The 71,282-nt window shown below is 48.7% G+C and overlaps 2 protein-coding genes, 1 long non-coding RNA gene and 4 pseudogenes across 6 annotated transcripts; 5 read left to right on the top strand and 2 right to left on the bottom strand.

The window, feature by feature from the left end:
• Positions 1 to 1,952, top strand: part of LOC124651631 — a 5,008-nt pseudogene extending 3,056 nt beyond the window's left edge.
• Positions 1,953 to 3,410: 1,458 nt separating this feature from the next.
• Positions 3,411 to 14,278, top strand: LOC124651632 (annotated as a pseudogene).
• Positions 9,877 to 13,363, top strand: LOC124655612 (annotated as a pseudogene).
• A 22,522-nt stretch (positions 14,279 to 36,800) lies between the features above and the next one.
• LOC124651634 lies at positions 36,801 to 39,023 on the bottom strand. Of its 4 annotated transcripts, none has more exons than XR_006987469.1 (5): positions 38,874 to 39,023; positions 37,972 to 38,069; positions 37,645 to 37,767; positions 37,370 to 37,554; positions 36,801 to 37,037 (listed from the first exon to the last, which is right to left on the bottom strand). It is a non-coding gene; the product is annotated as an uncharacterized LOC124651634 (long non-coding RNA). The 4 variants fall into 4 exon arrangements; XR_006987467.1 differs by having other exon boundaries at positions 37,711 to 37,767; XR_006987468.1 differs by having other exon boundaries at positions 37,441 to 37,554; positions 37,711 to 37,767.
• A 13,253-nt stretch (positions 39,024 to 52,276) lies between these two features.
• Positions 52,277 to 56,996, top strand: LOC124651630 (annotated as a pseudogene).
• A 487-nt stretch (positions 56,997 to 57,483) lies between these two features.
• Positions 57,484 to 59,305, top strand: LOC124651633. The gene is made up of 4 exons (XM_047190678.1): positions 57,484 to 57,877; positions 58,127 to 58,186; positions 58,336 to 58,479; positions 58,633 to 59,305. Exons 1-4 carry the CDS (start codon positions 57,822 to 57,824, stop codon positions 58,976 to 58,978), a joined length of 606 nt encoding a protein of 201 aa, XP_047046634.1. The 5' UTR covers positions 57,484 to 57,821; the 3' UTR covers positions 58,979 to 59,305.
• Positions 59,306 to 59,872: 567 nt separating this feature from the next.
• On the bottom strand, positions 59,873 to 62,002 carry LOC124652482 (E3 ubiquitin-protein ligase RNF5-like). Its single transcript, XM_047191499.1, has 2 exons — positions 61,917 to 62,002; positions 59,873 to 61,014 (listed from the first exon to the last, which is right to left on the bottom strand). The coding sequence occupies exon 2, from the start codon at positions 60,984 to 60,986 to the stop codon at positions 60,276 to 60,278; it is 711 nt and encodes a 236-aa protein (XP_047047455.1). The 5' UTR covers positions 60,987 to 61,014; positions 61,917 to 62,002; the 3' UTR covers positions 59,873 to 60,275.
• Between the last annotated feature and the right edge of the window lie 9,280 nt (positions 62,003 to 71,282).

Here is a 71,282-nt window from a genome sequence, read left to right as displayed (position 1 = left end):
TCCGTTCAGTTAACAGTCTCAGTTTAAATGTATCTCATCTTACCAGCAAATCAGCATCAAAAGTGTTAAATTGTTTCCCATCTCTTTCTGTGTTGGAGATATATGCACATTCCGCTGATGATGACTATGAGGAATGTGTAATGCAGTTCCCCTCATCCAGCTCACTGCAGGACCTTAGCTTTAGAGACTGCAAGGGCCTGGTTCTTGTGCCTGTGGAGAATGGAGGAGGAATTCAGGAGGACAGCTCATCGCTCCAATCACTAAAAACATACTGTTGTGGTGAACTCTTCTCTCGGTGGCCCATGGGAGAAGCAGGAGTTGGAGCTCAGACCATCCATCCTTTCCCTGCTTCCCTGAGGGAACTTGATGTTTCGGACGAGTCAAGCATGAAGTCAATGGCTCTGCTCTCAAACCTTACGTCTCTCACCAGTCTAACTCTAACAGATTGCAGTAACTTAACAGTGGACGGATTCAATCCTCTCACCGCAGTAAACCTCAAAAAATTGGAAATGCATAACAGCAACACCGTAGCAGCAGATCTGCTCTCAGAGGTGGTAAGGACCAAATTATTGCCTGCAGGTTACATCTCTAGATTGGAGGAACTTACGGTGGATGACATCTCTGGGTTGCTTGTGGGTCCTATTTGCAACCTCCTTGCCCCGTCCCTCCACAGACTTGAATTCTGGTGTGATGAGAGGGTGGAAAGCTTCTCGGAAGAGCAAGAGAAAGCACTGCAGCTCCTCACATCCCTCCAGAAACTAGAGTTTTTCGGGTGCTCGGGGTCTGCAGTCCCTCCCTCAAGGGTTGCATCGCCTTTCTTCTCTCACAGAGTTATATGTATGTTCCTGTCTAAAAGTCCAATCGATGCCCAAGGAGGGTTTCCCTGTTTCACTGAGAAACCTATGTATAGATTGTCGCAGCGCTGAGATAGACAAGCAAATTGAGAAAATCAAAAGAATGAACCCAGATTTATCTGTAACCCAAGGTAACACTTGTCGCCTACCTGTTTTTTCTTTTATTTTTCCGAAGTGAGGCTTCTTTGCCCTATTTCTACTTCATATTAACTTCTCAAATCTTACAGACCCTTTGAAGTGAGGCTTCTTTTTCGGAAGTGACGTTCCAATAAACAGCTGGTTAGTACATGGAAAGCCAACTTCTATTCCTTCATTAATATGATTTCATTCATAGTCCACTCATGATTCCTGTGCTTCCCTGTCAACAGAAGCACACATATTTTATATTAATCAATTCTAATGCAGTGTACCTTTTTCTAACTAGAATTCTCAATTTCTTCGACAGGCTTGCTTGGTAGCCTTTGTTCTGTCCCAGACCCCCTTACTTTTGGAATGACTGTATTACTACATTACAGCTTGCATAGAGCGGCTGCATGCTAAATTTAAAGACAAAGGTGATACCAGATGGACCTAGAGGTGAATATCTCTTATATTTTAGATGTAACATTTTTAAATTATCTCATCAAGTAAATAAAGCCGAAAGCTGCATTCGAGGGAATTTTAAGGAAATCCATTCCGCAACCTATTTCATAAGTGTTAGCAGGCATGGCAATAATGAACATGGGATATTTTGTTGCAAGTCAATCTGCCGGTTAGTATGCTCAGATTTTTTTTTCTCCTGATCCTTAAGTTATGGCTGCATTCACAGTGCAAAGCAACCACGTCTGCTTCCTTGTGTATCTTTCTCCCGCTTGCTTTCTGTTGTTTATAATTACCCACTTTAATAACTTCTGTTCATCCAGTCTTATTTTGCACTATCATCGCTTGTAAATTCTGACAGTGCTGCCTGGCACTGCAACAGTATAACTCTGCGTCTGCATGCAAGACATGTCACTTGCCGATCACGATTACACAATTGATATTTTTCTTCAAGTCAATATGCTGGTTAGTACGGTCAGAAACAAATTTCCGATCCTTACGTTATGACCAAAATCAAGGAGGAGGCATCGCCTGGGCACAAGCTGGCACTTTAGGCCTGCGAGACACCCTGCCAACGACATGGGACGTGCATTAGAACCCTTATGTTTGTAACCCACCTCCTAGGAGGATTGTAACAACTCTATCTTTTCAATGAATGAGACGCAATGGTCCTTTGCGTTTTCGAGAAAAAAAAAATGTTATGGCCACATTCATAGTGCAAAGCAACCACCTTGGCTTGCTTGTTTATCTTTCTCCCGCTTGCTTTCTGTAGTTTATAATTACCCAGTGTAATACTCATGCTTCTGTTCATCCTGTCTTATTTTGCACCCTCTCCTGTGCTATTGGACCTGAGATTGTTTTTTGATGTCATCACCATCGATGTCACCACCATCGCCTTGCGTAATACGTGTGCATGTTCTTCGTCAGGCTTCTGTTCCTTATGTGAAGTAAAAAAAGAGGTATGTGAAGTAAAAAAAGAAGGTGCTAGACATCACTCAAGTGGTACTGTTCAATAATAAAAATATCACATGTACATCTCGAAATCTATGTGCCTACGAATAGTTTCACAAAAACCCAATATTTTTTCTGGTCGATGTGAAAATGACAAAATATATCTCACAATAAGGCCTATTTTTAGCACCAAAATTTGCTTCTCATATTTAAAAATATGTTCTTATGAAAGAATAAAAGCATGAGTGGCTAAGTCTGGAAAACAATGATGATATCATGCCATGTTTAAAAATTAGCTACGATTACCTTCCATTTGATCTGAGAAAATGCTTCTCATATTTTGGCCTTTTCCCTGAAGATTATCGGTTTGGCAATTCAGAAATGAACCACCTTTTTGTTGCAGTTGGCATCACAGACTCTACTCACCAAGTTGACACTTAAAGTTTGGGAGTGCCCCAAGTTGACACTTAAAGTTTGGGCGATAAATAGAGGTAGGCGCGCGTGATACCGAGGCGACGGCATTAACTCGCCGCGTGGAAGGTACGCGGTCGGCGAATGCTGACCGGCGGCAGGCTTTTACAGCGCGCGGAAGACGATACGATGAGGACGACGATCGTGGTCTCTCGTCGACAAGTTGGGGCCACCAGACGCGCGGGAAGTTTCCTCGCCGTTACGCGCGCTTTTGTTTCGTCCGGAGTCCCCGAGCGCTCCCCGGGGGGCCGGGGATGGCGTGAGATCGCCGGATGAATTTAAGCCCAAATCCGGACGAAAACGAGGAACTGGGAACGCGGCCGGGCCGAATTACGCCGTCCGGATGGAAAAAACGTCCCTCGGAGGCCTAGTCGGGGGACGAGTGGAGATGCTCTTACTGTTGCTTTTGCCGCGTCTGATAGAAATGGTCTACTCCACAGTCCACACCCGATCCCCAATCCGCCGAGTTGCAGCTTCCCTCTCTGCTTCCACCGGCGTCGAACCACCAAGAACAGGCGGCGTTGACCAAGCTTGGAGGCGTCCGGCGGAGTGCAGATGGCGGCGGCACTCGGCCCGGCGGCCACGCTCCTCGGCAAGGTGTTCACGATGCTTTCCACAGCCCCGGTGGCGGCGTACGTGGACAGCCTCGAGCTCGGCCACAACTCCGAGCAGATCAAGGCCAAGCTCGCGCACACGCGAGGCCTGCTGCACAACGCCCAGGTGAGCGACGCCGGCCACAACCCCGGACTGCAGGACTCGCCGCCGGCGCTGAGCAGAACGCCGACCGGGCGGAGGACCTGCTGGATGAGCTCCACTACTTCCGGATCCATGACAAGCTCCACGGCACCAGGCAACGCAACCACCCAGCCCAATTCTCTCCGCCATGGTCGCAATGTTCTCCGCCACACCTGCCACTAGCCGGGCCGCATGCTTTTCTTGTTCATCCGCACAAGATGACGAGTGATTCTCATACCTTACATTTCCAGCCGGTGACCATGTCCGGGAAGATCAAGTCGGTGTTACGGGACATGCAGACCCAGTGTGATTCCATCTCCGATTTGCTCAGCAGTATCCCAAGCAGCAGCATGGCAGTCGCCCTACTATACCGGCCTCAGATTGGATCCACAATCATGCAAGATACACTGTATGGTAGGAGAGACACCTTTGAGGAAACGGTCAATCGTATCATCGGCCGCAAACAGATCGTTTCGTTCTTCCTATAGTTGGTCCAGGTGGTATTGGAAAGACAACTTTCACCCAACACCTCTATAATGATGCAAGGGCTGTATAATGATACTAGGGCTGAAAATCACTTTGAAGTCAGGGTCTGGGTATGTGTATCGACCGATTTCGATGTGCTCAAGCTCACCAGGGAGATCCTTGGCTGCATACTTGCAACTCAAGAAGAAGGAAGCAGCGGCGTTGCAAATGAACCACTCAATTTAGACCAGCTTCAGCTTTCCATAGCGCATCGGCTCAAGTCCAAGAGATTTCTAATTGTCTTGGATGATATATGGAAATGCAACAGCGAGGATCAGTGGAAAACCTTATTATCTCCCTTCACTAAGGGGGAAACCAAAGGAAGCTTGGTACTTGTCACAACACGATTTCCGAAGGTAGCATGCATGGTGAAAACAGTTGATCCACTTGAACTGCGAGGTTTGAAGTCCACTGACTTCTTCGCATTATTTGAAGCATATGTATTTGCTGATCACAGGCCTGAGCAGTATGAAGATGAGTTAGCTGATATTGCAAGAAAAATTGCAAATAAGCTAAAGGGTTCCCCGCTAGCAGCGAAAACAGTTGGTAGACTGTTGCGGAGAGACTTTTCTCGGAAACATTGGGATGGAGTTCTTAAAAAGCATGAGTGGCTAAGTATGGAAAACAATGATGATATCATGCCATGTTTAAAAATTAGCTATGATTATCTCCCATTTGATCTGAGAAAATGCTTCTCATATTTTGGCCTTTTCCCTGAAGATCATCGCTATGGCAATTCAGAAATGAACCACCTTTTTGTTGCAGTTGGCATCACAGACTCTACTCACCAAGTTGACAGGAATTACTTGGAAGAACTAGTGGACAATGGTTTTCTTATGAAAGAAGTTGATTATCATGGTCGAAACAAATATGTATTGCATGATTTAATGCATGAGCTATGTCGGAGTGTTTCTGCACAAGAATGCCTCAACATATGTGACTTAGATTTCAGAGCTGATGCTATCCCACAATCTGTTCGACACTTATCTATCACCATAGAAGGTAGATATGATGCAAATTTTGAGGAAGAAATGTGTAAACTAAGGGGTAGGATAGACATTGGTAATCTGCGGACTTTGATGATTTTCAGAGGATATGAAGATATAATCATGAAGCTCTTGAATGATAGCTTCAAGGAAATAAATAGTCTGCGTGTCCTATTTATAGTAGTGAACTCTCCAGAATCTTTTCCACATAGGTTTTCAAAACTTATCCACCTCCAATATCTCAAAATGGGTTCTCACTACGATAGTAAAATGAGTTTACCTAGTACACTATCAAGATTTTATCACTTGAAATTCTTGGACCTAGATCGTTGGTATGGTAGTTCTAATTTGCCTGAAGACTTTAGCCATCTTGAGAATTTACATAATTTCCATGCTAGGAGGGAACTCCACCTCAATATTCGCAATGTTGGAAAGATCAAGCATCTGCGGAGGCTAAGAGAATTCTGCGTTAAAAAGGGGAGCATGGGATTTGAACTGACAGAACTTGGGGCATTGACAAATCTTGAAAAAGAGCTGATTATACGTGGTCTTGAACACGTGGCAACCAAGGAGGAAGCTACTGCAGCCAAATTGGTGTTGAAAACGAATCTGAAGGAGTTGAAATTACTCTGGGACAGAGATCGACGAACTATAGATACTGATATTCTTGATTCTCTTGAACCACACTCTAATCTTAGAGTACTTACAATTGCAAATCCTGGTGGTACCATTGGTCCTAGTTGGTTGTCTCTTACCATCTGGTTAGAGACTCTCTGGTTAGAAGGCATATCTTGGAGTACCCTTCCACCTTTTGGGAAGCTACCAAATCTCAAGGTACTCACATTGAAGAGAATTTCTGGAATGCTTCAGTTTGGGCCTCGCTGTGGTGGTGCACCAGGTAAATGTTTTATGCGCTTGAAGAAAGTTGGGTTTCTGGAGTTACCAGCACTTGAAAAATGGGTTGTGGAACCGAATTGCCATTCCTTTCCAAGTCTTGAAATAATCGAATGTGTCATGTGTCCCAATCTCCGTATGATGCCCTTCTCGGAGGTATCTTGCACCAATTTGCGCGCACTTAAAGTTTTGGAGTGCCCCAAGATGTCTCTGCCCTCCATGCCTCACACCTCCACACTGACATATTTGGTTATTAATGGAAAGGAATTGACTTATGATGGAAAGAAATTGGGTGTTAATGGGTATGGCGGTGCTTTGGCTTTACACAATCTGGATAAAGTGGAAGATATGAATATTGAAGGTACATCGCACATTTCATTGACAGACATTGGAAAGCTTACAACTCTAAGAAACCTAGCTGCTGGAAGATGCGGTGGTTTGTTCCCTGAAGAGCTGGATGCCAGTATTGTCTTCCGTTCAGTTAACAGTCTCAGTTTAAATGTATCTCATCTTACCAGCAAATCAGCATCAAAAGTGTTAAATTGTTTCCCATCTCTTTCTGTGTTGGAGATATATGCACATTCCGCTGATGATGACTATGAGGAATGTGTAATTCAGTTCCCTCATCCAGCTCACCTGCAGGACCTTAGCTTTAGAGACCGCAAGGGCCTGGTTCTTGTGCCTGTGGAGAATGGAGGAGGAATTCAGGAGGACAGCTCATCGCTCCAATCACTAAAAACATACTGTTGTGGTGAACTCTTCTCTCGGTGGCCCATGGGAGAAGCAGGAGTTGGAGCTCAGACCATCCATCCTTTCCCTGCTTCCCTGAGGGAACTTGATGTTTCGGATGAGTCAAGCATGAAGTCAATGGCTCTGCTCTCAAACCCTCACCAGTCTAACTCTAACAGATTGCAGTAACTTAACAGTGGACGGATTCAATCCTCTCACCGCAGTAAACCTCAAAAAATTGGAAATGCATAACAGCAACACCGTAGCAGCAGATCTGCTCTCAGAGGTGGGAAGGACCAAATTATTGCCTGCAGGTTACATCTCTAGATTGGAGGAACTTACGGTGGATGACATCTCTGGGTTGCTTGTGGGTCCTATTTGCAACCTCCTTGCCCCGTCCCTCCACGAGACTTGAATTCTGGTGTGATGAGAGGGTGGAAAGCTTCTCGGAAGAGCAAGAGAAAGCACTCGCAGCTCCTCACATCCCTCCAGAAACTAGAGTTTTTCGGGTGCTGGGGTCTGCAGTCCCTCCCTCAAGGGTTGCATCGCCTTTCTTCTCTCACAGAGTTATATGTATGTTCCTGTCTAAAAGTCCAATCGATGCCCAAGGAGGGTTTCCCTGTTTCACTGAGAAACCTATGTATAGATTGTCGCAGCGCTGAGATCGACGAGCAAATTGAGAAAATCAAAAGAATGAACCCAGATTTATCTGTAACCCAAGGTAACACTTGTCGCCTACCTGTTTTTTCTTTTATTTTTCCGAAGTGAGGCTTCTTTGCCCTATTTCTACTTCATATTAACTTCTCAAATCTTACTGAGACCCTTTGAAGTGAGGCTTCTTTTTCGGAAGTGACGTTCCAATAAACAGCTGGTTAGTACATGGAAAGCCAACTTCTATTCCTTCATTAATATGATTTCATTCATAGTCCACTCATGATTCCTGTGCTTCCCTGTCAACAGAAGCACACATATTTTATATTAATCAATTCTAATGCAGTGTACCTTTTTCTAACTAGAATTCTCAATTTCTTCGACAGGCTTGCTTGGTAGCCTTTGTTACGTCCCAGACCCCCTTACTTTTGGAATGACTGTATTACTACATTACAGCTTGCATAGAGCGGCTGCATGCTAAATTTAAAGACAAAGGTGATACCAGATGGACCTAGAGGTGAATATCTCTTATATTTTAGATGTAACATTTTTAAATTATCTCATCAAGTAAATAAAGCCGAAAGCTGCATTCGAGGGAATTTTAAGGAAATCCATTCCGCAACCTATTTCATAAGTGTTAGCGAGGCATGGCAATAATGAACATGGGATATTTTGTTGCAAGTCAATCTGCCGGTTAGTATGCTCAGATTTTTTTTCTCCACGATCCTTAAGTTATGGCTGCATTCACGAGTGCAAAGCAACCACGTCCGCTTCCTTGTGTATCTTTCTCCCGCTTGCTTTCCGTTGTTTATAATTACCCACTTTAATAACTTCTGTTCATCCGAGTCTTATTTTGCACTATCATCGCTTGTAAATTCTGACAGGTGCTGCTCGGCACTCGCAACAGTATAACTCTGCGTCTGCATGCAAGACATGTCACTTGCCGATCACGATTACACAATTGATATTTTTCTTCAAGTCAATATGCTGGTTAGTACGGTCAGAAACAAATTTCCGATCCTTACGTTATGACCAAAATCAAGGAGGAGGCATCGCATCGGGCACAAGCTGGCACTTTAGGCCTGCGAGACGCCCTGCCAACGACATGGGACGTGCATTAGAACCCTTATGTTTGTAACCCACCTCCTAGGAGGATTGTAACAACTCTATCTTTTCAATGAATGAGACGCAATGGTCCTTTGCGTTTTCGAGAAAAAAAAAATGTTATGGCCACATTCATAGTGCAAAGCAACCACCTTGGCTTGCTTGTTTATCTTTCTCCCGCTTGCTTTACTGTAGTTTATAATTACCCGAGTGTAATACTCATGCTTCGTTCATCCTGTCTTATTTTGCACCCTCTCCTGTGCTATTGGACCTGAGATTGTTTTTTGATGTCATCACCATCGATGTCACCACCATCGCCTTGCGTAATACGTGTGCATGTTCTTCGTCGGGCTTCGTTCCTTATGTGAAGTAAAAAAAGAGGTATGTGAAGTAAAAAAGAAGGTGCTAGACATCACTCAAGTGGTACTGTTCAATAATAAAAATATCACATGTACATCTCGAAATCTATGTGCCTACGAATAGTTTCACAAAAACCCAATATTTTTTCCGGTCGATGTGAAAATGACAAAATATATCTCACAATAAGGCCTATTTTTAGCACCAAAATTTGCTTCTCATATTTAAAAATATGTTCTTATGAAAGAATAAAAGCATGAGTGGCTAAGTCTGGAAAACAATGATGATATCATGCCATGTTTAAAAATTAGCTACGATTACCTTCCATTTGATCCGAGAAAATGCTTCTCATATTTTGGCCTTTTCCCTGAAGATTATCGGTTTGGCAATTCAGAAATGAACCACCTTTTTGTTGCGGTTGGCATCACGGACTCTACTCACCAAGTTGACACTTAAAGTTTGGGAGTGCCCCAAGTTGACACTTAAAGTTTGGGCGATAAATAGAGGTAGGCGCGCGTGATACCGAGGCGACGGCATTAACTCGCCGCGTGGAAGGTACGCGGTCGGCGAATGCTGACCGGCGGCAGGCTTTTACAGCGCGCGGAAGACGATACGATGAGGACGACGATCGTGGTCTCTCGTCGACAAGTTGGGGCCACCAGACGCGCGGGAAGTTTCCTCGCCGTTACGCGCGCTTTTGTTTCGTCCGGAGTCCCCGAGCGCTCCCCGGGGGGCCGGGGATGGCGTGAGATCGCCGGATGAATTTAAGCCCAAATCCGGACGAAAACGAGGAACTGGGAACGCGACTGGGCCGAATTACGCCGTCCGGATGGAAAAAACGTCCCTCGGAGGCCTAGTCGGGGGACGAGTGGAGATGCTCTTACTGTTGCTTTTGCCGCGTCTGATAGAAATGGTCTACTCCACAGTCCACACCCGATCCCCAATCCGCCGAGTTGCAGCTTCCTCTCTGCTTCCACCGGCGTCGAACCACCAAGAACAGGCGGCGTTGACCAAGCTTGGAGGCGTCCGGCGGAGTGCAGATGGCGGCGGCACTCGGCCCGGCGGCCACGCTCCTCGGCAAGGTGTTCACGATGCTTTCCACAGCCCCGGTGGCGGCGTACGTGGACAGCCTCGAGCTCGGCCACAACTCCGAGCAGATCAAGGCCAAGCTCGCGCACACGCGAGGCCTGCTGCACAACGCCCAGGTGAGCGACGCCGGCCACAACCCTGGACTGCAGGACCTGCTGCCGGCGCTGAGCAGGAACGCCGACCAGGCGGAGGACCTGCTGGATGAGCTCCACTACTTCCAGATCCATGACAAGCTCCACGGCACCAGCAACGCAACCACCCAGCCCAATTCTCTCCGCCATGGTCGCAATGTTCTCCGCCACACTGCCACTAGCTGGGCCGCATGCTTTTCTTGTTCATCTGCACAAGATGACAGTGATTCTCATACCTTACATTTCCAGCCAGTGACCATGTCCAGGAAGATCAAGTCAGTGTTACAGGACATGCAGACCCAGTGTGATTCCATCTCCGATTTGCTCAGCAGTATCCCAAGCAGCAGCATGGCAGTCGCCCTACTATACCGGCCTCAGATTGGATCCACAATCATGCAAGATACACTGTATGGTAGGAGAGACACCTTTGAGGAAACGGTCAATCGTATCATCGGCTGCAAACAGACTGTTTCTGTTCTTCCTATAGTTGGTCCAGGTGGTATTGGAAAGACAACTTTCACCCAACACCTCTATAATGATGCAAGGCTGTATAATGATACTAGGGCTGAAAATCACTTTGAAGTCAGGGTCTGGGTATGTGTATCGACCGATTTCGATGTGCTCAAGCTCACCAGGGAGATCCTTGGCTGCATACTTGCAACTCAAGAAGAAGGAAGCAGCGGCGTTGCAAATGAACCACTCAATTTAGACCAGCTTCAGCTTTCCATAGCGCATCGGCTCAAGTCCAAGAGATTTCTAATTGTCTTGGATGATATATGGAAATGCAACAGCGAGGATCAGTGGAAAACCTTATTATCTCCCTTCACTAAGGGGGAAACCAAAGGAAGCTTGGTACTTGTCACAACACGATTTCCGAAGGTAGCATGCATGGTGAAAACGAGTTGATCCACTTGAACTCGCGAGGTTTGAAGTCCACCGACTTCTTCGCATTATTTGAAGCATATGTATTTGCTGATCACAGGCCTCGAGCAAGTATGAAGATGAGTTAGCCGATATTGCAAGAAAAATTGCAAATAAGCTAAAGGGTTCCCGCTAGCAGCGAAAACAGTTGGTAGATCATGTTGCGGAGAGACTTTTCTCGAAACATTGGGATGGAGTTCTTAAAAAGCATGAGTGGCTAAGTATGGAAAACAATGATGATATCATGCCATGTTTAAAAATTAGCTACAATTATCTCCCATTTGATCTGAGAAAATGCTTCTCATATTTTGGCCTTTTCCCTGAAGATCATCGCTATGGCAATTCAGAAATGAACCACCTTTTTGTTGCAGTTGGCATCACAGACTCTACTCACCAAGTTGACAGGAATTACTTGGAAGAACTAGTGGACAATGGTTTTCTTATGAAAGAAGTTGATTATCATGGTCGAAACAAATATGTATTGCATGATTTAATGCATGAGCTATGTCGGAGTGTTTACGCACAAGAATGCCTCAACATATGTGACTTAGATTTCAGAGCTGATGCTATCCCACAACTGTTCGACACTTATCTATCACCATAGAAGGTAGATATGATGCAAATTTTGAGGAAGAAATGTGTAAACTAAGGGGTAGGATAGACATTGGTAATCATCGGACTTTGATGATTTTCGGAGGATATGAAGATATAATCATGAAGCTCTTGAATGATAGCTTCAAGGAAATAAATAGTCTCGCGTGTCCTATTTATAGTAGTGAACTCTCCAGAATCTTTTCCACATAGGTTTTCAAAACTTATCCACCTCCAATATCTCAAAATGGGTTCTCACTACGATAGTAAAATGAGTTTACCTAGTACACTATCAAGATTTTATCACTTGAAATTCTTGGACCTAGATCGTTGGTATGGTAGTTCTAATTTGCCTCGAAGACTTTAGCCATCTTGAGAATTTACATAATTTCCATGCTAGGAGGGAACTCCACCTCAATATTCGCAATGTTGGAAAGATCAAGCATCTGCGGAGGCTAAGAGAATTCTGCGTTAAAAAGGGGAGCATGGGATTTGAACTGACAGAACTTGGGGCATTGACAAATCTTGAAAAAGAGCTGATTATACGTGGTCTTGAACACGTGGCAACCAAGGAGGAAGCTACTGCAGCCAAATTGGTGTTGAAAACGAATCTGAAGGAGTTGAAATTACTCTGGGACAGAGATCGACGAACTATAGATACTCGATATTCTTGATTCTCTTGAACCACACTCTAATCTTAGAGTACTTACAATTGCAAATCCTGGTGGTACCATTGGTCCTAGTTGGTTGTCTCTTACCATCTGGTTAGAGACTCTCTGGTTAGAAGGCATATCTTGGAGTACCCTTCCACCTTTTGGGAAGCTACCAAATCTCAAGGTACTCACATTGAAGAGAATTTCTGGAATGCTTCAGTTTGGGCCTCGCTGTGGTGGTGCACCAGGTAAATGTTTTATGCGCTTGAAGAAAGTTGGGTTTCTGGAGTTACCAAGCACTTGAAAAATGGGTTGTGGAACCGAATTGCCATTCCTTTCCAAGTCTTGAAATAATCGAATGTGTCATGTGTCCCAATCTCCGTATGATGCCCTTCTCGGAGGTATCTTGCACCAATTTGCGCGCACTTAAAGTTTTGGAGTGCCCCAAGATGTCTCTGCCCTCCATGCCTCACACCTCCACACCGACATATTTGGTTATTAATGGAAAGGAATTGACTTATGATGGAAAGAAATTGGGTGTTAATGGGTATGGCGGTGCTTTGGCTTTACACAATCTGGATAAAGTGGAAGATATGAATATTGAAGGTACATCGCACATTTCATTGACAGACATTGGAAAGCTTACAACTCTAAGAAACCTAGCTGCTGGAAGATGCGGTGGTTTGTTCCCTGAAGAGCTGGATGCCAGTATTGTCTTCCGTTCAGTTAACAGTCTCAGTTTAAATGTATCTCATCTTACCAGCAAATCAGCATCAAAAGTGTTAAATTGTTTCCCAGCTCTTTCTGTGTTGGAGATATATGCACATTCCGCTGATGATGACTATGAGGAATGTGTAATTCAGTTCCCCTCATCCAGCTCACTGCAGGACCTTAGCTTTAGAGACTGCAAGGGCCTGGTTCTTGTGCCTGTGGAGAATGGAGGAGGAATTCAGGAGGACAGCTCATCGCTCCAATCACTAAAAACATACTGTTGTGGTGAACTCTTCTCTCGGTGGCCCATGGGAGAAGCAGGAGTTGGAGCTCGGACCATCCATCCTTTCCTCGCTTCCCCGAGGGAACTTGATGTTTCGGATGAGTCAAGCATGAAGTCAATGGCTCGCTCTCAAACCCTCACCGCCTAACTCTAACAGATTGCAAGTAACTTAACAAGTGGACGGATTCAATCCTCTCACCGCAGTAAACCTCAAAAAATTGGAAATGCATAACAAGCAACACCGTAGCAGCAGATCCGCTCTCGAGGTGGGAAGGACCAAATTATTGCCTCGCAGGTTACATCTCTAGATTGGAGGAACTTACGGTGGATGACATCTCCGGGTTGCTTGTGGGTCCTATTTGCAACCTCCTTGCCCCGTCCCTCCACAGACTTGAATTCTGGTGTGATGAGAGGGTGGAAAGCTTCTCGGAAGAGCAAGAGAAAGCACTCGCAGCTCCTCACATCCCTCCGTAAACTAGAGTTTTTCGGGTGCTGGGGTCTGCAGTCCCTCCCTCAAGGGTTGCATCGCCTTTCTTCTCTCACAGAGTTATATGTATGTTCCCGTCTAAAAGTCCAATCGATGCCCAAGGAGGGTTTCCCTGTTTCACCGAGAAACCTATGTATAGATTGTCGCAATACTGAGATCGACGAGCAAATTGAGAAAATCAAAAGAATGAACCCGCATTTATCTCGTAACCCAAGGTAACACTTGTCGCCTACCTGTTTTTTCTTTTATTTTTCCGAAGTGAGGCTTCTTTGCCCTATTTCTACTTCATATTAACTTCTCAAATCTTACGGCACCCTTTGAAGTGAGGCTTCTTTTTCGGAAGTGACGTTCCAATAAACAGTTGGTTAGTACATGGAAAGCCAACTTCTATTCCTTCATTAATATGATTTCATTCATAGTCCACTCATGATTCCTGTGCTTCCCCGTCAACGAAGCACACATATTTTATATTAATCAATTCTAATGCAAGTGTACCTTTTTCTAACTAGAATTCTCAATTTCTTCGACAGGCTTGCTTGGTAGCCTTTGTTCTGTCCCAGCACCCCTTACTTTTGGAATGATCGTATTACTACATTACAGCTTGCATAGAGCGGCTGCATGCTAAATTTAAAGACAAAGGTGATACCAGATGGACCTAGAGGTGAATATCTCTTATATTTTAGATGTAACATTTTTAAATTATCTCATCAAGTAAATAAAGCCGAAAGCTGCATTCGAGGGAATTTTAAGGAAATCCATTCCGCAACCTATTTCATAAGTGTTAGCAGGCATGGCAATAATGAACATGGGATATTTTGTTGCAAGTCAATCTGCCGGTTAGTATGCTCAGATTTTTTTTCTCCTGATCCTTAAGTTATGGCTGCATTCACAGTGCAAAGCAACCACGTCCGCTTCCTTGTGTATCTTTCTCCCGCTTGCTTTCTCGTTGTTTATAATTACCCACTTTAATAACTTCTGTTCATCCAGGTCTTATTTTGCACTATCATCGCTTGTAAATTCCGACGGTGCTGCTCGGCACTGCAACAAGTATAACTCTGCGTCTGCATGCAAGACATGTCACTTGCCGATCACGATTACACAATTGATATTTTTCTTCAAGTCAATATGCTGGTTAGTACGGTCAGAAACAAATTTCCGATCCTTACGTTATGACCAAAATCAAGGAGGAGGCATCGCCTGGGCACAAGCTGGCACTTTAGGCCTGCGAGACGCCCTGCCAACGACATGGGACGTGCATTAGAACCCTTATGTTTGTAACCCACCTCCTAGGAGGATTGTAACAACTCTATCTTTTCAATGAATGAGACGCAATGGTCCTTTGCGTTTTCGAGAAAAAAAATGTTATGGCCACATTCATAGTGCAAAGCAACCACCTTGGCTTGCTTGTTTATCTTTCTCCCGCTTGCTTTCTCGTAGTTTATAATTACCCAGCTGTAATACTCATGCTTCTGTTCATCCTGTCTTATTTTGCACCCTCTCCCGTGCTATTGGACCTGAGATTGTTTTTTGATGTCATCACCATCGATGTCACCACCATCGCCTTGCGTAATACGTGTGCATGTTCTTCGTCAGGCTTCTGTTCCTTATGTGAAGTAAAAAAAGAGGTATGTGAAGTAAAAAAAGAAGGTGCTAGACATCACTCAAGTGGTACTGTTCAAGAAGCTATCTTAGCAATCCACACGCGGTGGCTGGTGATGAACTCGCACTTATAGGGAGGAAAGACATGTTTAAACTATGATAAAGGAAAAGATCTGGGCGGGAATGAGATGACGTTTTGGTTCTCTCCCTTATCTTGGAAAGCCAAACAAAGGCCCCAGATAAATTAGCCATTCATTAAGAGCAGGTGCAGAATCCAACGGGCCATGCATGCATTCGCTGGGAGTAACTGTTGCCTTGTTAGTATGCATTCGCTGGGAGTAACTGTTGCCTTGTTAGTGTGGCTCATTTTCTTTTTTTTTTGGTAGTGTTGACCTATTCTCCAGATCTTCTTACTATAACTTCTCAGTTACGTTGATGTTTGTGAGCCCACAACCTTGTATGGCTGGCTACAAAGAGGCTCGTATGCAGTACGGTAATTACTGCCTATAGGCTACAGCTAACTAGTCTCATATCCAGTTACCTGACTACCTCAATGTCTTTTTCCGCGCGCATCAGGACACGCGTAGTGCCGCACTACCTCCGTACATATGGCTGCAAGGAGTAAGTAGCTGATTAGCTAGTTGTTCGACCGGCTAGTCCATGGACTAGGTTACTGGGGCCTGAGAGGAATGTTATTTTCGGTAACTATGTTGTGTCCATCGGCCTTGGGATGCCGACGAGGGATCTAACACAACAATGTTTCAGAGCAGAACTCGTCATCGACCGCGGTTTCTTGATTCCCTATGGAGCTGCTCACCATCGAACAACATTACCGCCGGCAAAAGGTTGTGTAGGGAGACCATACCAATTACCAAACGTAGACCGATGGCTTTCTTCATGCTTCCTCTGAAGACGGTTCCCTGACTTCGTCTTCGGGTGTGGCGACAATGACACTAGGGCACTGGCCACTAGGCTTTTCGGCAGGGCCGACGGACTTGTTGGCTTTGGCCGCAAGAAGATTTCATTGGCCTCTCTGTTATCACCAGATTTTGGCTAAATCAGGAGGTGGGCCGCGATCGAGATGGGCTTGGGAGATTACATATGGAAGAAGTATGAAGCGGCCTGGCACGGAGAATTTGGGCTAGTTAGCCCGTGTATCTTAATATAATAGATTGTATACCGGTTTAGAAGTTAGATTTTATCTCGTGCACGGTTTGGTGCACGCCCACATTAGAAAGTCCCCCGGACTATAAATATGTACCTAGGGTTTATGGAATAAACAACAACTCACGTTCAACCCCAAAACAAACCAATCTCGGCGCATCGCCAACTCCTTCGTCTCGAGGGTTTCTATCGTAAGCGACATGCTGCTCTAGATCGCATCTTGCGATCTAGGCAAGCACAAGCCCCACGTTGTTCATGCGTTGCTCGTACCGAAGCGCTTTTGATGGCGAGCAACGTAGTTATCATTAGATGTGTTAGGGTTAGCATTGTTCTTCGTTTAAGCATGCTTACGTAGTGCAACCCTTGCATATCTAGCCGTCCTCACGCCTATCTCAGGTGTGGGGGCGGCACCCCGCTTGATCATTATTTAGTAGATCTGGTCCGTTACGATTGCTCCTTGTTCTACAAGGATTAGTTTAATATCCGCAATAGTTTGGCCTTACAAAGGGGGGAGGATCCCGTGGCACGTAGGGTGGCGTTCGCAAGTCCTAAACGGGATGTTCCTAGGATCAACTTCATGTTGGTTTTTTGGCCTTGTTTAGGATCGGCTTACGAGCACCGTGCGTGGCCATCCGGCCCAACCTCGGAGTAGGATGATCCGATTATGTGGTGAAAACCCTAAATCGTCGTAGATCTCATTAGCTTCATCTTGATCAAGCAGGACCACCAAGTATTCGTACACCCCGTACGGATCATGGGTGGATCGGCTCTTTGAGCCGATTCACAGGATAACCCGAGAGCCGATCGAGGCTCGTATTTAACGTTTACATGTATGCCCCGGCAGAAACTAAGCGAGGCAATCTCATCACCTTCCCGACTGGTATAGGTCAGTGGCACGCCCTTGCACTTCGCAACGCCGCGTGTGACCGAAGAGCATTGCGGGCCGTCGCTCGGAGGGGTCTCAGCCAGCCGCAGCTCTAGGCTCCCCCGGCTCTACAAGTGTTGACAAGGCCGCTGCCCGCCGGTGGGTTTTGGCAGCCAACACATTCTCGGCACGCCCGGTGGGACATATCGTCTACATCGACCACATCGCCATCTACATCCGAGATGGCGGACGGCACGCCGCCACCTGCGACGAGATCAAAGCCATCCTCGAAGCCGCACTCTTCGGCTCCTCCCACCGAACCCACCCCCATGACGTCGGGGGAGGGGCTCCACGCCCGAAGGCGCGCTTGAGGAGAGAGATCTCTCCACCCCGTTGAAGGAGCGCACCAAGTCTCTCGAAGCATGGGGATCTACCCAAGGAGCTCGAAGGGAACATGACGGGATCAAGGCAACCCTTGGAGCCGAACTCATCGGCTCCGCCGAGAAGACCCGGCCGCATGATATCGGGCTTGGTACGAACCCACGCCCGGGGCCCGGTGTCGACACGGTGGATCTCAGCCACCCCATAAATCGGCCAAAGTGTTCCTTTGGTGTCAATGTGGCAAGAGCTGCAAGCTACCACGGCAAAGAGGAAACAAAGCGGCCACTCCCGTGGCAAGGATGAAGAAGGGGCCGATCCGCGCGGCCAACCCCGAGGTGAGGACATGCGGTACCCGGCAAGGGAGGGAATAAGAAGCATGCGGTATCAACGCCCACACTCTAAGCACCCTCTCGGCAAATACGAGCAACACCAAGACCGACGCCGGCGCTACGGCGCCGACGAGGAGGGGAATGTCCGGTCCGATGCCGAGGTCGGAAGGTACCGCCAACATGGTAGAAGCAACAACGGGTACTGGCCGTTGCGCCGAAGGGAGGCCAAGGGGACGGAGTGACATGGATAAGCACCGGGAATGCCCGTTCTTCAAACATTGCCGGGACTCGTGGATGAGCCGATTGCCAACAATCGAGGACTGCCCGGAATGCAAGCAAAGAAAGAAGGGTGCCGCTAACGTGTCTGCGTTCAGCCGGCTAGGGCCTTTCCCGCGTCAGGACAAGCGTGCCGAGTCCCCTCATATGGAAGATCTCGAGGAGCTAGAGGACGATAGTGAAGAATACAAATATCGTCGACTCCGTATGGTACCCCGATGGGCTCAGCCATTCCCGTAAGCAAAGAGTCCAGACGTCCGCAAGGGTTGAAAGAAACCGAAAGATTATATCCGCGCACGCTAAGGAGGGCACGGCCCGATCTGGCCGCCAAAATCCTGCGAACCTTGGACGAGGAAGGTCAGCCACGAAGAAAAGAGTGGCGCCCCGAACAGAGAAAAGCCGATGATGAAACATCGGCCGGCACAAATATGGTGTTTATCCTCCCTTCGGAGTTCAATGCCCCAGTGGTTAGACGAGACCTCCGTGGCACAACTTGATCGCGGCCCACGGCCGGTTATCTTTGAGAAGCCACGAGACAGAGCTACAGTGCATCCGAAGGCCCCGTACTTACGAGGGTATATTGATGGGAGGCCTGTAAGCAGGATGCTGGTGGACACCGGAGCGGCAGTTAACATCATGCCGTATTCTATGCTACGTCGGCTGGGACGCTCGAGTTCGGATCTAATCAAGACCAACGTAACGTTGAGCGACTTCAACGGCCAAGCATCCGAAGCACAAGGAGTTCTGAATGTGGATCCGACCGTAGGAAGAAAAACCATCCCCACGGCGTTCTTTATCGTTGATAGCACGAGCAGCTATGCTGTTTTGCTAGGAAGAGATTGGATCCACGCCAACCGCCGCATTCCCTCCACGATGCACCAATGCATAATACAAGTGGGATGGGGATGAGGTAGAGGTCGTCCAAGCCGACGACTCGGCCGAAGTTTCAACGGCCGGCATGAACGCATGGGAAGCAAGCAGGCCAAGAACCCCTTTCGTGCATCAAATTGGACGATCGCGAGCGCATCGATGTGACGAAGGGAAGGGTTAAGCTAGTTTTATCCACCGGCCCGACCATGTAGTGTAAGCCAAGCAATGTGCAAGTCGGCGAGGCTGATCCTTGTGATCGGCCCCAAGGATCTGTGAAGGAGCATTACAAGACCTTCACTGAGCAAACAACGTGGAGGCCGATTCCAGTATCGGCCGGGAATATCCTCACCCACCATTCTCGCCCGGGTTCAACATGTTATCCAACGTAGCCGATACCATCAATTCTCTTGACAGACCGGCTCGGGGGCACCAGGTATATAGAATACGAGGGTGTGCAACAGAACCATTTCATCTTCTGTTGATGGGTATTGGAACATGGGGGGCCGATATACAAGTCGGCCGGAAAAAAAAAAAAATAAAAAAAAAAAACGTTCGAAAAATTTCAGGCATAGCCGATGCAGCAGGCATCGACTTAAGAGCAGAGGGGGTAGTTCCCTCCAAGAGTCTGGAGAGCGTCAGAAACACGAAAACGTTCTCACCGGAAGTTGCTTCAGCCTGCCGAAGATGATGAGCTGGTCCGATCAGCAAGGCGCAAGGTTTGGACTAAAGAAGCTCTGGGGAGGGCGGCTCGTCCCGAAATTCCCTCATTCTAAAGGAGCCGATTTTGTTCTAAATCGGTTGATACGGCGTTGTGAGTTAGAAACCAAGGATGATTGACGTAATCAGCTCGCCGCTATTCTCACCTTGAAGGCCCGGGGGCAGCTCACTTTGAAGGTCTCTCGCTCCGGGAGCCGATCTCGTGGGGATCGGCCGAGCTCGCACCGCAAGTTACCCGAAGAACGGTGTTTATGTTGCAAAATTATCATAGCTTGCTGGATCGGCTGTATGGACCCTCAACGGAAGGGAGGTAATCGGCCGGTGGCCCCGCGGGGTAATTCTCTTGGACAGGGTTGGGCCCGCCCCGAAATCTCGATGGTGATGATCCATCCTTTACCTCGCCGTGGCTAAGGCTCGGGGGCAGCTCGCCCTCGAGGTCTAACCAACTCTGTCAAGGTGGGCCCGCTCTTCGTGTCGGCTCGTTCAAAAGACGGTGTTTATTGTAGAAGGAAGTCAGTCGGAGCTGAACGAGCGTAAGTCGGAGAGAATAAGGAAGAGGAGACCTGACATTATTTCAGGAGTTTGGGTCTAGATGGATCTATCTCAAAATCTAGTGTGGGAGGCCGGCGCGATGCCATCGGCTTGTTGGGCATGGTCTAGTGTAGCAATCGGCAGAATCAGGAGGGAAGACAATCGGCTAAATTATCATAAATGGAATCGGCAAAATCGAGTTGGGGAATTTCTTCATTGATGAGCCGATTTCTTACAGAGAAGAGCTGATTGCCCTCAAAAGAGAAGACCAGGGGGATACATTGCCCCGTCTGCTATCGCTAGTCCTATGCTAAGACCCTATCTAGGGGCCGCCGCTGCCCTCGTCGTCGTCGTCGTCACCGTCGCCGCCACCGCCGGTGCTACTCCCCGCCGGCTCGTCGTCGCTGCCCCGGCGGCCGCCGATAGGACCCTCGTCGTCTTCGTCCTCTTCGTCGGCGTCGTCGCCACCGTCGACGTCGCTGAAGTTCCCGGCCGGAGGTGGCGGCGTTTGGCCGGCGGCTCGCTCGGAGGAGCTATCTTCATCCTCCTCCTCCTCTCCCTCTTCCTTCACCTCCTCGGAGGTGGTGAAGTCCGCCCAAGAGAGACGGTCGTCTTCGCTTTCCTCCACTACTTCCTCGTCAGCAAGGAAGCGGAGGTCGCTCTCCCCATCGGTTTGGGATTTGTCATCCTCGGACCATACGGAGGAGTCATGGTCCTCTTTGTCCCACTTCGTCGGGGCAAGGATGTCATACGCCGCTTGTGTACCCCACGAGGGCGTCGACTCTCGGATGGGAGAAGACACGTGGGAAGGATCCGACGAAGAAGAAGAGGAAGAGGAAGAGGACATGGTTGCAGGGGAGGGTTTTTTTGGAGCACTACCGCGGAAGGGGTAAAGAAGAGAACTGCTCGTTGTGGCTAAATAAAAGGAGGTGGGGGTTTTAATTCCCGAGCAGTTCTCGAGGACATGGTGCCAAAACCGTCAAATCGTGCAGAGAAGTTGGGAAGGCAAGTCGTCATGATAAGGCGTGCTGCGACAGCTTCCGCTTCCGCCGTGACATGACCCCTCCGAGGAAAAACAGAGTGGTTTTGAAATTATCATTACCAAAACCAGGGGGCATGTGTTATCACCAGTATTTTGGCTAAATCAGAGGTGGGCCGCGATCGAGATGGGCTTGGGAGATTACATATGGAAGAAGTATGAAGCGGCCTGGCACGGAGAATTTGGGCTAGTTAGCCCGTGTATCTTAATATAATAGATTGTATACCGGTTTAGAAGTTAGATTTTATCTCGTGCACGGTTTGGTGCACGCCCACATTAGAAAGTCCCCTGGACTATAAATATGTACCTAGGGTTTATGGAATAAACAACAACTCACGTTCAACCCCAAAACAAACCAATCTCGGCGCATCGCCAACTCCTTCGTCTCGAGGGTTTCTATCGGTAGCGACATGTCGCCTAGATCGCATCTTGCGATCTAGGCAGCACAAGCCCCACGTTGTTCATGCGTTGCTCGTATCGAAGCGCTTTTGATGGCGAGCAACGTAGTTATCATTAGATGTGTTAGGTTAGCATTGTTCTTCGTTTAAGCATGCTTACGTAGTGCGACCCTTGCATATCTAGCTAGTCCTCACGCTTATCTCAGGTGTGGGGGCGGCACCCGCTTGATCATTATTTAGTAGATCTGGTCCATTCTATTGCTCTTGTTCTACAAGGATTAGTTTAATACCTGCAATAGTTTGGCCTTACAGGGGGAGGATCGTGGCACGTAGGGTGGCGTTCGCAAGTCCTAAACGGGATGTTCCTAGGATCAACTTCATGTTGGTTTTTGGCCTTGTTTAGGATCGGCTTAGAGCACCGATGCGTGGCCATCTGTCTAACTCGGAGTAGGATGATCCGATTATGTGGTGAAAACCCTAAATCGTCGTAGATCTCATTAGCTTCATCTTGATCAAGCAGGACCACCAAGTATTCGTACACCCGTACGGATCATGGGTGGATCGGCTCTTTGAGCCGATTCATGCAGATAACCCGAGAGCCGATCGAGGCTCGTATTTAACGTTTACATGTATGCCCCGCAGGAAACTAAGCGAGGCAATCTCATCACCTTCCCGACCAGGTATAGGTCGGTGGCACGCCTGCACTTCGCAACGCCGCGTGTGACCGAAGAGCATTGCGGGCCGTCGCCGGAGGGTCTCAGCCAGCCCGCAGCTCTAGGCTCCCCCGGCTCTACAGCTGTTGACAAGGCCGCCGCCCGCCGGTGGGTTTTGGCAGATCAACACACGAATGATTATTTAGAATGTGTTGACCGCCAAAACCCACCGGCGGGCAGCTGGCCTTGTCAACACCGTAGAGCCGGGGGAGCCTAGAGCCGCGGCTGGCCGAGACCCCTCCGAGCGACGGCCCGCAATGCTCTTCTCGGTCACACGCGGCGTTGCGAAGTGCAAGGGCGTGCCACCCGACCTATACCTGGTCGTGAAGGTGATGAGATTGCCTCGCTTAGTTTCCCCGCAGGGCATACATGTAAACGTTAAATACGAGCCTCGATCGGCTCTCAGTGTTATCCCGTGAATCGGCTCAAAGAGCCGATCCACCCATGATCCGTACGGGGTGTACGAATACTTGGTGGTCCCGCTTGATCAAGATGAAGCTAATGAGATCTACGACGATTTAGGGTTTTCACCACATAATCGGATCATCCTACTCCAGAGTTGGGCCGTATGGCCACGCACGGTGCTCGTAAGCCGATCCTAAACAAGGCCAAAAACCAACATGAAGTTGATCCTAGGAACATCCCGTTTAGGACTTGCGAACGCCACCCTACGTGCCACAGGATCCTCCCCCCTTGTAAGGCCAAACTATTGCGTATATTAAACTAATCCTTGTAGAACAAGGAGCAATCGTAACGGATCAGCATCTACTAAATAATGATCAAGCGGGTGCCGCCCCCACACCCGAGATAGGCGTGAGGACGGCTAGATATGCAAGGGTTGCACTACGTAAGCATGCTTAAACGAAGAACAATGCTAACCCTAACACATCTAATGATAACTACGTTGCTCGCCATCAAAAGCGCTTCAAGTACGAGCAACGCATGAACAACGTGCTTGTGCTGCCTAGATCGCAAGATGCGATCTAGGCAGCATGTCGCTTACCCGATAGAAACCCTCGAGACGAAGGAGTTGGCGATGCGCCGAGATTGGTTTGTTTTTGGGGTTGAACGTGAGTTGTTGTTTATTCCATAAACCCTAGGTACATATTTATAGTCCAGGGGACTTTCTAATGTGGGCATGCACTAAACCGTGCACGACTAAGATTCTATCTCTAAACTAAAATAGATCTAATATGTTACGTATACACGGGCAATTAAGCCCAACGAGGCCGATTCATAGAATTCTCCACGTATATTTCCTTAAGCCCATCTTGATCGCGGCCCACCTCCGACTCGGTCAAATCTTGGTGATAACACATGCTCCCCCGGTTTTGGAATTGGTAATTCCAAAATCACTCGCTTTCCTTCGTCGGGTCATGTCGTGGCGTAACCGTCGCAGATCCCTCATGATGATGCCTTGCCTTCTCAACTTCTCCGCGTGACCCGGCAGTTTTTTTTTTCTTTAGGCACCACTTCCTCGAAACTGCTCGTGGCATTGAATTTCCACTATATCCTCCTTTGATTTAACCGCTCCGAACAGCTTCTTCCTTTGTATCTCCTCCGCATTAGCACTCCGAAAAACCCTCCCAGCCACCATGTCTTCCTCCTCCTCTCGCTCCATCGGATCTTGCTAGCCAATCCTCCACGTCCCGTGAGCCGACGCCGGAGTACGACGCGGCGGCGGTCCACGCGGCCAACACCCGCCGCGCCATTGCGGCGGGGAGGAATCAGACCACGACTTCTCCGTCCGGTCCGAGGGACGACTCAGTCCTTGACGGACGGGGAGAGCGACCTCCGCTTCCTCGCCGTTGGGGAAACGGAAGAGGGGAGTGACGACGACGCCTTCTCCTCGCGACTTCACCTCTCCCGGGGAGGAGGAGGAGCAGGAAGAGGAGGAGGAGGACGACGACGAGGGCTCCTCCGACGAGCCGCCGGCCAAGCGGTTCTGCCCTTGGCCGGGCAATCTAGCGACTTCGACAGCCGACGAGGACGACGCCGACGAAGAAGATGAAGACAACGAGGGCCCGGCCGGCGGCCATTGGAGCGACGACGAGCCCGCCGGGAGCAGCGCCGATAATGGCGACGACAGCCGACGACGAGGGCGGTGATGGCCCATAGATAGGACCTCTAGAATAGGGCCGTAGTAGTAGATGGGGCAATGGAACCCCTAGTATTCCCCTTTTGAGAGCAATTAGCTCCTTATGTAAGAAATCTCCTCTTAATCAATGAAGAACTTTTCCCCAATCTTGATTTTGCCGATTCCTTTTAATTGAGCCGATTCTCTCTTCTACCGACCTTGCCGATTCGTCCCCTTTGCCAATGCGTAATGAGCCGATCGCACCGCATCGGTCCTTTGAAATTCACCCTTCTCTTCTTCAACCGATGATTTTCTAAATCCGGTGGAAGGTGCCGGACTTTCGAAACAACCTTCGAATTTTTCCAACCAAACCAAATAATCCTTTTCGCACCCATCATTGTGAAGAGGGTTGCAATGAAGGATCAGCCGATGGTATCCTCATCGGTTCTTTAAACAAGAGTATCCACTAGGTCTCGTTGCCCCCGAGCCTTACTCGAGGCGAGAATGTCGCAGAGAATGCGCCACGGCTCGATCCTCTTTCTTCCTCCGAGCTAGCCGATAATCCTCCGTTTCCTCTTGACGGAAAAGGTTCGAGAACCCGGATCGGCTCGAAGCAGCCGGAGAAGTTTCCATTGCTTTACTCCTCGAGGCAACGAAAGCACCACCATTGGTCTAGATTTGGTGGAGACTCGATAAACACTCGCATAATTCCACTAAAGTCGATGGCCGCGCATCGGCTGCCTCTCAATTCCTAAAGTCGATGCCCTCGCATCGGCTGTCGAAAATTTTCGAATTTTCATTTTGGCCGATTTTTCTTAATCGGCCCCCAATGTTTCATCGGCCCGTATGTTCTCACATATTCCATCCAATCAAAAGCATCGAGCCGATGCTCTCGTTGTATGACCCGCATATCGCTTGCATGGATAGCTAGGGCTCGCCCCTGAGCCGATTGGCTCGTCGAAGATCCGAATTGATCGCGTATGCCGACGTCGTCGCCGCCAATAGATCATGTTGAACCGCAAGCAGAACAGGTATGGTGAGGAGTAATTTTGGCCGATTGCCGGAATCGGCCTCCACGTTGCATTGGAGCTCGTTGAAGGTCTTGTAATGTCCCTTCATGAACTTTTTGGGGCCGATCACAAGGATCAGCCTCTCCCCGGTTTGCCCATTGGTTTGATCTTGCTACTTGGTCAGGCTGGATGAAACCAACCCAACCTCCGACTTGATGCGCCCGCCGTCGTCCACCTTGTGTGCTCCGTAGAGTCGTGGAGCGCTACGCTCCGTCGGCAAGACGAGTACCATGTTTGTGCCACCCGATGTCTCATCATCGGCTTTCCTCCGTTTAGGGCGCCACTCCATTTTCCGTGGACGACCCTCTTCATCCAGGGTTCGCTGAACCTTTGCAGCCGCATCGGGCCGTGCCTTTCTTAGCGTATGCAGGTACAACCTTTCGGCTTCCTCCAGTGCCGCGCAATCGCCGAACCCTCGCGCTTTCGGGAACGGCTGAGTCCGTCAGTGGCACCACCTTGGCCGGTGGTACCGTCTTCTTCCACTTCTCCCTCGTCTTCCGAATCTTCAAGATCTGCCCAACGAGGTGACTCAGCGCGTTTGCTTTGTGGTGGGAGAGGCCCTAAGCGCTCGAACACGTACACGTTGGCTGCCTCCTTCTTTTTCTGATTGCATTTCGGGCAATTGCCGATTGTGGGCAATCGGCTCATTCCCGAATCCCAGCAAGTTGTCCGAAGAAGGGGCAGTCCCAATGCCCGGCGTTGTCGTCTTGCTCCCTTGATGCTTCCGTGGCATAGCGCTCATGCTCCTCCTCATCGTGATCCTCGCCGACGATATCTTCTCGGCTTCTCTAGCCAAACGATCTTCTCTATCACCGTAATAGGGTCGCCGGCGTTGACCATACCGATTAACATATTTGTTGAGGAGGTGATCGAGAGGGGTCGCCGATATCTTATATTCTTCACCTCTCCCTCTCGTGACGTAGCGCTTGCCATCATGACGGAGCCGATCGCATGGAGCGGCCTCATCCGTATCCTTGCCGTGAGAGCAGCTGCCCTCATCTCCATCTTTGCCGCAGTGGTTTCCGTGCCCTACCATGTTGATGCCGAACGAGGGGCCCGGGCTGGCAACCTTCGTGGTAGGTGATTCCTACCATGTTAACGGCGGGGAAGGGTTGGGTGTCGACCTTCATGGCGTACCGGTTGAAAATTAGCCGCCCCTTCTCTATCGCCGCTTGGATGTGCCGACGCCACACCCGGCAGCCGTTGGTGGCATGGGAAAGCGAGTTGTGGAATTTGCGAGACGGCTTTCCGTTTAGCTCTTTCGCCGTGGGGAACTTGAGACCTTCAGTGAACCGTCAACTCGTTTCTCCTTGAGCAGGAGGTCGAAGATTTGTTCAGCCTTGGTCACGTCAAAATCAAATCCCCCGGGCGGCCCCGGTGGCTTTACCCATTTGCAGTGCCACGTGGGTTCCTCCCCGAGTCCACTCAGCCCATCGCTATCTCTTGGCCTCCCGCGTGCACTTCATCCTCCTCCGTATCGACCATGACTACCGCACGCTTGAACTTGTCTTGGTACAGTCGGGGTGGCGCTGTTCATATGCCGATAGTTTCGAACCATGTGCGCCGGCTGAGGGATAATCCGCTTGGGAGGCCATGTCCTTGAGCCGTGTTGCAAGGCCTCGCTACCGCCAACTCGATCGCTTCCTTTTCAGCTATACGAACCGAATAACATCGGTTCCTAAGATTCCCGAAGCGCCGGATGTATTCTCGTCACCGTTTCCCCGCGCTTCGACGTAGTTGTGCTAGATCGGCAATGCCGTACTCGGAAGCTTCGTATGGTATTGCATATGGAACTCGTTCTTCCAATTGCTTCCAAGACCGGATGGAGTTCGCCGGTAGAGAGGTGTACCATCCAAAAGCCGATCCCGTGAGGGACCGTGAAAAGAGCCTCACGCGTAGCTGATCCGACACCGAAGCCGGTCCTAGTTGAGCCAAATATCGGCCGACGTGCTCGATGGAGCCGGAGCCATCCGATCCACCGAATTTGGAGAAGTCGTGGAGCCGATATTTTGGTGGCAGCGGGATCATCTCGTAATCGCCGTGGTACGGCTTGGAATAGCCGACCGCTCCTTCTTTTCGGCATCATGCCGAACCGGTCTCTCGCATGGTACCGATCCGATCCGCCGTGCCGGCCGTAGGAGTTGCACTCGAAGATTCGCCGGGGTGGCGTACTTGGCCTGCCACGTTTGCTTTTCCAGCCTCGAGCCGCCCGCAGAGCCGGGCTCGGGAGTTTCGTCGGTGTGGCGTATTTAGTTAGCCACGTCCGCTCGCCGCCGACGTTCCTCCCGTCTTCGCCGGAGTCCCCGATGTTGTGGCCTGGTTTGTGAGTGCCCAGCCACCACAATCCGGCACATACATGCATGCGTACCCATGAGGGATCTCCTTAGGCGCCTCCATTAAGAACCGGTAGTCACCGGGGTCGCCACCACTCTCGTAGACGAGGAATGCCGGTGTAGTCGGCACTTCAGCAGAGTGCCGCCAACGCAAATGGCAGCGGTGGACGGGACCGGAATGGCAATTCTCCTTGATGCGTCCCGAGAGCTGGTCCCGACGGCGAGTACCGGTGGCTCATGATCTCCCGGATCACGCGCGAGCGACACGCTCCAAGCACGTTAACCAAGTTCTCGCAGTGGCGGTGTAGCGAGTGAGCCACCGTGTAGTTGATCTCCTCGCCGCGTACCCTCGGTGCGTTCCTCCGACGGGGAAGAAAGGTCTATCCCATCGAGTGCACCTTCCGGTGAGAACCCCTTCCATCCGATGCCACCGTAACGGGTTCTCCGAAAAGAGCCGATGAGGTCGGCTTCGAGGGTAGCCTTGATCTCATTGTATTGCTTCTTGAGGTCGTCGTGCGATCCTCGTAGGTGATCGGCGTGCCGTCCGCCATCTCGGATGTAGATGGCGATGTGGTTGATGTAGACGATTGTCCCACCGGGCGTGCCGTAATGTGTTGACCGCCAAAACCCACCGGCGGGCAGCGGCCTTGTCAACACCGTAGAGCCGGGGGAGCCTAGAGCTGCGGCTGGCCGAGACCCTCCGAGCGACGGCCCGCAATGCTCTTCTCGGTCACACGCGGCGTTGCGAAGTGCAAGGGCGTGCCACCCGACCTATACCCGGTCGTGAAGGTGATGAGATTGCCTCGCTTAGTTTCCCGCAGGGCATACATGTAAACGTTAAATACGAGCCTCGATCGGCTCTCAGAGTTATCCCGTGAATCGGCTCAAAGAGCCGATCCACCCATGATCCGTACGGGGTGTACGAATACTTGGTGGTCCCGCTTGATCAAGATGAAGCTAATGAGATCTACGACGATTTAGGGTTTTCACCACATAATCGGATCATCCTACTCCAGAGTTGGGCCGTATGGCCACGCACGGTGCTCGTAAGCCGATCCTAAACAAGGCCGAAAAACCAACATGAAGTTGATCCTAGGAACATCCCGTTTAGGACTTGCGAACGCCACCCTAGGTGCCACAGGATCCTCCCCCCTTTGTAAGGCCAAACTATTGCAGTATATTAAACTAATCCTTGTAGAACAAGGAGCAATCGTAACGGATCAGCATCTACTAAATAATGATCAAGCGGGTGCCGCCCCCACACCCGAGATAGGCGTGAGGACGGCTAGATATGCAAGGGTTGCACTACGTAAGCATGCTTAAACGAAGAACAATGCTAACCCTAACACATCTAATGATAACTACGTTGCTCGCCATCAAAAGCGCTTCAAGACGAGCAACGCATGAACAACGTGGCTTAGTGCTGCCTAGATCGCAAGATGCGATCTAGGCAGCATGTCGCTTACCCGATAGAAACCCTCGAGACGAAGGAGTTGGCGATGCGCCGAGATTGGTTTGTTTTTGGGGTTGAACGTGAGTTGTTGTTTATTCCATAAACCCTAGGTACATATTTATAGTCCAGGGGACTTTCTAATGTGGGCATGCACTAAACCGTGCACGACTAAGATTCTATCTCTAAACTAAAATAGATCTAATATGTTACAGATACACGGGCAATTAAGCCCAAGACCCTTCGTGCCGATCTCATAGAATTCTTCCACGTATATTTCCTTAAGCCCATCTTGATCGCGCCCACCTCCGACTCGTCTAAAATCTTGGTGATAACACATGCCCCCTCGGTTTTGGAAATAACATTTCCAAAATCATTATGCTTTCCCTTCGAGAGGTCACGTCGTAGCAGAGCAGAGCCGTTACAAGCATCCGTCATCATTATGCCCCGTCTTCTCAACTTCTCTAAAATCCCGACAGCCTTTAGCATCGATCCCTTGGAAGTTGTAATGGCATTAATCCTTCACCGTATTCATCATTATTTAACCGCGCCGACTGGTTAGCTCTCTCTCATATCCTCTATTCCATCCCTGCTATCGGCACCAAAAAACCCTCTCCTCCTGTAGCAATGTCTTCCTCTTCCTCTTCTTTCTCAAAACTCTTCCCCCAATCTTCGCCGAAGAAGAAGACCGAAGGCAGTCTCCACCCCGCAGTGAATCCCTTCTCCTCCGACAAGGAGAAAAAAGAAGGAGAAGCAGCGAAGGCCAAAGCCTCTCCTTCCGCCCAGCTCCCGCCGAAGAAGCGCCCCGCATGTGGGCGGACAGCGAGGACGAGGATGATGACGAAGAGGAAGAGGAGGAGGACGACTCTTCCTCCTCCATCGGGTACCCGCCGACCAAGCGCTTCCGCTCCCGGGCGGACAGCGAGGATGATGATGATGACGAGGAGGAAGAGGCTCCGGCCAAGGGCCGGGGCAGCAGCCGACGAAGAGCTCCCTCGGGAGCAGCGCCGACGACGTCGACGGCGGCGATGACGAGGACAAGCCGACGACTAGTAGTATAGGACTAGTAGTAGCAGAGGCACTAGGCACCGTATCCCTCTTTTGAGAGCCATCGGCTCTTTCTTGTAAAGCCGCTCCTTGGAATTAATGAAATTGTTCTTTCCATTTATCCTTTAATCGCTCCAATTTCATTCCCTCCGTTTGCCATGCTAAGACCGACAGCAACGCGTCGGACTTCTTTCCTTTCTTGCAAGCAACAAGACACGTCCAAGCCCCGTACTAGGCGTCGGCTTTTCCTTCCCGGCTCCTCGCCCGAGACGGCCCATGATGCAGCCGCGGCCGAGGTAATCCCGATCGGCTCCCAAGAACAAGGCATCTTCCAGGCTTGTTGCCCCCCGAGTCTCGGCCAACGCAAAACGTAGACGAGGATACGCGCATGAATTGTGTAGACCTGGGCTCGATCGTGTCCGAGGAAATTCCTTATGCCGAGCCAGCCGATTTGAACACAAATCGGCCTCTCCGAAACGGAAAGCCTTCAAGGTGAGCTGCCCCCCGAGTTCTTACTCGAGGCGAGAATGTGCCACGCCCGATCCTCTGTTCTTCCGATCATTGATCCGATAATCTTCGCGCTCCATGCTGTACTAACCCGACATTGTACTTGAAGATAATCCTCACACAACTAGAGTCGATGGCCACGCATCGGCCGTTTCATGATTCTTAAGTCGATGCCTCGCCGCATCGGCCGTGCTTCGAAAATTTTCGAACTTTTCGAATTTTTTTTTTATTTTTTTTACGGCCGACCCGTGCATCGGCCCCCATATTCCAATACCCGTCAACAAAAGATGAGATGCTTCTGTTGTATACCCTCACATTTCCATATACTCGGGTGCCCCCCGAGCCGATTCTCGTCAAGAAAATTGATGGTATCGGCTCCGTTGGATAACATGTTGAACCCGAGCAGAAAGGTAGGTGAGGATAATTTTGGCCGATTGCCGGAATCGGCCTCCACGTTGCTTGTTCGTTGAAGGTTTTGTAAGGTCCCTTCGTAAATTTTTTGGGGCCGATCACAAGGATCAGCCTCTCCCGGTTTGCCCATTGGTTTGATCTTGCTACTTGGTCAGCCGGATGAAACCAACCCAACCTCTCGACTTGATGCGCCCGCCGTCGTCCACCTTGTGTGCTCCGTAGAGTCGTGGAGCGCTACGCTCCGTCGGCAAGACGAGTACCATGTTTGTGCCAGCCGATGTCTCATCATCGGCTTTCCTCTCGTTTAGGACGCCACTCCATTTTCCGTGGACGACCCTCTTCATCCAGGGTTCGCCGAACCTTTGCAGCCGCATCGGGCCGTGCCTTTCTTAGCGTATGCGGGTACAACCTTTCGGCTTCCTCCAGGCCGCGCAATCGCCGAACCCCGCGCTTTCGGGAACGGCTGAGTCCGTCGTGGCACCACCTTGGCCGGTGGTACCTCGTCTTCTTCCACTTCTCCCTCGTCTTCCGAATCTTCAAGATCTGCCCAACGAGGTGACTCAGCCGCGTTTGCTTTGTGGTGGGAGAGGCCCTAAGCGCTCGAACACGTACACGTTGGCTGCCTCCTTCTTTTTCTCGATTGCATTCTCGGGCAATTGCCGATTGTGGGCAATCGGCTCATTCCCGAATCCCAGCAAGTTGTCCGAAGAAGGGGCAGTCCCAATGCCCGGCGTTGTCGTCTTGCTCCCTTGATGCTTCCGTGGCATAGCGCTCATGCTCCTCCTCATCGTGATCCTCGCCGACGATATCTTCTCGGCTTCTCTAGCCAAACGATCTTCTCTATCATCGTAATTGGGTCGCCGGCGTTGACCATACCGATTAACATATTTGTTGAGGAGGTGATCGAGAGGGGTCGCTGATATCTTATATTCTTCACCTCTCCCTCCGTGACATAGCGCTTGCCATCATGATCGGAGCCGATCGCGTGGAGCGGCCTCATCCGTATCCTTGCTGTGAGAGCAGCTCGCCCTCATCTCCATCTTTGCCGCAGTGGTTTCCGTGCCCTACCATGTTGATGCCGAACGAGGGGCCTGGCCGGCAACCTTCGTGGTAGGTGATTTCTACCATGTTAACGGCGGGGAAGGGTTGGGTGTCGACCTTCATGGCGTACTCGGTTGAAAATTAGCCGCCCCTTCTCTATCGCCGCTTGGATGTGCCGACGCCACACCCGGCAGCCGTTGGTGGCATGGGAAAGCGAGTTGTGGAATTTGCAGTGACGGCTTTCCGTTTAGCTCTTTCGCCGTGGGGAACTTGAGACCTTCGAGAACCGTCAACCGTTTCTCCTTGAGCAGGAGGTCGAAGATTTGTTCGGCCTTGGTCACGTCAAAATCAAATCCCCCGGGCGGCCCCGGTGGCTTTACCCATTTGCAGGCCACAGTGGGTTCCTCCCCGAGTCCACTCAGCCACCGCTATCTCTTGGCCTCCCGCAGGCACTTCATCCTCCTCCGTATCGACCATGACTACTGCACGCTTGAACTTGTCTTGGTACAGGTCGGGGTGGCGCCGTTCATATGCCGATAGTTTCTGAACCATGTGCGCCAGTGAGGGATAATCTGCTTGGGAGGCCATGTCCTTGAGCCGTGTTGCAAGGCCTCGCCATCGCCAACTCGATCGCTTCCTTTTCAGCTTATACGAACCGAATAACATCGGTTCCTAAGATTCCCGAAGCGCCGGATGTATTCTCGTCACCGTTTCCCCGCGCTTCGACGTAGTTGTGCTAGATCGGCAATGCCGCACTCGAAGCTTCGTATGGTATTGCATATGGAACTCGTTCTTCCAATTGCTTCCAAGACCGGATGGAGTTTGCCGGTAGAGAGGTGTACCATCCAAAAGCCGATCCCGTGAGGGACCGTGAAAAGAGCCTCACGCGTAGCTGATCCGACACCGAAGCCGGTCCTAGTTGAGCCAAATATCGGCCGACGTGCTCGATGGAGCCGGAGCCATCTCGATCCACCGAATTTGGAGAAGTCGTGGAGCCGATATTTTGGTGGCAGCGGGATCATCTCGTAATCGTCGTGGTACGGCTTGGAATAGCCGACCGCCCTTCTTTTCGGCATCATGCCGAACCGGTCTCTCGCATGGTACCGATCCGATCCGCCGTGCTGGCCGTAGGAGTTGCACTCGAAGATTCGCCGGGGTGGCGTACTTGGCCTCGCCACGTTTGCTTTTCCAGCTCCGAGCCGCCCGGCAGGAGCTGGGCTCGGGAGTTTCGTCGGTGTGGCGTATTTAGTTAGCCACGTCCGCTCCGTCGCCGACGTTCCTCCCGTCTTCGCCGGAGTCCCCGATGTTGTGGCCTGGTTTGTGAGTGCCCAGCCACCACAATCCGGCACATACATGCATGCGTACCCATGAGGGATCTCCTTAGGCGCCTCCATTAAGAACCGGTAGTCACCGGGGTCGCCACCACCTCGTAGACGAGGAATGCCGGTGTAGTCGGCACTTCAGCAGGTGCCGCCAACGCAAATGGCAGCGGTGGACGGACCGGAATGGCAATTCTCCTTGATGCGTCCCGAGAGCTGGTCCCGACGGCGAGTACCGGTGGCTCATGATCTCTCGGATCACGCGCGAGCGACACGCTCCAAAGCACGTTAACCAAGTTCTCGCAGTGGCGGTGTAGCGAGTGAGCCACCGTGTAGTTGATCTCCCGCCGCGCACCCTCGGTGCGTTCCTCCGACGGGGAAGAAAGGTCTATCCCATCGAGTGCACCTTCCGGTGAGAACCCCTTCCATCCGATGCCACCGGAACGGGTTCTCTCGAAAAGAGCCGATGAGGTCGGCTTCGAGGGTAGCCTTGATCTCATTGTATTGCTTCTTGAGGTCGTCAGCAGATCCTCGTAGGTGACCGGCGTGCCGTCCGCCATCTCGTATGTAGATGGCGATGTGGTTGATGTAGACGATTGTCCCACCGAGCGTGCCGTAATGTGTTGACCGCCAAAACCCACCGGCGGGCAGCGGCCTTGTCAACACCGTAGAGCCGGGGGAGCCTAGAGCTGCGGCCGGCCGAGACCCCTCCGAGCGACGGCCCGCAATGCTCTTCTCGGTCACACGCGGCGTTGCGAAGTGCAAGGGCGTGCCACCCGACCTATACCCGGTCGAGAAGGTGATGAGATTGCCTCGCTTAGTTTCCCCGCAGGGCATACATGTAAACGTTAAATACGAGCCTCGATCGGCTCTCAGTTATCCCGTGAATCGGCTCAAAGAGCCGATCCACCCATGATCCGTACGGGGTGTACGAATACTTGGTGGTCCTGCTTGATCAAGATGAAGCTAATGAGATCTACGACGATTTAGGGTTTTCACCACATAATCGGATCATCCTACTCCAGTGTTGGGCCGTATGGCCACGCACGGTGCTCGTAAGCCGATCCTAAACAAGGCCAAAAAACCAACATGAAGTTGATCCTAGGAACATCCCGTTTAGGACTTGCGAACGCCACCCTACGTGCCACAGGATCCTCCCCCTTTGTAAGGCCAAACTATTGCAGTATATTAAACTAATCCTTGTAGAACAAGGAGCAATCGTAACGGATCAGATCTACTAAATAATGATCAAGCGGGGTGCCGCCCCCACACCCGAGATAGGCGTGAGGACGGCTAGATATGCAAGGGTTGCACTACGTAAGCATGCTTAAACGAAGAACAATGCTAACCCTAACACATCTAATGATAACTACGTTGCTCGCCATCAAAAGCGCTTCAAGACGAGCAACGCATGAACAACGTGAGCTTGTGCTGCCTAGATCGCAAGATGCGATCTAGGCAAGCATGTCGCTTACCCGATAGAAACCCTCGAGACGAAGGAGTTGGCGATGCGCCGAGATTGGTTTGTTTTTGGGGTTGAACGTGAGTTGTTGTTTATTCCATAAACCCTAGGTACATATTTATAGTCCAGGGACTTTCTAATGTGGATGTGCACTAAACCGTGCACGAGATAAACTCTAACTTCTAAATCGATACATAATTTATTCTACTAAGATACACGGGCTAACTAGCCCAACTTCTCCGTGCGAGGCCGCTTCATAGATCTTTCATATGTAATCTTCCAAGCCCATCTTGATCGCGGCCCACCTCCTGATTTAGCCAAAATCTGGTGATAACAAAACCCACCTCCTGATTTAGCCAAAATCTGGTGATAACAAAATCTGATTTAGCCAAGGGGTCGCAGCCGTTGGATGTACTACTTGGGGTTTTCCAACCTCCTCACAACATCGCCGGATGCCTCTCCCTTGTCAGAGTGCCGATATGCCATTCATAGCGATGGAGGTTCACGAGGATGGAGTTATTTGCTGCGCGGAAGTCAAGAATTGGTGAATAAGATGACATCAAAGGGTTTGTTTGAGACCACCATTGGATGCTACATGTACCTTCTAAGATCTTCATACGGTTTAGTTTGCAAATCATCTTTCCGTTATCTCGCCAAGTAGTTTCAGTCAGAGATGCAATCGCAATCACGATGGTTTCTTTCTCGAATACATGCTTCATCTGTGTTTGGGCTATCAATTAGGTTCCTTGTTTAGAGATATGATCCTTGTTGCCTGTAAGGCTAGCCGTTGTGCTTGCAGCTCACCTCCAAGAGAGGCACCCACAAGACAAGAGTGTAGTGTAAGCCACTGGTGCGGAGGTTTTTTATACCGTCGTCGGCCGGCGTTAGCGACCGGCGAGAAGAACTGCGTACCTAGCGGCAGCCACAAACCTGTATAGGCACAACGGATGGCGCCGGGTCCTTGAATGGCATATCCATTACGACAATGGAGAGCACGGGTTGTTTTGTTTGTGAACGCACCCCGTAGACTCGGTGCTGAGCTCGTCGTCACCGCTGTTGGGAGGAGAAGACTGGTTGGAACGTAATTCAGGCTGTGAAGTTCCAAATGTCCAGGGCCTAATTGCAAAATAATCCAGCAGGACGCAGGCATTTTAGTGCAAATCACCTTAGATTAAGCAGACACACATGATTTAGATCAGATGACTGAAAATATACGCATGCACAGATACAGAAAGACACCAGATTCATAAGATTGACCCCATTATTTCGACGAGTAGTTTCAGTCCAGAGAAGCAATCACAAGCACATCGGTTTCTTTCTTTCTGGAATGTATGATTCATCTGTATGGTTGGGATATCAATCAGCTCACTGACTTTAAGGGTATCTCAAATAAGTAGTAAGCGCCAGCAAGACATGTAGTTTTTGGCAATTGTTCACAAGCCAGATCCTGCTTTTTTAATCAAAGCGTCGAGAAATATTTGTTAAGATGCCGTTCTCCATGAACAAAGAAGCCAGAAATATACATATTTGAGCAATCTTGTATATACTTCCAGAGACTATGCATACAACAGACTGTACATTCAAAAAGAAAAGGAGAGGAGAGGAATCATAAGAGCAGCCCTATGCATGCAGAAAAATCGGAGACCTGAAAGCACAAGTGGAGTCCTGGTCCACCCTCCAACACCGCCTCCTGGTACGCTCAGCTTGGTGCTATTCAACCCTGGTATGATCTGAACCTGAAAGCAATAAAAGTTGTCAGTTGTGTTGATTCATAAGCAGCACCGAAAAAAATAACACAATCCATTCCGTTTGGTCTATAATTGCAATATAGAATGTAATTCAATACTTGTATGAGTTGCAATATATGCCAGCAAAGCTTAAATACAAACATCTCATGTCTCGGCTATTTAAAATCAGGCCATCAGCATATGAATATGACATTTGTAGAACCCGCTTTATAAGACAGTGTCATAAGACAGTTGTGAACTTGAGGTTACACCATTATAGCAACTGAACACTCTAAGCCAAAAACTAAATTAGCAATGGTCAGGTCGAAACTAGCTCGAACCTTTCTGTGCAGCAACAATTGCGTGGCTGCCAAAATATCACGGATTGATCAGAGAAGGCAGCAGGATGCACCTTACTATGAGTCGTTCTTGTCTCCGGCGTAGTCCTGAACTTGGAGCTGCGGTTCCTCGCCATCGCTGCCGCATTGGTCTGTACCACCATACAAAGGTAGCTAGGGTATTCGCCCTACACAGAAAAGAAAATGCAGCATTTCATCACCACAGAGAATCATGAACACAAGTGAGCATTAAAAAACACAAGCTAAATCGCACTCACTGGCGATTGTAATGCATAGGCAGCCAAAACAGCAGAAAATTATTATCGAAAGGCAGCGAGATGCACCTATCCGTTTTACTCATTTTTGTCGACAGCATCCGAGAGGAGGAAGTCCTCCTGAACCTGCTGCCAATTATTCAGCTATAAGGAACACTCCATATTCAGAACTCAACAATAGCATAAACAAATATGGGACATCAAGTTAAATCAGTAGCATATCAAGTACTCATGTGAACTTGACCAAGAAGTTTGATCAAACAATCAACTAGAATAGTAAGGAATTAATTACAATAATAGGTATGGATAAGGAGCTGCTGGAGAGCTCACATATAAAGACCATAAAAACCAGAAGCATGACAACCACCAATGTCGACGCCGAGCCAGAAACCGAGGCATTGAATTGTCTGGAAAAAGCAGAGGACTCACTGCCCATGGTTAAAACGTTGGGGTTAGACAAGTAACCCATTCAACGGGGAACAAAAAAAAAAGGCACAGATTTAAGAAAAACAGAGCGCATGCAATATATCATCACTTTGAAAAGGCCATTGGATATTCATGGACATGGCAAGGCTTGAACTGCGATGCTAAGTTAAAATTCTAAACTGTAGTGCTTCTTCTTTTCTTCTTAATGTTGGAGATGGCTGGTCAAATGATCCAAGTTTATCTGAACCTGTTATTCTAAATAAGGCCTTTCCCCTTGCATAACCAGTACGCATAAACTACTGGGTGAGTGACATACATACATGTGCAGTACGAAAACTTGATGAAGATACAAGATTACCGGTGCGAAACTATAGTCGTGAGGTACATACATGTACGTCTAAATGTCCGTATCATTTCTGGCCGGTGAGCAGCATTTGCACACTTGGCTCATTAATATGAGGATTATGCATCTAGCCAAAAGACCCAGGTCTGCCATGGCATATCAGGTAAAGAATTAATTAGATAGACTGATGATGAGAAGTAGTCACGTCCTGCAGAAAAATGCAAGATCGACCCGCTGTCCACTGATCATATCCCAGTGTCCAAGGCAAGCAATTGTGCAGTATCTGTCCCCAAATCAATCAATTTGTTGAAGGAGCATAACTAAAAGTGCAGATGGATCAATACCTCGCATGTGTACGTGAGGCAGATGTCCGTGGAAAGTGACGTGAGTAGAGACCCAGAAATTAAGAGTGTTTCACTCAAGGTGATGCTAGATAGCAACGGGATGTTGAAGGATGCCTCACCTGGCGGGGCCGGGGCGGAGAGGAAGCCGGATGGCGTCAAATCAGGAAGGTTGCCGGCGTGGGGAGAAGGTCAGGGAGGTGGTCGCTGGCCGGCTGCAGCATCCTGGTCAGGGCCGTCGCCTGCAGGCCTTCCTCCTTCGACCCCCCTGTCGTTCCCGTTGCTTGGGCGGCCACCACCAGGAGCCCCGCGAGCATGCTCTTCGTTGGTCGGGTCGGCGCTGTGGAGGGCGGCCGGCGAGGGAGGGAGGGGCGGCGGTGGCGGCGAGATCGATGAGGCGTCCGTCGGGGAGAGGAGGTTGGGCGGCTTGCTGTGTACTGTATCCAACAGAGAGAGACTGATTTGTATCCAACAGAGAGAGACTGATTTGATTTAGGGGAATTTAATTTAGGTGGTTGGGTTCAGCAACGCAATTAGTGTGATGACTCCTCGGGAGCTGAGCTAAGGCTCTCTCTCTCTGTCCGTTGATTTAGCCCAGATGGATGGACGGCTCAAATGGGGCGATCCACGAAAATCCAATTAGTGTGATCTAATTGGCTGGAGGGATTCGGGGTGAGTGGCACCCGCCAAATATCCCCGCCGCTCTATCAACCTCAAAATTTCATGCGCTCCTCCATCGAACGCGAGCTGAGAAGACGTCCATTGCTAGCTAGAGAAACTTCCATCCATCCGAACTGATAGCATAATCTAGATAGGTGCATGATTTGTGGGGAACCTCGCGACACCAAAGGCGGGAATATATACCACCGGATGAACTCGATCTAGGGGTACACATATATACGCCAAACACAATAGTACTACTAATTAGTGCATGTAGCACAATCCAAAGGCGTTTAGTGTGTGAAAGTATACGTGGCATCATTGTGCATCGCCGGTGAAGCCGAAAGACAATACATGACCCAAAAGGAGGTGTCATCACCATGGTCAGCCAACTTTGCGTGGGACTACATAAAACAATACCTAGTAGTAATGTAGGGTTTCCAACATGTTTCAACTTATAGAGAGTTTTATCTAGCGAATGAGAATTTCGTCGAGGCTAGGGAACTACGGCGGCGGAGTCGAGACCACGACACACATGCATCGGTCATCGGTGTGATGTCAATTCCGCCCGTCGATAGGCTATGTGGATTCGAACACAAATCGAGACGACACGACAAGAGAAACCTCAAGCGAAAACAAGACGCGCCGATGCGACCGGCCATGATGGTGGTGGCCGCCATGCTAGACGGCAGCATGGAGGTGTGCGAGCCCCGGACGGAGCAGCTCACCTACCTTAGGATGTACGAACGAGGCATCGTTGGCGGTGGCAGCAAGTGGAAGGGGTCGGATATCACCACCAGCGACGCAAGCAGCAGCTGGTCACCGCCGTCGTGCTTGTCCGCGCAACAGCTCTCGCTCCATAGATGACAAACACCTTAATGTCCAAAGTTGTTATGTAAATCGATCAAAACCATGTCTTTTTGTCGATTTTGTGTGTGTGAATATATATAGCATACAGATACAAATCTCCGCTCCATCTCCTTTTGATTTTTCTTGTTTTTCCAACAAGAAGGACTCTCGAGGGTTAGCGGCGGCGGGACGGGATACCATGGCCCATGGGGGCTGGAGGAGAGTAGATTACTCCCTCCATACCAGTTCATGTGGTAATTACGCATTTTACGAAAGAAAAAGTGGCTCCAAATTTAGTCAACAAAAAAATATGCCACAAAAATCATACTTCTTTTAAATATGAATTCGATGGTATAATTTTTGTGGCATGGTATTTAATTTTTACTTGAATCGATATGATTGTTGGCTGAATCGATGAGACGCGCGCGCCGCTATTTCTCTGGACGAGTTAAGTGGTACTCCCTCTGTTCCATTCTATAGTGCCTATTGTTTTTGGCACGGAAATTAGCGCAAGAGTATTTTGTACACAAGACCTCTAGCTAAACGATTTGAGATCAATGTAAAATTTGGGAAATCCATATCTTCCTAACTTACCATAATATTTTTGGGAGCTGAACGATTTGGGAGCTGAACGGGGAGGGGGTAATTGAAAAAAAGCTAAGCTAAAACCTTATATTCCGAAACAAATGCTAAAAATCTATAGGCACTATAGAAAGGAACGGAGGGAGTATTAATTTGGTCAGATTCGTAGATGGAAGATAGCTACTAGCTGGAGACAGCTCGTTGTGGTTATTATAGACGTGTATCATCACGTACTGTACTCCAAGAAAAATGTGAGCTTCACGTGGCGCGGCCGTGAGCTTCAAATTAATCCAGAAAAAAGATGTACTATGTAGGGCAGTGCAGAGGTACGTAGGGGAGGCTCGGTAGCAGGAATTAATTAAGGGATCGATCGTGGTTGCATTGCATGGAACTAACTTATTAACGCGCATTTTTTGGTTGAGTCGAGTGCATCACTCGTGTTGTGCACGCGCGTGAGTATTCGATATTTTTTTGGTTTGGTTTGGTTTGGCTGGTTTAATTAATTGGGTTGAAGAAATTAAAGAGCATGCCCAGCCAACCAAGGACGCCTCGCATCGCACGTGCTGCTGCTCCTCGTGTGTTTGCCCTCTTCCCCGCGCGCGTGCGGTACATGCATGCTCATACTGATATCAGCGGACGTGCATAAAGAGGAGGGTCCCGTGCCTGTGCCTGCCAAATCCAAATAAATAGCTGGTTTGTTCGTTTCATTCATATATAGACACAATTTGGAAACGAGTATCTATATTTGATCCACGCTGTACTTTTGCCGCTCAGGTAGTCAGGTTACATTAAGAGCATCTCCAATCGCGTCCCCCAAATCGCGCCGGACGTAGCGTGCTGTGACGCTGTTGTTCATGCGCGCTTGCGGACGTCACTTCCCAGCCGCATCCCCAAAACACCTCCCCCAAATGAATATTGGTGCACGAAAATAAAGGTTTTCATTCAATTTTGATTATATATTACAAAGTTTGAATGAAAACGGCTAGATTTCATCTAAACCTAGATTACTGACCGCCCGGGCGGTGCGTTCGATGGCCCCGCCCGTCGTCGCCTCCCCTACGCCGCAGCTCCTCCTGCGCGCGCCTCCTCTCCTTGCGTTGGGCGGTGGCCAGACGCCGCCGCTCCAGCCGCGCGTCCTCCTCCGCCCTCCCCTGCTGCGGAGGAGACGGCGGGAAGTGGCCAACGCCGGGCCGGTTCGCCATTGCCACTGGTGGTCGAGGAGACGGCGGTGGAGCGACGAGGGCCGTGTTTGTTGCCGGCGGGTGTGGTGGCTACCATTGAGCCGGAGACCTTTTATAGACGTCGGCGTCGGGAAGAAAGCGCGGGAACAGGCGAGAAGAGGCGGGAAGATCGCGCGGGAACGGGCGGTGGCGTGCGAACGCCGGCTACGCGTGGAGGCTGCGCAGCACCGACGAGACATCTCGCATGCCCCTCCGTCGCCATTAAGGCAAAGATGCCGCCGTGTGTCACTGCGCGCGAATAACTTCCGTCGCGAGGTAGGCGACAGTTAGGTTAAAATTAATTGTGTCGCTGACGGGTCGGCCCCGCCACTTCCCGCCTCGCTTTTCGTTGTGTCTGGCGTGCCCGGAGCGTCCCCTGTGGGACGGGGACGGGCTCGGGGCGCCGGACACCGTATCGGGACGCGCCGGACAAAATTCAGGTTTGGGGAACGCGGCTGGAGCGGTTTTTTGGTCCGACGCGCCCAAATTGCTTTGGGGGACGCGGCTGGAGATGCTCTAAGTGCACCCAGTGGCGGAGCCAAGCCCCGACTAGCTTGGGCACCTATGCTCATATGCTCAGAAACGTTTAGGATGCATATCAGACATCTAAAATAGCCGCGCACGTTCTTTTGTATCGGACCATGGACACGAAAATAATAGTTCTTTTGTCAAACTTTTCGCAAAAGACACTAAACCAACGCTTAACACGAATTGACACGAAACCGGTCCCACATGTAACCCTAATGTGGCAGAAATTACTTGGCCCCACATATCAGCATATTTAAAAAAAAACTAAATATCTAAATAACAAAAAGTCAAGATCTCTTATTCGGCCTCGGTCCTCGCCGGCTCACGTCCCTCCTCTCCGTCCTCAACCTTCATGTCGATGGAATCGAAGCGGGCCAGGATCATCAAATCGCGGACGCCTACCTGGTCTTCCTCGGCTACAACCTCAGCTGTCGTCGTCGATTTGCCGCCGCTAGACATCGCCGATCGACTGTGACCAACATCGCTCCAGAGGCAGTACACCTTTTACCTTCTGCGACGCCACGCGTCGGAGGGGCCGCCGCCCTCTCGGCCATGCGTCTAGAATAGTTGTTGACTTTTGATTTTGTTTTAGATATTTAGTATCAGGATTATTATTGCGTTGAGGAAAAAAAACTGAGCGGCACATGCATAGACCGGCTCGCGGATCAAAGGATGGTAGTAGAAATGTATTCAAAGGATGGTTTTAGATATTTGTTTTGCCCGAAAAGAAAAGAAAAAGGGTGATCGAGATGCATCGGAAACGTGCGTGCAACCAACGAATTAAGGATTCACTTTTATAAAACGCTCGTGTACAGCCGGGCCGGGAACCGAAACGAATCAATTGAATCGCGCGCGCCGGCCGGGTGCGTACGTGGGTGACGTCACGGACGGAATTAATTAAAGATCCCCGCGCGCACGCGACTTAATCTCCTTTCCTTTCTTTTTTAGTACGGCGACGCGTCGGGCACTCGGAGCATCGGGGGAAAGACGGCCACGTCGTCCCAGCTGTCGCGGAACCGAGTCGCGGACGGCGGTTGGGAGTCTAAGTTGTAGCCGAAGTACGGGTACGCGTTCACCACGAGCGGCGAGCTGGTCCGCCGGAGGAACTGGAGCATCGGGGCGAAGACGGCACATGCATAGACCGGCTCGCGGATCATCAAAGGATGGTAGAAATGTATTCGGGGGAAAGGAAAAAAAAGCGAACGTATTTGCATTGCGATTGGAGTGGACAAATGATGGGTGACGCATGCAGCAGCCTAGCTAGTTTTGGACGCGGGCCCGGACGAAGATTTTTATTTTATTTTTGTTGCCCGAAAAGAAAAAGGTCGACGGTGATTAAGGATGCATCGGAAACGTGCTAATTAAGCCGACGAAGCGTGCGTGGGTGACGTCACGGACGGAATTAAACATCCCCGCTCGCACGCGACTTAATTTCCTTTCCTTTTAGTACGGCGACGTCCACGTCCACGCGGAACCGAGTCGCGGACGGCGGCGGCTGGGAGTCTACCAGGATGCCGAGTGAGCTCGGCGTGGACACGCGGATCCGGCGGTAGCCCGCGGCGACCAGCGCCGCCTTGAGCGTCCGCATGGCCGGGACCAGGTTGCCGATGAGGTTCTGGTCGGCCGTGTCCATGATCTCGTTGCCGACGGCCACCAGGGAGATCTCCGTCGCGGGGTAGTAGGGCGCCACGTTGGCCGCGACCCAGGCGGCGGCGCCCTCCTTGCTGGCGAGGCTGGGGATGTCGCCGTTGGCAGCCGTCACCATGACCGAGATGCCCGTGCCGGCGAAGGCCCGGACGATGTCCGGGTTGTTGTCGAACAGCTTCACGCGGTCGATGATGGTACGGTTCGCCAGGAAAGCCGCCACCGTCGCCGGCGGCGGGAGGTTGTCACCCTTGGTCCCGTAGTTCACGCCGATCGCTGTGGTGAGCGGCGCCGCTATGGCAAGGAAGATACACATGACAACGAGATCGCTGCCCCACGGCGTCGCCATGGTCGGCCGGTGCGGCCGGCGGTGGAGGAGACACAGGTCAAACATGCACCAGAGGTGTACGGAGATTGTTCAGGGTCCTCTAATCTAATTATAGGTATACATAGCAAAAAGGTTTCTTTTGGTGAGGAAATCAATAGATGGAAATGTTCGGGAGGTGTTAATTTCTAGCGTGCATGCTATATATCCAGCCTACACAAGTTAATTGCGATATGAAACTAAGATTTTGGGTCCATGTATGGTTCTCTCATGGAGTGCAGATTTGGTGAACTAGTGATTCCGTTTTTTGAAAATACAGTATATCATATTTTTTGAGTTTAAATATTAGCCAGTGATATACAAGGATCTATTTTGGTTTCGACATAGACCATATTTAAGTGGCCTACTTAATTAGGACTACTACCTCCGATTGTCAAAAAAAAAGGACTACTACCTCCGTCTGGTTGTGTAGATCCTGAGCGTATCTCTGGTTTCAATTTGATAAATATAATATAAATTTTATAAAAATTATATTACTGGAAAATACAATATCTGAAGTTTTTAATGATATATACTTTTATAACATATATTTTCTACTATGTTTGCTAACTTAATAACTTTGAAATATGCGTAGGACCAGACTAATATTACCAATGAAGTGTGTTCTTCCTATTGAATACAGATACAGTGTTGTAGGACCAGACTAATACATGTCGAATATAGTCTAGGAAAACAACTGAAATTTAATTCAGTTTCCGGCCCAAAAAACATACTTCTAATTGTTAAAAATAATCACATGTACATCTCGAAATCTATGCGCGTACGAATAGTTTCACAAAAACCCATTATTTTTTCTGGTCGATGTAAAAATGACAAAATATATCTCACAATAAGGCCTATTTTTAGCACCAAAATTTGTCTTTTCACACAGTCCAAACAACAAGTCGATATTTTATGGAAAGACTTTGTACACACGTAGTATGTGAAGATATACACACGAATTTTTTGTCTGATTGATTTGATATTTCAAGATGTATCAAAGATGCATTTAAAAATAAATAGGTCATATGCATCAAGAAGCCAAAACATCACTGCCAGTAAAAAGCTATCCAATGCTTAAGATTTGATAATTCACATATTTCCTTATGGAGCTTTATAATCAGGAAATGTCAGTCAGAATTCACAAAATACATAAAGATGTGACATTTGAGAGCATCTCCACTCGGCCCTCCATGGAAGATCCGCTCCGCACCTGGTGTTTCGCCCCTGATGCATGTAAAATGCATACATGAACTTTGTCTTTTATTAGAATAAATTTCCACATATTTGCAACATATATGATGATAATACCATGTTTTACATTGATTATGGAAATTTACCAATGATCCCTTTATTTGGTTTATAACTCTGCAAAACAGAAATTTTCCGTTTTGTGTATTTTTCACTTTCACAGATCTATACGGAGTCAAATTGAGCTTGGATTTTTGGAGCGTTATTTTTTCATCGAGAGAAGCACCGGGATGGCTACACAAGTTGTTGGGGCGGCGACGAGCGGCTCGTTAGAGGCGCAACGATCTGGGCGGCGTCTTGGTGGCGGGGTGGTGGTGGTGGTTGCCTCCGACGGTGGAAGTACGGGGTGAGATGAGCCGGATTGGGTGCAAACCGTAGGTCAGTCCTCTCCTTGCCCTCTCCGCGGTCTCGGATGTCGACGGTGGATGGCCCGTTGTTGGACTCTAGGGCGTTGCTCAGGGGTGGGCTTGGGGTCTACGAACTTCGCGATCTACACCTGGTGTCTTCGGTGTTGTCTCGGCCGACCTGGGATGGTCGGCGGTGTTAGGGCATGACCTGAATAAATGTGGTGGTCCTAGGGTTTCTCTTGTGCGAAGATGAAGACCTGCCGAAGAACTGTCCTTTTTGATCTGGTCGGAGTGTTGAGTTTCAGAAGGATCCACTGGCGAATGTAATAGTGCACATCTTTCCTGGAGTTTGTTGGATTGGGTGGTATTCGGTCGTGCGCACCCATGCTTTTATCCTGGATGTTTGGTTCTGGAGGGAGTGGCGCGAAGATCTGTTCTTTCTTTCCATCAGGTGACTTTTTGGTCCATGGTGAAATCAGAGACGGAGAATATCATAAAGGCCGGAGTGAAAGACTAGCAATATAGGTTTAAAGTCTCAATATGAAAGTGGGAGCGGCAACACATGTAAAGTTCAGAGTCTAACCTTTCAGGGTGAAAATCCATGGTTTGTCCTTAATTGGTTGTGCCTGACAATGACCATGTTAAATCATTATTCCGAAAACTTAAGATTTTTGATTGGACGATGATGACGCTTGTGCAGTGTTGTCTTCCTGGAGATATCGCTTTTGGAGTGCGTGAAGTTCAGGTATTGTTTTGACGGTGGATATATTATTGTTGCTAGGGCCCAGTATCGGGATTTTTTTCTTCTTGTTTTTAGCTGTGTACTACTAATAAAGTATTGAGCTGTTGCAGATGCTAAATGTATTTTGTATTTTGCTTATATTAATGTATCCGTCTTATCGAAAAAGCAAATACTGTGCGGGCCCAAACATGTACGCGGTATCTGTTTTCCCCAAAAAGAATACTTCAAACCCGCAAAAGGCCCACATACGCGTTTAGAGCATCTCCAACAGGCGCTGTAAAAGCCACGTGCCGCACGTGGGCGCTCGCGCGAAGCTCCAGCGGAGGCGGGAAAAAGACGCGCGCTATAATTTTTGCCGCCGCGCGCTTTCGCGCTATCCCGCGCGGGAACCTTGCCGCGCGTGCTATAAACTGGACACGCGCGAACGCGGCCAACCGCCGAATCTTCCACGCGTCCGTCTCTCTCCCCGCCTCTCTCTCTCCCGCCGCTGTTCCACCTCCGACCTCTCCGCCGCGAATCCGCCGTCGACCGCTCCGCCTCCGCGCGAAGATGCCTCCGCGCCGCCGCCCCACCTCCGGCTACCACGGTGTTCGTGCGCGACCGAGCAGCCGCTTCAACGCGGAAATCCGTTCCGGCGAGGAGCGGATTCGCCTCGGCACGTTCGACACGGCGCACGAGGCGGCGCGGACGTACGACGCCGTCGCTAGCGCCTCGGCCGCTCCCACCTGACCATGAACTTTCATGATGTCTGGACGCGGGAGCAGGTGGAGCAGCTGGCGCCGCCGCCACCGGGAGCTGGAACAGCGCCTACTCATCGCTGAGCGCGACGAGTCCCTCCACCTCGAGTGGGTGCGGCAATTTCCGGAAGATGTCGCCGCCACCGAAGCATTCTACGCGCAGAAGGAGGAGGAGAAGGCGGCGGCGAAGGCGAAGAAGAAGGCGATCCGCGACAAGCGCCGTGCGGAGTCCGCGGCGAGGAAGGCGGCGAGGAAGGAGGAGGAGAAGAAAAACGGCGCAGGGCCGTCCACCATCATCCTCTCCTCCTCCTCGTCCTTCGAGTGGACTTCGATGCCGGTTTCGGAGACGACTCCGAACTCGCACTCCTCGGACTACGACTGGGACTCGGAGTCGGAGTAGAGTGTAGTTTCAAGTGTAGTTTCAAATGTCGCTCCGAGTGTAGTTTCAAATGTCGAACTTTTAATATATTTCGTAATTTTTCGTGTTTTATTTGTTTTGTTTGATTTATATTTCGAACGAAAACGAAGCAACGCGCTGCATAATGGCATTTCCGGCGGAGGAGCACTTTTGCCGCCCGAGCACGCGCGGCAAAATGGCGCTTCCGGCGGGCGACTTTCGCGGTAGCGCGCTAATTTTTGGAGCTTCTGTTGGAGATGCTCTTAGAGCATCTCCAGCCGTTTGGGCTCCCCACGCCCAAATCCGGCGATATTGTCGTCCGGATTGGAGGAAAATTTGGCCTGGGGAGGCCCATCTTCCCAGCCGCGAGCCCAGGATGGATGTAACGGACTTCGGCGAATTCAGACAAAATTGGCGAGTTCGTTCAAACATAAGCGAATTTTAATGATATTTAACATATAGAGGCGACTTCGTGCATAAATAGGCCGAATTCGTACATATATTTGAATTCGGCGATTGGCAAACTAAACTTAAACTAAATAGCGGCCTACTACATGCCGAAATGGCGGTAGAAGGACGTGTAGTTGCCGCCGTCGTCGTCGTCGCTCGAGCCGGCGTTGTCCTGGGGCGGCGGAGCCTCGTACCAGCGGCTCGTGCCCTGGCCAGCGTCGCCGGTGCGTGGCGGCAACGGAAGGTACATGCCGTCGTCACTGCTCTCCTCGAGCTTCACCACCTCCCTGGGCGCGGCGTTCCTAGCGGCGGATGGTGCGGCGGCGCGAGCGGCGACTTGACGCGCCCGAGCCGGATCCGACGGCCGCCGCTGCTGCTCCGCCTCCTCACGCTCCCGGTCGCGCCGGACCACTCCGGGTGCGGCGTCGTCCGCGCGCTTCTCCTCCTCCATGTCCTTCAGCGACCTGGCGATCGCCTCCGCCATCGCGGCGTCCTCCGCGCGCTTCGCCTCCTCCTCGGCGAGCTGGTTTGCGGCGGCCTCTTTCTTCGTCTTCTTCCGGCCGCTCTGCGGAGCGGAAGGCTGGTCGCGGATGACGAGGGCGCCGCTGCTGCGCCCTCTGGTCGGCGGTGGCGATGCCGGTTCCTTCTTGACGGTCGCCCACTCCTGCTTGACGGTGGCCGGCGTCGACCCGCCGGACCTGGACGCCGACCGCGAGCCAGACGAGGAGGAGGATGACACCATCCTCCTCGGCATCCAGGAACCACCGTGCCGGCGCGACATGGTAGGAGCCACCGGCGGCGGCATCCCCAGGACGGGGGAGTTCCCGGCCTCGATGTGCGCGAGCACATTTTCGAGGGTGCGCTCAGGCGCGCTCCACCATCGGCGGCGGCCGGCGGCGTTATTCCTTGCCGGAGGAGGAGGAGGGCCGTCGTACGCCCGGATTTCGCGTTCATACCTGCGCCGGAAGAACGCGACCCACGATTCGTGGTTGTCGGGGAAGAAACGCGGATCCGCGCGCTGCTCGTCACTGAGAGTGGCGAGCACCTCGTTGATCGCCGTTTCGAGTGCGCCCCCCCGTTGGCGGTGGAGGGATCGGCACGCCGCCTGCGCTCAGCCTCCATCCTCCCGGTGCACGGAAGTCCGGCGGCGCCGGGTAGCCCGCCGCGTGGAGGAGCCGTCCCTCCCATTGGTGGAGAGAGCGGCGGCCGAAGCCGTTCTTGGCCGCACCGTCGTTCGCCATTGCTACCTCTTCGAGTTCGGGGGAAGATTTGGTGGAATGCGAGAGAGAGGAGAGGTGAATGCGGGTCAGACGCGGTAGTTCGGCGATAAATAGAGGTAGGCGCGCGTGATACCGAGGCGACGGCATTAACTCGCCGCGTGGAAGGTACGCGGCCGGCGAATGCTGACCGGCGGCAGGCTTTTACAGCGCGTGGAAGACGATGTGATGAGGACGACGATCGTGGTCTCTCACCGACAAGTTGGGGCCACCAGACGCGCGGGAAGTTTCCTCGACGTTTCGCGCGCTTTTGTTTCGTCCGGAGTCCCCGAGCGCTCCCCGGGGGGCCGGGGATGGCGTGGGATCGCCGGATGAATTTAGGCCCAAATCCGGACGAAAACGAGGAACCGGGGGCGCGACTGGGCCGAATTACGCCGTCCGGATGGAAAAAACGTCCCTCGAGGGCCTAGTCGGGGGGACGAGTGGAGATGCTCTTAGAGCATCTCCAGCCGTTTGGGCTCCCCACGCCCAAATCCGGCGATATTGTCGTCCGGATTGGAGGAAAATTTGTCCTGGGGAGGCCCATCTTCCCAGCCGCGAGCCCAGGATGGATGTAACGGACTTCGGCGAATTCAGACAAAATTGGCGAGTTCGTTCAAACATAAGCGAATTTTAATGATATTTAACATATAGAGGCGAGTTCGTGCATAAATAGGCCGAATTCGTACATATATTTGAATTCGGCGATTGGCAAACTAAACTTAAACTAAATAGCGGCCTACTACATGCCGAAATGGCGGTAGAAGGACGTGTACTCGCCGCCGTCGTCGTCGTCGCTCGAGCCGGCGTTGTCCTGGGGCGGCGGAGCCTCGTACCAGCGGCTCGTGCCCTGGCCAGCGTCGCCGGTGCGTGGCGGCGACGGAAGGTACATGCTGTCGTCGCTGCTCTCCTCGAGCTTCACCACCACCCTGGGCGCGGCGGCGTTCCTAGCGGCGGATGGTGCGGCGGCGCGAGCGGCGACTTGACGCGCCCAGGCCAAATCCAGCAGCCGCCGCTGCTGCTCCGCCTCCTCGCGCTCCCAGTCGCGCCTGGACCACTCCAGTGCGGCGTCGTCCGCGCGCTTCTCCTCCTCCATGTCCTTCAGCCGACCCGGCGATCGCCTCCGCCATCGCGGCGTCCTCCGCGCGCTTCGCCTCCTCCTCGGCGAGCTGGTTTGCGGCGGCCTCTTTCTTCGTCTTCTTCCGGCCGCTCGCGGAGCGGAAGGCTGGTCGCGGATGACGAGGGCGCCGCTGCTGCGCCCTCTGGTCGGCGGTGGCGATGCCGGTTCCTTCTTGACGGTCGCCCACTCCTGCTTGACGGTGGCCGGCGTCGACCCGCCGGACCTGGACGCCGACCGCGAGCCAGACGAGGAGGAGGATGACACCATCCTCCTCGGCATCCAGGAACCACCGTGCCGGCGCGACATGGTAGGAGCCACCGGCGGCGGCATCCCCAGGACAGGGGAGTTCCCGGCCTCGATGTGCGCGAGCACATTTTCGAGGGTGCGCTCAGGCGCGCTCCACCATCGGCGGCGGCCGACGGCGTTATTCCTTGCCGAGGAGGAGGAGGGCCGTCGTACGCCCGGATTTCGCGTTCATACCTGCGCCGGAAGAACGCGACCCACGATTCGTGGTTGTCGGGGAAGAAACGCGGATCCGCGCGCTGCTCGTCACTGAGAGTGGCGAGCACCTCGTTGATCGCCGTTTCGAGTGCGCCCCCCGTTGGCGGCGGCGGGATCGGCACGCCGCCCGCGCTCGGCCTCCATCCCTCGGTGCGCGGAAGTCCGGCGGCGCCGGGTAGCCCGCCGCGTGGAGGAGCCGTCCCTCCCATTGGTGGAGAGAGCGGCGGCCGAAGCCGTTCTTGGCCGCACCGTCGTTCGCCATTGCTACCTCTTCGAGTTCGGGGGAAGATTTGGTGGAATGCGAGAGAGAGGAGACGTGAATGCGGGGCAGACGCGGTAGTTCGGCGATAAATAGAGGTAGGCGCGCGTGATACCGAGGCGACGGCATTAACTCGTCACGTGGAAGGTACGCGGCCGGCGAATGCTGACCGGCGGCAGGCTTTTACAGCGCGCGGAAGACGATGCGATGAGGACGACGATCGTGGTCTCTCGCCGACAAGTTGGGGCCACCAGACGCGCGGGAAGTTTCCTCGCCGTTTCGCGCGATTTTGTTTCGTCCGGAGTCCCCGAGCGCTCCCGGGGGGCCGGGGATGGCGTGGGATCGCCGGATGAATTTAGGCCCAAATCCGGACGAAAACGAGAAACTGGGAACACGACTGGGCCGAATTACGCCGTTCGGATGGAAAAAAAGTCCCTCGAGGGCCTAGTCGGGGGCCGAGTGGAGATGCTCTTACTGTTGCTTTTGCCGCGTCTACTCCACAGTCCACACCCGATCCCCAATCCGCCGAGTTGCAGCTTCCCTCTTTGCTTCCACCGGCGTCGAACCACCAAGAACAGGCGGCGTTGACCGAGCTTGGAGGCGTCCGGCGGAGTGCAGATGGCGGCGGCACTTGGCCCGGCGGCGACGCTCCTCGGCAAGGTGTTCACGATGCTTTCCGCAGCCCCGGTGGCGGCGTACGTGGACAGCCTCGAGCTCGGCCACAACTCCGAGCAGATCAAGGCCAAGCTCGCGCACACGCGAGGCCTCGCCGCACAACGCCCGAGTGAGCGACGCCGGCCACAACCCCGGACTGCAGGACCCGCTGCCGGCGCCGAGCAGGAACGCCGACCGGGCGGAGGACCCGCTGGATGAGCTCCACTACTTCCGGATCCATGACAAGCTCCACGGCACCAGACAACGCAACCACCCAGCCCAATTCTCTCCGCCATGGTCGCAATGCTCTCCGCCACACCTGCCACCTGGCCGGGCCGCGTGCTTTTCTTGTTCGTCCGCACAAGATGACAAGTAATTACGCTAGTGCCAATGATGCTCATACCTTACATTTCCAGCCAGTGACCATGTCCAGGAAGATCAAGTCAGTGTTACAGGACATGCAGACCCAGTGTGATTCCATCTCCGATTTGCTCAGCAGTATCCCAATCAACAGCATGGCAGTCGCCCTACACCGGCCTCAGATTGGATCCACAATTGTGCAAGACACACTGTATGGTAGGAGACACACGTTTGAGGAAACGGTCAATCGTATCGTCAGCTGCAAACAGACCGTTTCTGTTCTTCCTATAGTTGGTCCAGGGGGTATTGGAAAGACAACTTTCACCCAACACCTCTATAATGATGCTAGGGCTGAAAATCACTTTGAAGTCAGGGTCTGGGTATGTGTATCGACCGATTTCGATGTGCTCAAGCTCACTAGGGAGATTCTTGGCTGCATACTTGCAACTCAAGACGAAGGAAACAGCAGTGTTGCAAATGAAACACTCAATTTAGACCAGCTTCAGTTATCCATAGCGCGTCGTCTCAAGTTCAGGAGATTTCTAATTGTCTTGGATGATATATGGAAATGTGATGGAGAGAACCAGTGGAAAACCTTATTAGCTCCCTTCACAAAGGGGGAAACCAAAGGAAGCATGGTACTTGTCACAACTCGATTCCCCAAGGTAGCATGCATGGTGAAAACAGTTGATCCACTTGAACTGCGAGGTTTGAAGTTCACTGACTTCTTAGCATTATTTGAAGCATATGTATTTGCTGATCACAAGCCTGAGCAGTATGAAGATGAGTTAGCTGATATTGCAAGAAAAATTGCAAATAAGCTAAAGGGTTCCCCGCTAGCAGCAAAACGAGTTGGTAGATCATTGCGGAGAGACTTTTCTCGGAAACATTGGGATGGAGTTCTTAAAAAGCATGAGTGGCTAAGTATGGAAAACAATGATGATATCATGCCATGTTTAAAAATTAGTTACGATTACCTCCCATTTGATCTGAGAAAATGCTTCTCATATTTTGGTCTTTTCCCTGAAGATCATCGGTTTGGCAATTCAGAAATGAACCACCTTTTTGTTGCAGTTGGCATCACAGACTCTACTCACCAAGTTGACAGGAATTACTTGGAAGAACTAGTGGACAATGGTTTTCTTATGAAAGAAGTTGATTATAATGGTCGAAACAAATATGTATTGCATGATTTAATGCATGAGCTATGTCGGAGTGTTTCTGCACAAGAATGCCTCAACATATGTGACTTAGATTTCAGAGCTGATGCCATCCCACAATCTGTTCGACACTTATCTATCACCATAGAAGATAGATATGATGAAAATTTTGAGGAAGACATGTGTAAACTAAGGGGTAGGATAGACATTGGTAATCTGCGGACTTTGATGATTTTTAGAGGATATGGAGACAAAATCTTGAAGCTCTTGAATGATTGTTTCAAGGAAATAAATAGTCTGCGTGTCCTATTTATAGTAGTGAATTCTCCAGAATCTTTTCCACTTAGGTTTTCAAAACTTATCCACCTCCAATATCTCAAAATTGGTTCTTACTATGGTAGTAATATGCGTTTACCTAATACACTATCAAGATTTTATCACTTGAAATTCTTAGACCTAGATGATTGGCATGGTAGTTCTAATTTGCCTGAAGACTTTAGCCATCTTGAGAATTTACATGATTTCCATGCTAAAAGTGAACTTTACTCCAATATTCGCAATGTTGGAAAGATCAAGCATCTGCGGAGGCTAAGAGAATTCTGTGTTAAAAAGGAGAGCATGGGATTTGAACTGACAGAACTTGGGGCATTGACAAATCTTGAAGAAGAGCTGATTATACGTGGTCTTGAACACGTGGCAACCAAGGAGGAAGCTACTGAAGCCAAATTGGTGTTGAAAATGAATCTGAAGGAGTTGCAATTACTCTGGGGCAAAGATCAACGAACTATAGATACTGATATTCTTGATTCTCTTCAACCACACTCTAATCTTAGAGTACTTACAATTGCAAATCATGGTGGTACCATTGGTCCTAGTTGGTTGTCTCTTACCATATGGTTGGAGGATCTCTGGCTAGAAGGCATATCTTGGAGTACCCTTCCACCTTTTGGGAAGCTACCAAATCTCAAGGTACTCATATTGAAGAGAATTTCTGGAATGCTTCAGTTTGGGCCTCGCTGTGGTGGCGCACCAGGTAAATGTTTTATGCGCTTGAAGCAAGTTGGGTTTCTGAAGTTACCAGCACTTGACAAATGGGTTGTGGAACCGAATTGCCATTCCTTTCCAAGTCTTGAAATAATCGAATGTGTCAAGTGTCCCAATCTCCGTATGATGCCCTTCTCGGAGGTATCTTGCACCAATTTGCGCTCACTTAGAGTTTGGGAGTGCCCCAAGATGTCTCTGCCCTCCATGCCTCACACCTCCACACTGACATATTTGGTTATTAATGAAAAGGAATTGACTTATGATGGAAAGAAACTGGGTGCTAGTGGGTATGAGGGTGCTTTGGCCTTCCACAATCTGGATAAAGTGGAAGATATGACTATTGAAGGTACATCGCACATTTCATCGACAGACATTGGAAAGCTTACAACTCTAAGAAACCTAGCTATCGGAAGATGCGATGGTTTGTTCCCTGAAGAGCTGGATGCCAGTATTGTCTTCCGTTCAGTTAACAGTCTCAGTTTAAATGTATCTCATCTTACCAGCAAATCAGCATCAAAAGTGTTAAATTGTTTCCCAGCTCTTTCTGTGTTGGAGATATATGCACATTCCGCTGATGATGACTATGAGGAATGTGTAATGCAGTTCCCCTCATCCAGCTCACTGCAGGACCTTAGCTTTAGAGACTGCAAGGGCCTGGTTCTTGTGCTCGTGGAGAATGGAGGAGGAATTCAGGAGGACAGCTCATCGCTCCAATCACTAAAAACATACTCGTTGTGGTGAACTCTTCTCTCGGTGGCCCATGGGAGAAGCAGGAGTTGGAGCTCAGACCATCCATCCTTTCCCTGCTTCCCTGAGGGAACTTGATGTTTCGGATGAGCCAAGCATGAAGTCAATGGCTCTGCTCTCAAACCTTACGTCTCTCACCAGTCTAACTCTAACAGATTGCAGTAACTTAACAGTGGACGGATTCAATCCTCTTACCGCAGTAAACCTCAAAAAATTGGAAATGCATAACAGCAACACCGTAGCAGCAGATCTGCTCTCAGAGGTGGTAAGGACCAAATTATTGCCTGCAGGTTACATCTCTAGATTGGAGGAACTTACGGTGGATGACATCTCTGGGTTGCTTGTGGGTCCTATTTGCAACCTCCTTGCCCCGTCCCTCCACAGACTTGAATTCTGGTGTGATGAGAGGGTGGAAAGCTTCTCGGAAGAGCAAGAGAAAGCACTGCAGCTCCTCACATCCCTCCAGAAACTAGAGTTTTTCGGGTGCTGGGGTCTGCAGTCCCTCCCTCAAGGGTTGCATCGCCTTTCTTCTCTCACAGAGTTATATGTATGTTCCTGTCTAAAAGTCCAATCGATGCCCAAGGAGGGTCTCCCTGTTTCACTGAGAAACCTATGTATAGATTGTCGCAGCGCTGAGATAGACGAGCAAATTGAGAAAATCAAAAGAATGAACCCAGATTTATCTGTAACCCAAGGTAACACTTGTCGCCTACCTGTTTTTTCTTTTATTTTTCTGAAGTGAGGCTTCTTTGCCCTATTTCTACTTCATATTAACTTCTCAAATCTTACAGACCCTTTGAAGTGAGGCTTCTTTTTCGGAAGTGACGTTCCAATAAACAGCTGGTTAGTACATGGAAAGCCGACTTCTATTCCTTCATTAATATGATTTCATTCATAGTCCACTCATGATTCCTGTGCTTCCCTGTCAACCGAAGTACATATATTTTATATTAATCAATTCTTATGCAGTGTACCTTTTTCTAACTAGAATTCTCAATTTCTTCGACAGGCTTGCTTGGTAGCCTTTGTTCTGTCCCAGACCCCCTTACTTTTCGAATGACTGTATTACTACATTACAGCTTGCATAGAGCGGCTGCATGCTAAATTTAAAGACGAAGGTGATACCAGATGGACCTAGAGGTGAATATCTCTTATATTTTAGATGTAACATTTTTAAATTATCTCATCAAGTAAATAAAGCCGAAAACTGCATTCGAGGGAATTTTAAGGAAATCCATTCCGCAACCTATTTCATAAGTGTTAGCAGGCATGGCAATAATGAACATGGGATATTTTGTTGCAAGTCAATCTGCCGGTTAGTATGCTCAGATTTTTTTTTCTCCTGATCCTTAAGTTATGGCTGCATTCACAGTGCAAAGCAACCACGTCTGCTTCCTTGTGTTTCTTTCTCCCGCTTGCTTTCTGTTGTCTATAATTACCCACTTCAATAACTTCTGTTCATCCAGTCTTATTTTGCACTATCATCGCTTGTAAATTCTGACAGTGCTGCCTGGCACTGCAACAGTATAACTCTGCATCTGCATGCAAGACATGTCACTTGCCGATCACGATTACACAATTGATATTTTGCTTCAATTCTATATGCTGGTTAGTACGGTCAGAAACAAATTTCTGATCCTTACGTTATGACCAAAATCAAGGAGGAGGCATCGCTTTGGGCACAAGCTGGCACTTTAGGCTGCGAGACACCCTGCCAACGACATGGGACGTGCATTAGAACCCTTATGTTTGTAACCCACCTCCTAGGAGGATTGTAACAACTCCTTTTCAATGAATGAGACGCAATGGTCCTTTGCGTTTTCTCGGAATTTTTTTTGTTATGGCCATATTCATAGTGCAAAGCAACCACCTTGGCTTGCTTGTTTATCTTTCTCCCGCTTGCTTTCTGTAGTTTATAATTACCCAGTGTAATACTCGTGCTTCTGTTCATCCTGTCTTATTTTGCACCCTCTCCTGTGCTATTGGACCTGAGATTGTTTTTTGATGTCATCGCCATTGGTGTTACCACCATCGCCTTGCGTAATACGTGTGCATGTTCTTCGTCAGACTTCTGTTCCTTATGCGAAGTAAAAAAAAGGAGGTACGTGAAGTAAAAAAAAGGAGGTGCTAGACATCACTCATGTGGTACTGTTCAAGACGCTATCTTAGCATGGAATTATCCTTCTGCTCTTTTCTGCATGAAGCAGTCAGAACTGAACAGGCTAATACAGTTGGCATCATTCATGGAAAAGAGGTATTTTACTGTTATCCAAAAATATTTCTTGTCTAATCATGAATCAAGTGCCTGTATCTCCTCTTGAATCCTTTGACAGAATGTTGCTTTGTAAAAGGTTGTCCTTCAAGCACCAGAAGGGTGCATTAATTTTATAGAATGTATGGATGTAATCTTACTACTTTCGTGAAATTTATAGAATGGTATGAATGCTTCCCAAGTCGTCTAATCCTTGAAAAAATTAAGCCTGATACTGAAATATTGTTGTAGGGCTGAAGTGCATTGTTTCTCAAGAAGTTGGGCAGCCTATGCCCACCAAGAATTTGAGCAGAATATTGAAACTATCGTACCCAGATACAATCTTGCACGGATACTGGATACAAGCTTGGCATTGATCCTTCACGCTTAGGTAATGGATGATCATCTGTTCATATTCGCGAGTTCCCGTTTCCTAGTTGACTGACCCAAGTTTGTTACTCGAATTCGGCAGATCAATTACAGCCAGTAGTAAATTTTGCAGTTGGCGTTCAGGAGATAGCTCTTCAATCAAGGGAAGCAAATAACATTCTTGGTATGTTGAAGGAGCCATCGAGTCCTGTAGTGAGTTGTTCAAATTTCAGAAGGTCAGCGGGCCATTCCTTCCTCTTTTATTTTCGATTCCTCCACTAGTATCACACGTCAGAAGTGGCAACTACATGTTTAAACAACTCCACTCCCATCTGGAGTCGTTCTTGTACGTTTGGCACTGACTGGTTTGATACGGCATGATCATCCAGGTGTTCCTCCGCGGCAGAATCCACGCCTGCCACCAGTTCGCAGAATATTGGCGTGACCATAGGAGGATGTCCTGGTTCCTTGAGGGCTTTGTGGAGCGACGGTGATGCGGTATGTGGCACCAGAGAGAGCAGGGAGGTGTGCATTTTCATCCAAAGGGAAGTGTGGAAATTTATCGGCTATCGAGCATGCCAAGGTGCGAGGTTATTAGGGATTCGGCCTCTGCGTGGAAAGGAAGGCGTGGCACTATTGGAATTAGGGTGCGAAGTGGCACCTGCATCCATCCGCAAAATCCAAAATCACAGCAAAAGGTGTTATGGAATCACATTGGAATTAAAGCAGGCTTAATGAAAACTTCAGTTCAGCATCCCGCGCAACTTGCCACCTTAACTGCAATGCCTGTGGCCTGATTGATCGAGCATGGCTTCATTATTGTTTTTTTTGCCTGTGTAGAAATTAGTAGAATCATGTTTCTTCATAGAGTATTCAGAACATGTAGAAGCTCGATGGGCGATGATCTCATTCCTCATAGAATCGGAGGTTGTAGTTCTGTACAGTGTTGTGACTATGATTTTGTTCCTTAACGAACGAAATCATAATTTATTGTATAGCATGTGTAAACTGTAAATTGATAGAATTATGTTTCTTCATAAAGTAAATTCGTTCCTCTGAGAATCCGAGGTTGTACTTTTGTCCTTGTGTCCCAAACTCCCAATCAAGATTTTGTTCCACAACCGAACTGACCAAAATTGGTAGACTTGTAGACATCTTCCCAACAGATTTCACAGAACTAATGCTGTTATTTCCTGATTGCGAAACTCATTCACATATTTGCATTGTTCAGATCACTTCATTTCACTTGCAGACATCTTCCCAACAGATTTTTCTTACAAACCCTGGAATAGATAAACTAAGAGTTTTAATGCCTTTTATATTGATGATTGGAAAAATATGAAAAAAATTTAATTCTAATAGGCCGAAGTCATTGCCATACAAATAAGATATCCGTAAAAAAAATGTCAAATAAGAGACTATCATGCCAGGAGCTTTATAATCCAGGAAAAGCCTCTCCAATGAGAGGATTTAGTAACTTCACATTCAAGAAAAGAAGGGGTGGATTTGACGATAAAAGCACAGGATTTACCGTCTGCATAGAAGATGCAGATATTGTCACCACAGCAAGAACTAGAGTACAAGAAAGAAGACAATGTATTCAAAATAATTGAACACCCCAGAACTCAATTTGACGGTCAAAATCAAAATTATACATGATACAATTGTTTTGGCACAAACATGCCTGCTTGCAAGCATCTTACATAGAGCACAGGAAAAAAGATACATGACTTGCACATCCCACTCACATGGCAGTAAAATAAAAAATTATACATGACACAATTGTTTTGATACATAAAACAGAGCTCCAAATCTTTCATGAATCGGCACGAAACTACGGTAAACAGACGCTTCGATAGGGCCCCATCTAAATAATATATACAGAGTTCTATCAACAATTCGCTCAAAAGCACCACTCAATTCAGATCAGGGCTCCTATGGGGGGCATAAATATAATGCACACAACATCAGCTGAGTATCGCGACAATCGTTTCTCTTATTATGGCCGTGACAACAATGAAAATCGACAGACCTAGAAGGTGATGAGGCTGGCGATAACAAGGAAGCCGACCAGGATGAGCAGCGCCTTGAGATACACATCTGCCTGCTGCTGTTGTTGCCCGTGTGGCCCGTGCCTGGGACCGGCGTGGGCGTGTCCTGCATGCCCTCCATGGAAAGCATGCCCGTGGCCATGACCGTGGCCGTATCCATAGGGGAACCCTGCTGGCTGCCCATACGCGGTCGCATCGGGGAACCCATGCACCTGGAAGCTGAGCAGCGGGAACAGACCGCCGAACGCGGCAGAGAATGTGTAATTTCCCCACCTCGCGTTGGCAAGCGGGACGCCGCCGCCTCCGCCCATGAACCACGGGTTCGGGTTCGCGTTGGGGAAGTGGTTGTTAGGATCAGCCTGTGGGGCCGTGGCAGGCCTCTGTCCAGTCGGCCTGTGAGGGATGTCGGCTGCCCCGGGCACATTCTTGGACCTTGGGTCAACGCGGTCTTTGCCGCGGCCATAGAGCGGGACAAGCTTTTCCTCCTCAACGACGGCCTTGCAGACAGGGCACTCGGGGGAGTGCGAGTGGATGTGCAGCCACTTGTATAGGCACGGCCAACAGAAGAGGTGCCCGCAGAGCGTCACGATGGGCTCCTGCGGCAGCTCGAAGCATATGTTGCACTCAAAGCTACCCCCACCGTCACCTGCCACGCTGCTGCTGCTCGTGGACTCCCCAACGTTGGCCGCCATATTGGGCGCTACTCAGAACCACAATGAGCTGCAAATCATGGAAATTGTTACAAACATCGGCAACACAGAGTAGTTATGCTAGGGAATAATGGCGACAACTTGTCAATTGTAGTGTATCTTGTCAGTGAAAATAGCCAGACTTTTGTTTCGCCGCGCTAACGACTATGGATATGCAGGGTAAGACACTAACTTTGCGTGCTCAGACAGGTTCTCAAATGAAATGCCATCACAAATAAGTCTATGTATGAGCAATGATTCTGCGATTTCGGCATTGGATACAATATGGCAGGTCTTCATTTCACCATGAACACTACTATGGGTTCGCAGGGAAGGGTACAAACTTTGTGTGCTCAAATCCGAGGCAAGTAATCCTATGGGTTAGTTGTAAATTTGTTTAGCAGCAATTAGCAACCAGTATTAAAAACTAATGAAGCTCAAACGAAAGCCATTAGTTAAAAGGAGGAACAATAACGCTAAATCTACTGCACACTAAAAAAAATCCCCAACCGCCTGTTTTGGCCACCTAAACGAAGGGAGACAGAGGGCGCCACCGACGAGATCTGAAGCTGAAACAGGGACAGAGCAGCTACCTCGACGAAGCCAAAGCTCTAGAGTACTGCTAAAACAAGCTGGCGCCGGCAGCTCAGGGGAGGCGACACGGCTAGAACAGGGACAGCCAGAAACTCCTCCCGGGCCAAAATCCGACGAAACCGACGGCACAGTGCCACCCACAAGAAACCACCACCAGGAAGAGTAGGCCATAAACCGTGGACGCGCGCCGAGGAATCTACCCTCGCCGGCAGATCGCCTGGCTCGATCCCCCCAATCGGGCGGGGAGGCACGCCCCCGCGATCTGGCCTGAGCTAACGAATCCGAGCTAAGAATCGCGTGGAGGGAGAGGAATCCGGCGGGCGGATCGGGGAGGCTTACCGGCGGCGGCTGGACCGAGGAGACGGCGAGGCGCCAGCTCCCGACGAGAAGCTTCCGGGAAGAAGAAGCAGAGTAAAAAGTCTACTAGTCGCCAGCTGCGAGTTAGCATTAACTTTGATTGGTCAGTCAAGGCGACTCGCACGCGGACCGGCCTGCTTGCTTTCGGCCCGGTCGCTGTTCGTCTGTCTGGGCTTTAAGGTTTATTCGGCCCAATCTCTGACTGGCCAGCACTCCCTCCATTCAGAATTAAGTTCATGGTTTAGTCAAAATAAAAAACTTGTAAAGTTTGATCAGGAATAGAAGAAAAAATATTAAAGTTTATAATATTGAACACATATAGCTTGAAAATATAGTTTGTGAAGATTCGAATATAGATAATTGTAAGGGTACATTGCCCCTATGTGTGGTTTTGGTAATTAATGACAACCCCTATGGACTAATGTTTTCATTGAGTTTATATGAAGGAATATTCCATAGGTACTACTTGTACTCCATATGTTGGATTCAAGTATGGATGCCATGAAGATAAAGATATACCTTGTGTATTGGCATCAAGATCATCGGTTAGAAGATACAATGTTGAGTCGTGCAAGTTCAAGATGAGCATCTCAAGTGGATCACATGCTTGAAGCTTGCCATCCATTTGGTGACATTGGACATATGAAGATGTGCATCAATGGAGCTTTCCCATCATGGTGTATGGGGGAGCATTTGCGAGTCTTCACGAAGCAACGATGATCAAGTAAGGCATTCCGGCTTGTGTAGAGCTTGAAGGGTTATCATCAAGATCAAGCGGGATGCGCAAGGCACAGGTATGAACTTGATAGGTTTTCCTTTTACCGGTCTCAAGGTGGTTGATGGGAGACCGGATTATAGGATAGATAGCCGCACTATTAAGAGGGGCTTTCGGTTGGGTAACTTGATCACATCATCTTAGGGAGCTCAATCCTTTGCATACTTTGCATATCCGTATTGCTTCTTGGTGTTTCTCTGTGTGAGGTTCTTGAGCTTGTTGCTAGCTTTACAACAAGCCCAAGTTCATCGAAAACGGAATCCGCATGCATCTTCTATTGCGTTTTCGAGGTTGGGTGATTTTACCTAGGTTATTCATGATATAAGGTTCTACCTTTTATATTCATGATAAAATCCCCTCCTATAGATTCTTGTGTTTTCACTTTCCATAGGATAGCATTTGTTGTTATCTTCCAAACAAAACTGGTTTCATTCGAATCGGGGTTCGGGAGCAAAAGTTATTAAAGAAAGAGTAAAAGAAGAAAAAGAAAAGAAAAAGGAAAAAGGGGGGAGGCTGCCGGTTGGGCGCCCGGCCTGCCGGGCCAGACACCGGCCCACCCGGTTGGCGACCGGTCAGCCGGGCCGCACGCCGGCCCACCCGGTCTGCCGACCGGCTTGCCGCCTCACCCGGCCCAGCTCCCGGCGCCCGCCGGCCCGCTCGGCTCTCCGCCCGGCCGACCGGCCTCCTGGCCGGGCCGGGCCGTCTCCGCCTCTCTCGCGCGGCCCGCTGCCTGGCGCGCCCTGGGCGCCCCTGCGCTACACGCCGCCCCTGCTGGGCCTGCTCCAGCCCCGTCCGGCCTGTGGCTCGGTCCAGCCGGACTGGTGACCGGCCTGGTCGGCTCCAGGTCCGGTTGGCCGGCCGTTTCGACCGGCTGGGCCGTTTTTCATGTGCATTTTTCTGTGCTTTTTTCCCCCAACGGTTATTTTGCCCCCTTTGCTATAAATAGCTCTTCTTCCACCTAGAGCAAGAGAGTTCTTCCTATTCTCTCACCTCCATTGTTGCTATTTGAAGAACTTGCTCTCCCCTTGATTCCTCCAACCATTCTTGCTCATATTTGAGGATTTGAGAGAGGAGATCTAGATCTACACTTCCACCAAACCATTTCTTCTCTAAGTGAGGGAATCTCTTGGGATCTAGATCTTGGAGTCTTTGGTTGACTTTCCCCCTTGTTCTTCCTCTCCAATCTCATCCTAGCATTCGTTGCTTTGGTGGGATTTGAGTGTGAAGGACTTGAACACCTCCGGTGTTCTTGCTTTGCATCATTGCATAGTGTTGAGCTCTCCACCACGATTTGTTCGAGTGAGAGACCGTGAGCTTGTTACTCTTGGAGGGTGACCTCCTAGTTGGCTTGGTTGGTGTCCGGTGATCTCTTCGTGAAGATTGTGAAGGGGCCCGGGCTTCTCCTTCGTGGAGCTTGTGAAGTGGTTGTGGAGCTTGCCATCTCCGGAGCGGAGGAAAAGCTAACCATAAGGAAAGGGCCATTATCCTTCGTGGGTGTGGTTCGGAGAATAGGGTGAGCCTTCGTGGCGCGGGGAATCCTTCGTGGGACCTCCACTCCTCCAAACGTGACGTACCTTGTTGCAAAGCAAGGGAACACGGGAATACATCCTCGTCTCTGCGTGCCTCGGTTATTTCTATACCCGAGCTCTCTTTCCTTGTGATAGCCATCGTGCTTGAAGTTCATATATCTTGCTATCACTTGTGCTACATATGTCTTGTGCCTATCTTGCTTAGCTCTAGTTGCTATTGTTACACTTAGTTGAGCTTAGCATATTTAGGGTTTGTGCTTGTAAACTAAACATTAGTTTAATTCTGCATTCTTACAAGACAAATCCGCAAGAGCTTGTAATTGCCTATTCACCCCCCTCTAGGCGACATCTCGATCTTTCAATTGGTATCGAGCAAGGTCTCTCCTTGTTTAAGGCTTCACCGCCTTGAGAGTAAAGATGTCGGCTAGTAACTTAGTGCACAATGACACAATTATCTTTGTTGGCACAAATTATCTTTTGTGGCGAAATTGCTTGCTTTGCAAACTTCGGACCTTGTGTCCAAACATTGAGCAATTTCTAGATGTAGGTTTTTCTCCTCCGATGGACCCTCAAAATCTATCTTTAGAGGATGAGAAAAACTTACATCTTGAAGCTCAAGTATCTAATGAGCTTGTATTCTCTTTGAGACCAGATTTTCATAGGTTCTTGATATATATAAAGCGAAAATCGTCTCATGAGATGTGGATCAAGCTTAAGGAAATGTTTGGTGGATCCACTTCTCATTTGGTTGGTGGTGACTCCGAGGAGCTCTCTTTCCCTCCACATCATGAAGAGCTCCAAGTTGCTTCCACCTCCGGCCGTGATGAGTTCTCATCTTCTTCCACTTCACCAACGTGTAGCAAGACACGAGGTAATGATATGGTGAGTGGTGAGGAAAATTGCAATGATGATATTGTGCTCAATAGTGATGATTCTTCATCTCTATCCCATTGCAACGCTTCCTCTTTGGACTTAAACACATCTAGCATTGAAAATAATCTACATGCTTGTGTTGATAGTCCTCGCATATCATGTGTAAATTGCTCACATAAATCCCATGATGATATGCTTGCCTTGTCTTGCTCCCATAATCAAAATGCTTATATCTCCTCTAGTTGTTTGACTAACAATGTAGAGGAAACCGAACACTCTATGGATCAAGACATGTTTTCAAATAAGGATTCAAGAATTTCTTCATCTTCATCCTCCGGTATGCACATGTGCCTTATGGCAAATGGATCAAAGGTATCTCCTACTTTGACTCCTAACACTTCCTCTAATGATGAGAGTGATGATGATGATAATGATGAAGAATATAATATCTTGGTGCATAATATGGCAATGGTATATGCTTCTCTTCATGGTAATAAAGAAGCTCGTGCTAATCTCGAACACTCTATGGATACCTTGAGTAAATATAGGGAAACCATAGTGGAGTTGGAGTCCCATGTTGAAAATGGGGAAATGAGATTCACTCTCCTCAAGCATGAGCTAAAAGATGAGAAGCATACTAATTTTATGCTCACACAAAAATTTGAATCCTATATGCATGAAAATGAGAAAACTATTGTTGATGCGTGTGCTACTAACTCTAATTCTTGTGAAGCATCTACCTTAGAGGAGAATGTTGAGCTAAGGGCTCAACTAGAGTTGCTAACTAGCAATTATAGGGAATTGGAAGAAAGTCATAAAAAGCTCTCAAGCTCTCATGATGATCTTCTAATTTCCTATGATGGGCTAAAGTTAGCTCATGAGGCAAGTATCACTAAGGTAACATCTTGTGAGCCTCATGTGGACATTAGCACAATCTCTACTACAAATGCTATATTGCCATGTGCTAGTCCTTGTAATCCATCTAGTCAAACTAGTGATACACCTTGTGTTGGATTACTTGCCTTGCCTTGTTGCTCTAACAATGAAGCTTCTACTTTCTCTAGTACTTGTATTTCTACTAACCATGTAGAGGAAATAAAAGAGCTCGAGGCCCAAGTCCTTTCTTTGAAGAAAGACTTGGAAGAGCGTCATGAAGGGAAATCCACACTTGACAAAATGCTAAGTGTGCAACAATCCCCCAATGACAAGAGTGGACTTGGATTCAACTCCAATAACAAGAACAAGTGCAAGAGCAAGAGCAACAAGAAGAAGGGCCAAGACAAAGTCAAGGATCCGGCCAAGTTGGTTTGCTTCAAGTGCAAGGTTGAAGGGCATCATGTTAGATCATGCCCATTGAAGAAGAAGAAGCACTTGAGTGAGAAACAACAAGGGAAACGGCCACAAGGTCAAGGTCAAGCTCATGCTCGACCTCAAGTTGAAGATAGGCCACTTCCCAAGAAGAATCAAGATATTGTTCCCCAAGAGAAGAAATCAATTAAGAAGAGAAAGGGGAACACTTGCTACTTATGCCGTGTGAAGGGGCACTTTGCTTCTTCATGTTTAAGTGGTACCTTATCCAACCCTATCATTGTTGATAATGATTATTCTCTTGGTAAGGATAAGGATGGCAATGTGTTTGCCAAATTTGTTGGAACTCAAAGTGGCTTCAAGAAAAGAACCATTTGGGTTGCCAAGCCTATTGTGACTAATCTCTTAGGACCCAACTTGGTTGGGGACCAACAAGCTCAAACGTGATCAATAGGTACATATGGAGGTCATTGGAGACTTGGCTAATTCATGAAGAATTAAGGGATCTTCATATATTATTTTGACCAAGCCAAGTCGTATGGATCATTATCTATATCTTATATCCAATGTTCCTCCTTGCGGTAACTTATACTTAATCTCTTCATATTCATTGTAAGTTACTTGCCCCTTTGCATGTTTGGTTTTGTATCAAATATGTGTTTGTATGTGTTGAGTCTTACTTGCCTATCTTGTGTATTCAAGTATGTTTGTTTGACTCATCATATACTTGTGTATTGTTGTGAGCCTAATGCATCTTGATGACATCTTATTTGGCTCTCTTTGAGTGATTAATGGAACATCCCATTTTGGGGGAGTGATATGCATTGTGCATCTCTCTTTCTTTAAAATATGTGTATGTGGGTACCACCACTTAGTATTGATATTGCAAGATTATCTAGTCACTATGTGGTGTGTCATACTCATGAGAAATTCAAATTCTAAATGTCCATTAATCATCTCTAGTTGAATTTTAGGTGCCTCTTGTTTAGAAGAAATGTTTTATCACATTATGGGGGAGTAATATGTTTTGTACATATCACAAGCCTAAGAAAATGTGAACATATAAGGTTATGCCACTTGGAGTTGATACACGTAATTATCTTGATCCTAGGTGGCATATTTGCTCAAACAAGCTCCATTTCTATTGAAAAACTTTTATTAGCTCATCTTATGGATTCTTGTTTGATTAAGAAATTCTTGGTACGGTTTTCCTCAAATACATATCTCTATATCTTATTTGGGACACCGTTTGCTTCAAGTTATTCTAATCATTGCCGTGCGTGATTGTTTGACTAATTGAAGCTATCAAGAATCTTAATCCGTGCATAGTGCTTAATTCTATATACTTATCCTATGCCTTTTATTGTGAAGTTGATCCTTACTATCATTGTAAATTCACCACCGGAAATTATTTCCAATATACTCATTGTCTTTGACAATTGATAACCTTGTATGTGGTTGAATTCATGGATCATCTTCACCTTGGATTGCTTCTTATTTACTTATTTTATTTCCAAGAAATCTTTGTTGCTCCCACGTGTCTTCTTTGTCCCTTTGAAAAATCTTTTGATAAATTCTCTTGATTCATATCAAGTGTTTATTTTGGAAGACAAACCTTTTCCTTACGGTCCATTGTGCCATTGTGAAAAGTGTAGAGGGTTTGGTTTATTTGTTTGAACCTTGCTCTTTTTGGGAGTTTGCTATCTCATTCCTTCTTACATGATTTATTTGCTTGAATGAGATAAATCTTTGAGCATGCTTGCTTTATTTCATCCTTTATGCTCAATGGTTTCTTCTTAGTTCATTTGTTGAACTTTGTTGAACAAATCTTTTTGATTTGCTTCTTAGATATAATTTGGACAACAAATTTGTTTGTGACACCTCTATGCCTTATTTAATTCTTTTGGTGTTTTGTCCAAAGTATATCTTTCTTGGATCTTTAAAAGTTTTGGTGCATGCTTATATGTAATTTGTTTATACTTGTAGCATGCTTGCTTTCTTTTGATCCATTATGTAGGATATACTCCATCAAATCCTAAATGGGTAAGATGTGCATGAAATGCAAATTTCATTTAAATATGCACATGTTTTTATGGAGTGTGTCCTATATATTGTGGTTAGTCTAACCATTTTGGACCCAATGAGTTTGGGGACCAAGATGTACTTGAATGATGTTTTAGGTACATTGGAGATGCAATGGAGGCTCGTCTCATCTATAAGGAAGGTGTTGTCACCATATGAGAATTGGAGTCAAGTTAGGATGATCGATGAACTCTTATCTACTACATCAAGCCATTGCTATCTCGGTAACAAGTATCTTATTCATGCATTCTCATATAGCATCCAACCTCTTGTAGGTTGTATCTTGGCATGAAATTATTTATTTCGAAAATATTGCGGTTCTTGAAAAACCCTTTTAAAATAAAACCTCTTATTGAACATTTGAGTAATTTGAGAAGATGCATATGATAGGTTATATATATATATATCATATTTTATGACTCACCTATCACAAATATGCCCTCTAGCAATTTATTGCATATCAATTCCTCAAAGAGCTCTTGTGTGCAATATTGATGAATTTGGGAAATAAATCCGTATTTGAGATACTTGTTGCCTTTCTCAAAACATTCCAACTAGCCTTACTTCCCTTATTGTTAGTTGTGATGTTTTTGAGATTGTATTTGGTTGAAGTTCATTTATATACCATAAGTGAAAAGTGGAGCCATAGGCTATATATGCTTTTAAGTAAACATCCTTTGGTATATTTTATGACTTCATTTTGGATATCTAGTCCTATTTATTTTGTTAACCTCTTGTGTGTGCATGTTTCTTTATGGGTCATTTTGTCCACTTTAGAAACTTATATACATAAGAGCGTTAATCCATCACCTTGATATCTTTGTTCTTTGCCAACCATCTTTTATCCTTTGTTTCTTAGTGGTGTTGGTAAAGGAGATTTATGAGTGCTTGGTTTATTTGTTTTCCTTCTTGCACTCATATCTCATAATTGTTGGACTAAAGTTGTTCTTGATAAGGATATTCTCTTTATCCTAGTTGCGTTCTAAATGATATATAGGGAGTGAGGATTCCATGTTTATGCATATTGTATTCAAATGCAAACATTATAAATTATGCACGAACCTTGGGGAGCTTCCTTATTTTTATTTAGAGCACTATATCTCTCTTATCATGATATCTTTGTTCGTCCAATTGGATCTTTGATTGCTTGCTTTATTTGTTAAAGCTTCCTTCATCATGTTATCCTTGTGCAATCTTTGTTCCTCAATATAGTTTGACTTCCTTCAAGTATTCATCATTGGATATGTGCATTTGATTCCACTCAAATTATGAGAAGTGCACACCTTGGGGAGGAACTCACATTATATTGGCTTTCTAAATTTTTCACCCATTTTGACAATCGATGCCAATGGGGAGAAGTTTAGAGGGTTTAAGGGAATGGTTTTATACTTAAGTTTGGTTTGTGCTTAAGTGTTTTGCCTCTCATGCATTCCATATTTATATGTCTTGCATGGTTGTATATATATAGTGGAAATTGTCCCAAAGGTTAATCTTGACAATGTATGCAATGAATTCATGTTCATCACACGTGCATACATTGTGGGGGAGTTTGCTCTATATATATTGGTTCTACTCACATCCCTTGCATTAGTTGTAGTTGTGTGAGTAGAGCCGGTTTTGATATGGCCTAGTAGCTTTGTGTTACTTGACCATATCAAATACAACTTCTTGTATACAACTTATTCTCGGATAGGTTGCGTACTTGTCACTAATATTCATTATATAAACCCTCTTATTGTGGTTGTCATCAATTACCAAAATGGGGGAGATTGTAAGGGTACATTGCCCCTATGTGTGGTTTTGGTAATTAATGACAACCCCTATGGACTAATGTTTTCATTGAGTTTATATGAAGGAATATTCCATAGGTACTACTTGTACTCCATATGTTGGATTCAAGTATGGATGCCATGAAGATAAAGATATACCTTGTGTATTGGCATCAAGATCATCGGTTAGAAGATACAATGTTGAGTCGTGCAAGTTCAAGATGAGCATCTCAAGTGGATCACATGCTTGAAGCTTGCCATCCATTTGGTGACATTGGACATATGAAGATGTGCATCAATGGAGCTTTCCCATCATGGTGTATGGGGGAGCATTTGCGAGTCTTCACGAAGCAACGATGATCAAGTAAGGCATTCCGGCTTGTGTAGAGCTTGAAGGGTTATCATCAAGATCAAGCGGGATGCGCAAGGCACAGGTATGAACTTGATAGGTTTTCCTTTTACCGGTCTCAAGGTGGTTGATGGGAGACCGGATTATAGGATAGATAGCCGCACTATTAAGAGGGGCTTTCGGTTGGGTAACTTGATCAAATCGTCTTAGGGAGCTCAATCCTTTGCATACTTTGCATATCCGTATTGCTTCTTGGTGTTTCTCTGTGTGAGGTTCTTGAGCTTGTTGCTAGCTTTACAACAAGCCCAAGTTCATCGAAAACGGAATCCGCATGCATCTTCTATTGCGTTTTCGAGGTTGGGTGATTTTACCGGTTATTCATGATATAAGGTTTACCTTTTATATTCATGATAAAATCCCCTCCTATAGATTCTTGTGTTTTCACTTTCCATAGGATAGCATTTGTTGTTATCTTCCAAACAAAACTGGTTTCATTCGAATCGGGGTTCGGGAGCAAAAGTTATTAAAGAAAGAGTAAAAGAAGAAAAAGAAAAGAAAAAGGAAAAATGGGGGAGGCTGCCGGTTGGGCGCCCGGCCTGCCGGGCCAGACACCGACCCACCCGGTTGGCGACCGGTCAGCCGGGCCGCACGCCGGCCCACCCG

Source organism: Lolium rigidum, chromosome 5 (assembly GCF_022539505.1).
Source record: "Lolium rigidum isolate FL_2022 chromosome 5, APGP_CSIRO_Lrig_0.1, whole genome shotgun sequence".
NCBI lineage: Eukaryota > Viridiplantae > Streptophyta > Magnoliopsida > Poales > Poaceae > Lolium > Lolium rigidum.
Note: the sequence above shows the minus strand (reverse complement) of the source record. Positions and strands in the feature narration are given on the sequence as shown.

Excerpts from the sequence above, each read along its gene's own strand:
- LOC124652482 (XM_047191499.1), bottom strand. The coding sequence starts at position 60,986 with ATGGCGGCCAACGTTGGGGAGTCCACGAGCAGCAGCAGCGTGGCAGGT.
- LOC124651633 (XM_047190678.1), top strand. The coding sequence starts at position 57,822 with ATGAAGCAGTCAGAACTGAACAGGCTAATACAGTTGGCATCATTCATG. Across the intron at positions 58,187-58,335 it reads GCCCACCAAGAATTTGAGCA|GAATTCGGCAGATCAATTAC; the intron begins GAATATTGAAAC and ends AGTTTGTTACTC. Across the intron at positions 58,480-58,632 it reads AGTTGTTCAAATTTCAGAAG|GTGTTCCTCCGCGGCAGAAT; the intron begins GTCAGCGGGCCA and ends ATGATCATCCAG.